General features: G+C 39.8%; 1 protein-coding gene and 1 long non-coding RNA gene across 2 annotated transcripts; one reads left to right on the top strand and one right to left on the bottom strand.

Annotated features, from left to right (window-relative positions):
• Positions 1–13,515: 13,515 nt before the first annotated feature.
• LOC122645844 (formin-like protein 18) lies at positions 13,516–49,570 on the bottom strand. Its single transcript, XM_043839239.1, has 18 exons — positions 49,027–49,570; positions 42,259–42,959; positions 39,968–40,189; positions 38,825–39,880; positions 38,217–38,785; positions 37,952–38,078; positions 37,746–37,817; positions 37,258–37,356; positions 35,976–36,017; positions 35,462–35,542; positions 35,317–35,367; positions 35,132–35,213; positions 22,302–22,396; positions 19,085–19,156; positions 18,632–18,748; positions 17,900–17,968; positions 17,718–17,784; positions 13,516–14,440 (listed from the first exon to the last, which is right to left on the bottom strand). Exons 1-18 carry the CDS (start codon positions 49,097–49,099, stop codon positions 14,163–14,165), a joined length of 3,873 nt encoding a protein of 1,290 aa, XP_043695174.1. The 5' UTR covers positions 49,100–49,570; the 3' UTR covers positions 13,516–14,162.
• Positions 46,142–69,711, top strand: LOC122645845. Its single transcript, XR_006330524.1, has 3 exons — positions 46,142–46,290; positions 49,996–49,999; positions 69,695–69,711. It is a non-coding gene; the product is annotated as an uncharacterized LOC122645845 (long non-coding RNA).
• The last annotated feature ends 2,378 nt before the right edge of the window (positions 69,712–72,089 follow it).

The following is a 72,089-nucleotide window of genomic DNA, read 5'->3' as shown; positions in this document are numbered from 1 at the left end:
CCATGGGCAGCCCAAATGGTGGGTTGGTTTCTCCATGCGGGGTTTCTTTATTATGGAAAGGAAAATGTATAGATTTTTTCTTAGGTTTTCATTGTAATTTTAGAGGAGCTAGGACTCCCAGGGCATATTGATGGTGATCCACATGTGGCGCTCAAAGCTTATGGAGATGCAAGTCACCTACTTTGAAGACGTGATCGAGCGGAGGAGATGATCGAGGTGTGGCATCCATGGCATGTTTGATGCACCCAAGTTATTAGTTTTATTTTTACTGGGAGGGTTCTTTAATTGTTTCTGATAAAAATGCTGTCATCCCATAATCACTTTTAATTAATATTGATTAATTATGTTATTTAAATCTATCCATGGTATGTGAGAATTAATTAATTCCTCTTTTATCATAATACATATATGATATGGACTAGTCTAAATCGATAGACATGTCTATGGCCTCCTATTAAAGATAAATGTAGAAATTATGTGACATGACCCCGCATAGGCCGACAGGACATTGCCAGGACCTCTGTCACACAGTTATCTATATTTACCTCTATCTAGATACGTTAGGGTATGGATAGTGAGAGGGCATTGCGACAGTGGGCCATCTTTCATGATTCCATGATTCTAACTAATGCAATAGGTAGATACATGACTTGGGTGTATGCCAGCCAACAGGATCTGGACATGACACCCAGGTGATCGAAAATATTGGAAGCCCATGAGGCGGAGAGCTTAGTCCACCCTACCACGGTGTGTATAATGACTCCCGACAGGGTAAGTTATGCATGCAAGGGTTGTAGGTATCCAATTCATCTTTTGGGTCATGAGAGAGACCCAAATCATGAAAGACCATTGATGTGTGTATGCTCAATTTTAATTTCAATGGTTGTTGATAAGCATGTGTTTTTTTTTACTTGTACATGTGTAGATTACTTTACCATGGCTACCATTAATTCCAACCTGTTAATACTCATTAGCGAATACAAACTTAATGGTACAAACTATGTCGATTGGTACCGGAGCATTAAGTTGCTCCTGACTACTGAAGGATTGTACACAGTTCTAAATGAACAAGTTCCTCCTCAACCCAACCCAAATGATTTTGAAGCAAATAAAGAGATGCAGGATTTCCTTATGAGGGATTCCAAGGCATCACTTTATATCCTAGGATCATTGAAAAAGTCAATTCTGGACTCGGTCAAGGATATACGCACAGCTAGAGGTAAGATGGATAAGCTTACTAAATTGTTCAACAGGCAATTGACACACGCCCATTTTGATGTGGTGAGTCAAATCTATAACACCAAGATGTCCCAAGGGACTCCAGTGATGGATCATGTAATGAAGATAATCAATCTGTTTGAAAAACTAAAATCCATAGGGATAGATTTTTGCCCGCGATACAAGACCGATGTGATCTTAGCGTCACTCACTTCTGCCTTTGTAGCCTTTAAGATGTCTTACACAATGTCCGATAAGGAGATGAAGTTCACCGAGCTTGCTAACGCATTGGTAGAAGCGGAAGCTTCCTTGAAAAAGGACAAGGCTGAGGTCAACGCAATTGAGGCAAAGCCTTCTTCAAATGGGAAGAAGAAGAAAAAGAAAAGTAAGGGTAAGACCCTGAAAACCAAGGGTGGGAAGTCTGGCAATAAAGGCAAAGGCAAAGGCAAGTGCTTCTATTGCAAGAAGGAGGGTCACTAGAAAAGGAACTGTCGTGCTTACCTGGCGACTTTGAAAGATAAGAAGCCGGATGAAATAGAGGCTGCTAAAGAAGGTGCATGTGATGTTTACGTTCTTTATGAGTCTAATTTATCTTTTGAACCGACTAATTCTTGATTGGTAGATAGTGGTTCCACTGTTCACATTTGCAATGATTTGCAGAGATTCAAGGAGACAAGAAACTTGGAAAGAAATGAGGTGCATTTTCGGATGGGCACTGGAGCTGAGACCATGGCAATGGCTGTGGGGACTTTTATTTTAAATTTTAATTATGCATATTTAGTTTTAAAGGATTGCTATTATGTACCCTCTTTTAAGAGGAAGATTATTTCAATTGCAAAACTTGTTTTGGACGAGTATAGTTTCTCCTTTAATACTAAATTGATTATTCGTTTTAATAATTTCTTTGTGGCATCCGGATATATGCAAAGTGGTTTGTATTTTCTAGATTGTCCTATTAAAATGAATGTTGTTTCGAATGTTGATTTGAAACGGAAAGCAGCTCCAGTGAACTCAACATACCTGTGGCATCTAAGATTAGGTCACATTAATGTGGACTGAATCAATAGATTGGTGAGAATTGAGCCCTTGGAGAGTCTGAGGGTGGAACCATTCCCCACCTGTGAGTCATGCCTTCAGGGCAAAATGATCAAGAAACCCTTTAGCAATAAAGGTGCTAAAGCCACAGATCTGTTGGAGTTGATACACACTAACGTGTGTGGACCCCTAAACATACAAGCAAGGTATGGGTATGAGTACTTTATAATATTCACCGATGATTACTCTAGATATGGCTACATATACTTCATGCGTAGGAAATCGAAAGTCTTTGATAAATTCAAAGAATTTCAAGCCGAGGTCGAAAGATGGCTCGATAAACACGTCAAGTCCTTACGATTAGATCGTGGAGGGGAGTATCTATCAGATGAATTTAAAGAATATCTCATATCACAAGGGATAGTTAGTCAACTAACTAATCCAAGCACACCACAACAAAATGGTGTATCCGAAAGACGCAATCGGACCCTATTGGATATGATCCAAAACGATGCTCACTTATAGTGAGTTGTGCCTCTCTCTTTCTAGGGGTATGCTTTAGAGACGGCAATTTATATCTTGAATAGGGTTTCATCCAAGTTTGTAGCCAAGACACCCTTTGAGTTGTAGAAAGGGCGCAAGCCCAGTGTTCAACACCTTAGGGTATGGGGTTATATAGCACATGTACGAAAGCAACAGACAAACAAGTTGGAATTTAGGACTTCAAGATGTTATTTCTTAGGCTACCCCAAAGGCACGATAAGCTATTATTTCTATGACCCGGTTGACCAAAAGATCATTGTAAATAAACACGTCATATTTCTGGAGGAAGAAATGATGACCCAGAGGTCCGAACCGGTAGTCATTACAGAGTTATCAGATAGCTCAAAAACGTCACTTCCAGAAGTGAGACCAATTAACATACCAGCTAAAATACCAACACCTGAAGAACCTCGACACAGTGGGAGGACTATTAGACCACCTACCAACTAGGCTTACTCTTTTAACCGAAGACGAAACAGTGAAAGAGTTCCACATGGTATCGGATGATGATCCGATGACATACTCTGAGGCTCTTAAGGATGTTGATGCCACTAGGTGGTTGGAGGCAATGCGCTCTGAAATTGATTCGATGCATTTGGATGCAAATGGATCTTCAAGAGGAAGAATGGCGCAAATGGAAAGGTCAAAAGATTCAAAGCTAAACTGATGGCAAAGGGCTTTACCCAGAAAGAGGGTATAGACTATGAGGAAACCTTTTCACCAGTGGCGATGATGAAATCCATCAGGATTTAATTGGCTATTGTTACACACTTTGATTATGAGATCTGACAAATGGATGTGCAGACTGCATTTCTGAATGGGTTCCTTCAAGAGGAAATCTACATGGAACAGCCAGAGGGGTTCTCTTCCTTAGAGGAAGAAAGAAAGGTGTACAAATTGCAGAGGTCCATTTATGGGCTAAAGCAGGCGTTCCCGGAGTTGAAACATCAGGTTTGATCAGTCAATCAAATCGTTTGATTTTGATCAAAACATGGATGAACCATACATTTACAAGAGGATCAGTGGGAGGACAGTATGTTTTCTTGTTTTATACGTAGATGACATATTGCTGATTGGTAACGATGTAGGATTTCTTTCATCAGTAAAACAGTGGTTATCCACAACGTTTTCGATGAAAGACCTTGGTGAAGCTAGCTATATCCTTGGGATCAAACTCGTAAGAGATCTCTAGAAAAGGATGCTAGGCTTGTCAAAGGCTACCTATATAGACAAAGTCCTGGTCAGATTTAGCATGGAGAACTCCAAACGGGGAAGTGTTCCCTTCCGATATGGAGTTAATCTTTCTAGATCTCAATGTCCTCAATCTCAAATGGACATTGAAGAGATGAAGAGGGTTTCCTATGCTTCAGCAGTAGGGAGTCGTATGTACGCTATGTTGTGTACGAGGCCGGACATTTGCTATGCAGTAGGTATAGTAAGTCGTTATCAATCTAACCCTGGACGCGAGCATTGGAGTGCTGTCAAGAATATCCTTAAGTACCTGAGAAGGACTAAGGAATATTTCTTGGTTTTTGGATCTGATCAGTTATCAGTATTGGGATACACAGACTCTGGTTTTCAAACTGACAAGGATGATAGAAAATCCACGTCCAGGGCGGTATATCTAATGGGTGGAGGTGCCATTGTGTGGCGGAGTGCGAAATAGAAGTCTACAGCCGATTCCACTACTGAAGCAGAATACCTTGAAGCTTGCGATGCAGCAAAAGAAGGTGTTTGGCTAAGGAAATTCCTATCAGATTTGGAGGTTGTCCCTGACCTTGTCAAGGGTCCTATTCCCCTGTTATGTGACAACAGAGGGGCCATTGCACAAGCTAAGGAGCCTAGGGCTCATCAGAGGAACAAGCACGTGCAACGGAAGTATCACCCCATCAGAGAGATTATCCAGCAAGGTGACGTGAGTATCTCCAAAGTGGACACAACTGAAAATGTGTCTGATACCATGACAAGGGGTTTGTCTCCAGGAGTGTTTGAGAAACACATGGAGGGCATGGGTTTAAAATGTATGAGGAATTGGCTTTGATGTACAAGTGGGAGATTGTTGGACAAGTGTGCGTCCATCAAACCTGGTTCGATCCGGTTCAACCCGGTTCTGCTTTGTATTGAACTTTTATACATTTTAGTTTAATATTATCACATGCGATATAAACTTTTTGAGCATTATGTGTCCGTAAGTTTTACTTAAAATGGTAGCCACGACTAGGGTTTAGGCTAGGCACCCTTATCATATGGTCGTCGCATTGGGTATGCCTAGACATGTGATGTCAGGGTATGAATGCAAGTACTCACATGTTTGATGTGTGTATTGGCAAAGAATCTACTTTGTCGACTCCCTCATGTATTACTGCCAGAAGTAGGAAGGGATAGACATGTGTCACCGAGACCCTATGCCTGAGAAAACCCTGTCACTGCAAAGTGTGATCGCATTCTTTGGTTCATCAATGACTGAGACTCAAGCGAGTCAAAGCCGGTGTTCTGGGAATACGTGAACACTTTGTGAGTGAAGGAGTTATCCAACATGATCACCACTGTCCGATTGGAGAACACCAAGATTGAGACTGTCTGTGTATGGTCGGATCAGAATCTGGATCCAGTGCCATTTTGAAAATGGTTTTGCAAAAATCTATTTTATATAAAATGATACATTATATATGATTATTTGAACAAAGTGTTTTATCGAATTTTGCGGGATTTGATCAGATGCACAGACGCTCTTATATGGACATGTACTATGGATTGGGGTTTGGCAGTACATGTGTACATGCCCTAGATTCTATAATGATGGTGTTGATTAGTGGGGGGTGTATATGATAATTTGTTATCATATAGGGAGTTATTTAGAATTTGCTAACTTATTTGGTTCTTTATTTAATTAATGGATATAGTGCTAATTATAATTATCCATAAATATTAAATAAAGTAACTAATTAATACTTTTTCTATTAGATTCTGCATCTTTCCCTTTTAGAAGCACTTTGAGTTTAAACAGAACTACCAAACTGAGAGAGAGAGAGAGAGAGAGAGAGAGAGATAGAGTCAGACTCTCACAGGGATTAAACAAATCTCATCAGGGTTTTAATTAAACCCTACATCTATAAAAGGGGACCAAAAAGCAGAGGGGGATACAGTGCTCTGCGTTTCAGCCTGGCCCCCTCTCTCTTGCGTTTTGGTCTCTCTCTCTCTCTCCCTCTTGTGATCTCTCTCCTTCTTCTTCTAGTTTCTCTCATCTGTATTTGAGAGTTAGGGTTTGTGAAACCCTGGATCTATGCTGAAGAATTGAGAGCATCTGGGATTGGCTTGAAGAACCTTAGTAGCACCATTGGAGGTTCAGATCTGTTTACTTGGAGCACTCATTGGAGGAAGAACCATTGTCTATTGGAGGAGCAACACTTGAGGCTCACCAGGTTAGCAATTCTTTTGATTCCTCTTGTTATTAATTATTTAATATTTATGGGATGCGAAAGAAACTCGAATCGATTTATTTCCGCTGCGCATTCGAGTATGGGATGGATCCCTCTTGCCATGTGATGGATTAGAGATGATTTTCTTCGTCCCATTTCTGTTCCATAATTTTATGGGACACATGAGGGAAGAAGAAACCCTAACAGGGATGCACTGGGGTTTCCATGGGCGACCATGAGAAACCCTAAAATTAAAATGGGGCACCCATGGGACACCATGGGCTAACCTAGGGCGTGCAATACCCTAATTGATTTATAATTGGTTTCCCTAAGGAACCGATGTTTGATCCCTGGACCGTAGTTTGACCTACACAAACATCTAACCCATTAAAATTTGTCCTTAATCATCATATATGATGTCTTATTTCCTATTCTTAAGAAAAATTTGTAATCATGTGGATTCTATCATGCCTTCTGGGCAAGGGAGAAAGTGAATTGGATAAAAAATAGACAATTTAAATCGTAGTCAACCATTTGTATACCTAAAGTTGTTGGGGGATTTGGGTTTTTGTCAAAGCCCACATCCATAATAAAGCTCAAAGCAATGCAGAAGTGAATTGGAGAAAAAGATTACTAATTTACACCATAGTCAACGATTTGTAAACCTAAAGTTGTTGGGTGTTTGGTTTTTTTGATTCCTGAAGTTAGGATGGCGCCCTCTCACCAACTTCTTTGCAATGTGGGCTTGTGTCCCAAGATCAAATATTTTAAGAAATTGGATTTTTTTTATTTTGCCTTGCAGTGTAAATAAGGATGTTGGATTTTGACCAATATCAAAAGATTCCTCCCTCTTCGCATCAATTGGCTTATTAAAAGATTAGCAGATGGCAAAAAGCATGAATATTTGGAATGATCTTTGGCGCTTTAACCTGCAAGGACTGTAAACGGATCAGATTCGGCTCGAATAGTGCTATATCTGCATCCACATCCGATTAACTATCGGATGGATTCAAATAGTGCTAAACGGATACGGACACGGATACGGATCAGATATTTTATCCGTTTACATGTAAATATAGTTTTTCGGATAGCGATACCCTATCCGTAGCCGCATCCGTTTAGTTTTCGGATGGATTCGCATAGTGCTAAACGGATCCGGACACGGATACGGAAACAGATTTTGACTATTCATTTACACCCCTACCTGCAAGGCTTTTCCATGTGCCTTCCTAACACCCACATGATAACCTCTGTCACTATGGTTCATGAACTCATACATAATAGAGCATGGAATATCAGTCTTATCTGCTCTTTCCTCATAATATTGTTAAATTGATTATAAAAGTTCCTCTCTCTCTCTCCCAAGGCTTGTCTTCTACCCCCCTCTTCTCTTGGGAGGTGTGAGTAAGGGTTTTGTGAAACCTGGATTTTGGTGGGCGGTGTTTTACTTTGTTTTGTGGATAATTGCTGGCGACAAGATATTGATCAAATCAATCCATCTTTTGCCTCGGTATGAAAGAGCTATTACCTGAAAAAGGAACTTTACTTGTGGCTCTAAAGTAACCAAAACATCCCGTGTATTTTTAATTCACAATGGTTTTCCGAATATGAATGCAAAACCGATATTCTCTTTGATCCGTTTCTACTGCGCCATTGATTTCAAACCAACATCTAAAGTGATCTAATTTGGCCGATTCACTGATCCAATTCTTAATTTTTAGAACCTTGATTACATCATAATAGTAAGATACTACCCAATTTCAAACTCAGAATTAGGATCTCAGATTTGCAAGGCTCTAATTATAATCGAAATGGGTAATGGATTTCTGGTTATAGGAAGGAGAAAGTTTACCAATCCATCCAAGGGTTCATAAACCCCTATAGGGTTGTAGAATAAATCCCAAAACACTGTCTTGATAACCTCTCATTCCCATCCTTCAACCCACGATGGATGGATTTCCATTTCCCCAAACTCGGTCCATTTACGAAATCTTTCTTCCTTAGGGCTAAAAGCTTCGCATCCAAGAACAAATAATGCATAAGAATAGAACTAGGCTTTCTAGCTGGAGAGCCAACGTACTCATTCAAGCAGGCTTCCTATTTGCTACTACCTAGAGAAAGTGAGCCACCGGAGTTCTAAGTACAAGAAACTATCATTACCGCATGGACAATTAGACATTCAAACATATAACCCATTAAAATCTGTCCTTAGTCTCATCATATATGATGTCTTGTTTCCTATTCTCAAGAAAAGTTTGTAATCATGTGGATTCTATCAATGCCTTTTGGGCAAGGGAAAAGGGGAACATTATCACCTATAATTTTGACATCCTCCAATTTTCTACAATGTTTCACATGGGAGTGAAATGACCATTTACCTAGAGATGTAAACGGATAATCGAAAATCCGTATTTGATCCGGGTTCGTATTCGTTTATGAGGATTCGTATTCAGAAATTCACTATCCGGAAACTATCCGAATCCGTCCGAAACTAATCAAATACAAATATGGTAATCCATGTTTTCGATCGATTATTATCCGATTCGTTTAGCTATTCGACGGTATTAAAATATCCGAAATAAAATATTCGTATCCATCTATCCTTTTAAGTTGCCTTCTTGGATTTTGTATTTTTTATTTATATTTATAATTTAGTATCTAGTAAGTTAAAAAATATGATTGTTTTATATATATTACTATTTGACTATGATAGATGTTATCATTTACCTATTAAAAAAACATATAAAAACAAAACAAAAAGTAGAAATACATAAAAAATGTAAATAAGACAAAAAAAAAAAAAAAAAAAAAAAAAGAATTAGGAAAGCCAAAAGTCTAGATGGAAAGCCAAAAGTCTCGATGGAAACTTGGAAAGCCAAAAACCTCTTTGAAAACTGAAATCTCGGATTCTCGGTCTCACAACTCTCAACTTTCAAGACTCTCAAGTATAACCCTAAAGCTCAATGTTCTCTTTGCCTTCCATTCGTTGTGACTACAAATCTACAATCCCTCTCTCTCTGGTTTCATATACATATCGTTTCATGCCTTCCTGCACACATCTTCGTTGTTACAAGAGACGTCGTTCTGCATGCCCAATCACCAGTAGCAAATGTCAGAGGTAAGTCTCTCTCTCTCTCTCTCTCTCTCTTGTTTCATATGCATCGTTTTCTTCTTTATAGCATTACCCTTGATGCCATTTCTACCATTATAATTTCTAGCGAATCCATCTCTTGGATCGTCCTCTGAAATCCCAGAACTCATTGTTCAAGTTGTCGATCTCAAGCTTATCGGCAACAGATTTACGTGAGTTTCTATCTTTCAAATTCTGTTTTTTTTTTTTTTTAACTGTATGAATCTGATTGTTGTATGTTGGATTTGTTATTAGTCTTATCTATAGTATCACCTATTGCTTATATTTGTTGGGTTGTTCCATATTCGGATACTGTAGGTTTGGTTGGGTTTTAGATCAGGCTTTTCTGCTTTATTATATTCCTTGCATTTTATGTATTATGTGATACAGGATTTCAAATCGGTTTGAAAAACGGAGTGTAATGAAGTCATTTCTAAGAAGAAATAAAGCTCAATAAATAAAAAACAGTAAGCGGACAATCGGATGGTAATCGGATAGAAACATTCGGATATTTGGTATCCGCTAAATGAATCGAACCGGATAATATCCGAAATCCATTTAACAAGTCGAATTCGAATTTGATATTGTGTTATTATATTCGGCGGATATTCGGATTGAATTCGGATCGAATTCGGATAGCGGAATTGTAAACGAATTCGAATTCGGATAGTACCCAATCCGATTCGAATTCGATCCGTTTACATCTCTACACTTACCCATTGCTTTGGAAAGTGTGTCCAAACAGTGGGTGGGGTAAGTGGTCATTTCAGCTCCCATGTGAGGCATTGTAGGGGAATTGTAGGGTGTCAGAATTGTAGGAGATAAAAATTCGGGAAAAGGTTTGTTTTTTTTTTTTTGGTCTATCCTACTCAAGGGCCCATAGGCCAACTACAAATTAATGGGAAGGCTAAGATAAGCCTACAATCTACAACTAGGTGGGGAAGGGGGAGAAATGTGTCTTTTTTGGCACAAATGCAATCTTGGAGAGTCGAACCCTTGACCTCCTGGGGGGCATGCACCAACTTGCAATGCCTCCAACCAACCGAGCTAGCGGTTGTTTGCGACAAGGGAAAAGTGAATTAGAGAAAAAGAAAACAAATTTATAATGCAGTCAAACCATTTGTAAACCAAAAGTTGTTGGGTGTTTGGTTTTTTTTTTTCTTTTTGGCAAAATCACATCCATAATAAGGCTTTGATTCTGAAGTTAGGATGGCGCCTTCTCACCAACTTCGTTGCACCGTGGGCTTGTGTCCTAAGATTAATTATTTTAGGAATTTGGATTTTTTTTATTTTGCCTTGAAGTGTAAATAAGGATATTGGATTTTGACCAGTATCAAAAGATTCTTCCCTCTTTGCATCAATTGGCTTATTGGAAGATTAGGAGATGGCAAAGAAGTGTATTTGAAATGGTCTTTGGCTCTTTTAACGTGTAAGGTTTTTTCATGTGCTTTCCTAGCACCCATAGAACCTCTGTGCCTGTTTGATAACCTTATCAAAAACTGTTTTTGGTGTTTTTCCATTCTGAGAAATGGAAAAACATCTAAAAAGTGCTTGATAAACAGTGTTCCATAGAAATTGTTCTTGGGTGGATAAATCAAAATTTATATTCCCTAGAAGACTTTTGACAGAACATGTCCAACATGTTCTGTCGTTTCTCCGCATAATTTTACACAAGTTGTTCCCGATAAAATACCAATCTAACTTAACCACTCTTCAAACAACTCTCTCACAAAACTCGTCTTCTTCAGTTCAGCGAAAACCCTAATGGCGGAGATCTCGGTTATCAGGTAAAACAATCAATTTCTCTCACTCTCTCTGTCTTTCTCTCTCGCTCTCTCACTCTCTCGCTCCTCTCTCGAGCGGACGGCGGACCTTATTCAATAGTTGTTTTTGAAAATCGTTTGCTATCTTTGTCTATTTCTCGAGATTTTCAATCCAATCTTCACTTAATTGTAGCGATATTCGTAGCAGCAGCAGCAGCAGTCACGAGAAGAATCCGCTAATTCCTTATTCAAATCCTGCCAAGAACATTGAAAATTTTAGCAGTTCTGTGATTATCTGATCATGGTAGTTTTGAGAAGATACAGAGAAGCTTGTAGTATTTATTCATGGCGGAAATCATCCATATTCTTAAATTATTTTCTATATATTAGTTAATTTCTCCAGTTTTTATTGACGTTCTCCATTCCTAATTGTTCTTTTAGCTCTTTCAAAGATGTCCCTGAGATCTCTGTTTGATTTTCTTTTTATTTCCATTTATTCCAGAAAATTATCCCAATCCAGAAAATTATCCCAATCTCAATTGACAACTCACTTTCATTGAAATTTTCTTTTCTGCTACACACAAATAATTAAAAAATCATTCTCAAAATTCCCAATTTACTTAATTTAGCTTGGGAAATCCTCTCATTATAAATCTTTGAGAAGGATTTCATTTCGTTCTTCTCTGTTTCCAGAGTTTGAAATCGACATTCAAGAGAGAGAAGAGAGCCAATCGATAATGAATAGAACGGCCGGAGCATCATCAGCACAACTGATATTACAAAGACCACCAGGTTACAGAGATCCAAACGCACCGATCTCCACAGCCCCAAAACCACAAATCCGAAAACCGCCTCCTCTTCCATCATCATTCCACACGGGTGGACAGAAACCCCGTGGTTGCTGCTGCTACTGCTGTTGCTTCCTCTTCATCTTCTTACTCATTCTCTCTCGCTCTCTTGTTTCCAGAACAGGTTTACCAGGCGGGTAAAAAACGGTTTCTCAGCAAAGAAAATGAAAAAAACTGTGCTGGGAAAGAAAAAACTGTTCTGATGTTTCCCAGCACAGTTCCAGAACAAAAACACCTGGCAAGGTTATCAAGCGGGCCCTCTGTCTCTAGGGTTCTTCAACTCATCCATTGTAGAGAATGGAACACCAGTCTTATTTATCTGCTCTTTTCTCATAATATTATTGAACAGATTATTGTTGAAATAATATTATCATTTTCATGTGCTTTTCTAACACCTACAGAACCTTTGTCTCTAAGGGCCTTTTTGGTATCGTTTTTCATTTTCATTTTTTGACAATTTTTCATTTTTTCATGTGTTTGGTATCACTTATGAAACTTGTTTTTATTTCAAAAAAAATGAAAACACCCCCAAAATGATAATAGACTCAAGAGTCTATTATGGATTACGGCCTAAAACGTTTTTCTTTCATTTTTTCGTTAAGTTTAGGGCCCGCTTAATAATCTTTTTACTATTTCTGTAATGAGAAACAGTAAAAATAGTTTTTTTCCGTTTCTGTGCTGAAAAACAGCTTTTGTAGTGCTTGGTTTAAGGGTATTTTGAGATTTTAGAAATTTTGTACGTGCCACATCATCACTTAATGACATTTTTTAACGGTTAGGGTACAATTGATAGAATCTTGGGAAAACAAGGGAGGGCATATCATTATTCAAAACTTGGGTATTGGGTTGATATTATGGATACTTAGAGGGGAGGGGGATGATGTTTTCCCTAATAATAATCACTTTAACTAAATGAGAAAATAGCAAAGATCATCTTTCAACATTTTAAAGTAGAAAAACTGGTGCAACACTAGTTCAGGTCTATGCATTTCTTCCGGTTCCAATGGTTCTTGGGATCAGAAGAGATTCGGACGAATAAGCTATTGGATGGGTCAATTCCAATTCCTAGCAGGACAGTTCCAATCCAATTATCAGTTCTGGTCCAAAATTGATACCCTACGTCCCCTTCTCATTTTTCAATGCCTCCTCATAAGTTTTATTGAGTTCAGTTGCTAGAATTTCAAAAACTTTTTTATTTTTTATTGTTGAACTTGCCCATCCAAATTATGTTTTTCTTATCCCTGCATCTACATGGACTTAACCCACCCCAACCCCCCCCCCCTTTCTCATTTTTCAATGGCTCCTCATAAGTTTTATTGAATCCACTTGTTAGAATTTCAAAACTTTTTATTTTTTATTTTTGAACTTGTACAATCTTATATGTTATGTTAACTTAATCTAAAATTTAAACATGGCTGAATTATGATGTGGAAATGCCCACAAAATTAGCGCCCCAACAGTACACTAACCAAAAATTGACTGGGCACCGAAGGAAAAGCAAAACCATGAAGCAACTTATTTTTTTAAATCTTGCTACCCAAAATGTAAACACATAGAAAGGAAGGAAAAGATTACTTTTGGAACAATTAAAAAAGATATCAAGATGACATTTACATCACTATAATTCAAAAATATACATGAAAAAGTTTAATTGCAAAAAGAATAAAGAAATAATGTGATTCAAGGCCAAAAAGGAGACGGGAAAATTTTTTCTATCTCAGAAGCATTTTTACAAATGACGGAACATGAATATTTTACAACTCGCCTAGAAATCTGGAAAGGACTGCACCGACTCCCCCCTTCCCTGTTCCAAAAGACCAAAAACCAGATTTACATAATGGTGTGGAACAAAAGAACAGAAGAACATTTTCTTTCTTTTTCTTCTTTCTTTTTCTTTCTTCTTTTTTTTTTTTTCTTTCTCTTGGGTGGGCGGAGGGGGGAGCATGAAAGTTGCCTTTTAAAATACAGGTTCAGCCTTCATATTATGCGGCTCATCATAAATATCTCATCCCATCCCTTATGCCAAGTCATCAGATATTCATTCCCCTTGTTATCATCAACAATAGCCTATGTACTGCCATTATTGTTCTATCTTTCTCGATCCTATGGAGTGTTTTAGTGATGATGACGGAGAATGTAAAATTTCTGTCCAAGATGGGGAAATTTCTCAAGTTGATCAGTTGACTATCATATCAAGACCATCGAATCATTTGACGTTGCCACTCTCAATCGGAGTCCATACCAAGTGCTCTGATTCCTTTTTTGCACCAGCAGTTTTCATCTTTTCATTTTCTGCTTCCTTCTGTGATTTCTTCCTGTCAAGTTCAATCTGCAAACTTTCTGGTTCCTTTTTTGCACCACCAGTTTTCATCTTTTCATTTTCTGCTTCCTTTTGTGCTCTCTTCTTGTCAAGCTCAATCTGTTTACAGTTCTCCTCATGGGCCCGTCCAAACATCCTCACAAAGTTGAGTAGAGTAGAAACAACTGAAATGGCACATGAAAAGAAAGTGAAGACTTGAGAATAGATACATGCTTGGAAAGAAGTACAAAAGTAGACAGCCCAAAAACTATATAGGGCTTGACATTCAACAGGAAGACATTCAAAGGGAAATCTATACAGATGAAAATGATTGGACTGATCACCAAAGATGTTGCAGGATATTAAGTATTAACATTCAACAATAATATTGTGCCAATTTGACTGGGCCGTATAGGCCACACACCCACATATCCTAAGATCCCTCGGTCAACCAGATCCAATTCCTAGACACCTCAATAACGTACATTATTTTCCAGCTTTGCCATGGCTTCATGTCCATAAAAAATAGTAGAATGTTTTCAAAGGGCTCTACTCGACCATACATAAATCAAACTTATGATGCAGTTCTCTCCTACAGACTTCCCAATGAAACAGCCCAAAGGAATTAAGCTAAACAAGGAAAAGGCCGAGTCTCTGTTCCTCGTGTGAATTCAAAAGTCAACAAGTAACCTCCTATTACCCTTTTCCTAGCCTATTTGGGGTAAGCTTCATGACTCCTACTCCACCATTCCATGTCAAGGCACATCTCCCTGTTAACACATGTACCAACAATTTTCTTGATCATACATATACCTACAAATCCTTCCTCACTACCTGATGCAGTAGCACTGTCGTGGCTGGATGATGCAGGTTTATCACCAAACTAGGCTTCTTTCCTTAGAAATAAATCTAGGGTTGGGTTATAGACATGTTGGGCCTTTGGTCCTGTGGGTTTACTATGTAATAGGTCGTTTTTATGGACCTAAAGCTAGGGTACATAAGTTGCATATGGGATTAGTCCTATACTTAGTTTATTTTTATGTTTTAGTGTTTTAAATTGAACCGGTTGAACCACTGGTCCAAATTAAGTAATTTTAGAATATTCTTTTAGAATAGAATCTTCTTAACTTAAGTTTTATTTTAGGGTCCACAACTCTACACGAATTTTAGAGAGGGAGTGTTTTGTATTTAGACTCAGCCAAGGATTAAGGATTTCCTGTTTTTAGGTTGTATAGGAATTTAGGCCTTTGGCCATTACAAATAAAGGCAAACCACGGGGCTCCTTTTTACCTCACTATTTTATGAAATCTGCTCTTGCAAACTGCTGAAACCTTCTTCTATTGAAGATCTGCTTTATGTGTGTGATCAAATCTGGTGGGATTGATGTGTGATCCAATCGACTCCTTGCGGTGTGAAGCCCGGGTGGTTCGTTGGTGGGATTGGTGTTTGATCCAATTGACACTCTGAGGTGTGAAGCCCGAGTGGTTCCTCTCAAGTTCTACTTTCAAGTTCAAGTTCAAGATCTGATTTTTATTCAAGTTCAAGTTCAAAGATTCAATTTTTATTCAAGTTTCATCCTCAAACAAACTGCTGCCAAGAGTAATCTGCTACTACAGTAAGTTTGAGACATCCCCAACCCCATCCTTCTTCTATCCTCTACAACCCCCACTCTAGTTTTCCTCTTCGTTATTTTCAGTTTTCCCATACCCTAAATTCCCCCACAGACCTAACCAGCCATCAGAACTTCATCAAATTTCAACCACAACACCCCCTGTCTATAAGGAGAACTCGATCTCCCTTGCTGCCCATCCCAACCACTGAAACCCTAATTTCCCCCATCTCAAATCAAAACCCAAAACCCTAATTTCTGCCCAGCCCAAACCAACCGTCAGAACAGTCTACAAATCTGACCGATTATCTCTCATACCCTCCTAAGAAAACCATTCAAGTTTGGTTAACTTCTGTTGAGCCAAACCCTAGAAATCCATATTTTCCTCTTTTCCAAAACCCGAAACCCTAATCCTAACTTGCTGCCCATTCAAGTTTACACACTTCCGCCCATCAAAACATCTCAGGACCTTCACTGATAGACTCCCCTACACCTGCCTAGCATAACCAACACCTCAAACCCTAACTCTATTTTTTACCAAAAATCATATTTTTCCCTATTCGGACTACCAGTTCATATCAGATCCTGGTGTACTGGCTCCTAGTTGGTCTTGTACCAATCTAGGACTACACTACAGGACCAACACAACCGAATCTGGAAACTGAGACCAAAGCAGTACTGACCCAACCCAGGTTTTTGGACCAACAAGATATTGGGGATAATTTTGTAAACTTCTATTTATCATATTGGGGTAGATTACGTAGGAAATAGGAGATGGAGTTTGAGTTCAAGTTAGTTTCAGTTTTACAATCCAGTTAAGAACATTTTTTTATTTTTATATGCTAGGATGCATCCATCGATTTTTCCAGATTTGGAATGAATTAAATAGTTTGAGTTGTTATGTGGTTCGACTGTGGCCATGTGACTTTCTGAACCTTTCCCTTCGATCCAACCTTTTCTCCCTTATCAGGTACTACTCTCCTTTCCCTCTTTCCGTTCCTTCTGATCTATTCCTCTTGTTCTTGTCGTTTCTTCTCCTTCTTCCCCCTCCCGGTTTAGTCTTGGCGGAATTCCGGTTTTCTGAACAATTTCCTACCAACCTGTTTCTGCCATAACTCATTTGATGCCCTCTGGTTTGACTTTATATATTTGGTTTTTCTATCAAACATCCTTTCTTGCAATCCAATATTAGTCGATTGTTAATCTATTCATATTATGAGATTTATATATTCCCTGCTCCGTTTTTTGGTTTCACTGCAAGTGTTCTATCACAGGATTTTGAATCCTATTATTTAGATATTGGCTGGCTTTGGATTAGATACTAGGTTTATGATATTCCATACCTTAGTGTTCAATCAAAGTGAGATATGTTCTATCATAAGGTTCGGGAAGAAGACCTGGTGTTGCTCTTTTGTCACCATCTTTTCGTTTTTCCTAAAATATCCCTCTTTCTATTCTTAATTCTGTTACCCTTGTGCTTTAATTGCTAACTCCTATCTTATGCCATCCTTCTTTATCTTCCTAAATAGACCTTAAAAACTCGTTAATTACAAAACTGCCATCAGCCTCATTGTTTGAGTTGTCTAACACTTGGGTAAGCCTATGAGCGATCCAAACCAGGGCTTTCAAACCTCGGATTGCTTCGCAACCTCATACAAAGTAATGGGGGCTTGATTTAAAGCCAAGGATATAGGAATTGGATTGACCAACCGCCAAAACCGATCCATTCTCCCAATCCATGTTGGAAGCATGTGAAACTGAAAGTAGCATATTCATTAATGCTTCTCTGTCACTCTTTTGGACTCCTAATTATAATAGCAGTTCAGATTGATCAAAACTAATAGATGAAATACCTTGCTCAAATGGACAACGAGCCGGATCTTCTCCAAAATAAAGGGCCAATGCATCAGCATTCCTACCCTGTAAGACATTTAACTCCGAAAATATGTTATGCAATTAATAAAATGGAGAAAAATCATGCAACATGATTGGAAAGTTCAAATTCTACTCTTTTGAGGGAAAAATAGAAACATACCACCCCAGCATATAGTGAAGCCAAAGACCTAACATCAGCTTCAGCAACAATAAGAAACTCTTTCAAAGTCTGCAAAAATAATAAAATTTTGATTAGAAGGACAAAAGGGGGGAAATACCACATGCACATAGAGGGACATATGGTTCTTCTATATCGTATTAACAATCGAAATATGGTCGAAAGAACATATGGTTCTCTTTTTTTCCCTGATCAAATATAAAAGGTAGTAGTTAAAAAATAAAAATAAAAATTAAAAAAAACCCGACATAAAACATCCAACTTCTGAAGTCAATTAAGAATAATTAGTATTAGGTGTACGTCCTCGGATGCTTAGTTTCTAATACAACTAAACCTCCAAATTCTGAAGTCCCCATCTCGGAATTTAAATATCCAAGTCTAGATTAAGTACAGTGCTTACTATATTTAATTTATATCCACAACTGAAATCTGTCAGGGTTATTTTTAATTAATCATACTTCATCCATAGGAGATCATACATGCAAACTAATCAACATCAAAAATTAAAATCAACAGACATATTCAAACTTTGAAGGCCATTAGCTAAAAACGGTTCAGATGAAGAATGCTCAATCATAAAAATCCAAGAAATATAACATGTTCTACAAGCAATAGTCAATCAACAAGGATGCAGGATTCAAGGAGGACCTCATCAACAAGAGATGAGAATTCGATAATGAGAGACAGAGTATCTCATGGGAAAAGAGGGTTTACCTTGCGAAAAATTTCTGATACAGGCCCATCATTTTCAGAGGCAGTCAATTCCTGTTCAACCTTCTCCAATCCTTTGCTAATGGCTTGCATCTCCTCTGCCAAATATTTCAATTGTATCTGTAAAGAAATCAAGAAGTTGAATCAGCAGGTGGTAATTGTATTGTCTATGACCCTATTACAATCTCTCCCACAAATTAATGCCGTGGAGGATAAAATGGAGTTTATGGCATAGAATTAAGTATGAAAACTTGTTGAATTGCCATAGAGAGCCTCCACCGTGGGGTGTAATAGGTTTTTTAAAATCATAAGAGATTACAATGGCAATATAAAGAGATACAAAACCCAACTTGTAGCAAAAAGGTTTAATCAAAGGATGATATGGATAAGAAAGAAAACCCTTTCCCCATTTCAAGAAAAGATTCCCTATGAATTGTCATGGCACGACAAGAATACCTTTGATGATGCTTCCAAGCTCACGAGGTCTTTTTGAAAATCTAGAAGTTCCGGTAGCTTATCAGCAAGAACCTACAGCTTGCCAGAAAGGAAAAGATGAAAAATCATTGTATTGCATGAAAACTCTGTAGAGAGAATTATTAAGGAAGCTCCAAGCCCGAGAATGATAAAGAAACAGAACATATTTTTTCTTACAACAACATAATAGGAGTAGTTAATTTTTTTTTTGTTTTTTGAGGGAGTAATTTCAGTCCAAATGTAGTTTGGATTGATGATAGGGAGATCCCTTTGTGTGATCATTTTTTATATCTAGGTTCAACTATAAATAATGGATAAATTAAAAAAAATGTTGCAAATAAAATCATAAAAAGGTGGATGAAGTGGAGAAGTTGTTCTAGAGTGACGTGTGATCAACACGTTTCAATAAGACCCAAAGAAAAATTTTATAGTGCTGACATCATAGTTGGCAAGGTGATTTACAAAAATAAAGGTGATATACAGAGCTGTAATAACTATAAAGGCATAAATTTAATGAGTCATACTATGAAATTATGGGAGAGGGTTATTGAAACCCACGTGAGACAAGAAACTACTATTACGGAGAACCAATATGGTTTTCTGCACGGAAGATCCACGACGGAAGCTAACTACCTAATTAGGAGACTTATGGAAATATTTTGAGATTGCAAGAAGGATCTCCACATGGTTTTTATTGACCTCAAAAAAGCCCATGACAGAGTCCCTAGAGAGTTAATCTGCCAAGTACTAGAGAAGAAAAGTGTTTCAAGTAAATATGTGAACATAATTAAATATATGTATGATGGTGTGGTGACAAGTATAAGAACTGTGGGGGCCCAAGGTAGTGAATTTCTAATTACAATTGGGTTATATCAAGGATCAGCTTTAAGCCCTTATTTGTTTGCGCTAATCATGGATGATTTAACTAGAGACATTCAAAATGAGATTCCTTGGTGTATGTTTTTTGTTGATGATATTGTTTTAGTGGATGAGACAAAAGTTGGGATTAACGCCAAATTAAAGTTATGTAACCTTGGAATCAAAAGGTTTTAAGATAAGTAGAACAAAGACAAAGTTTATGGCGTCTAACTTTGGTTACACTAGGATGGATAATGAGGTGGTGAAAATTGATAAGAGGGAGATTCCAGAAAGTGATTATTTTAGGTATCTTGGCTCAATCATAAATAAAGAAGGATGAATAGGATGGATGAAGTGGAGGCGATAGAGAGGATGATGTTTCACAATGAATTAAAATAGGATGGATGAAGTGAAGAGGCGTTTCCGGCGTGTTGTGTGATCGGCGAATTCCATTAAAACTCAAAGGATGCGACCAGCAATAATTTATAGTGCAAAATATTGGGCAATTAAGAAACATCATATAGATAAACACAGTGTAGCGAAGATGAGGATGTTGAGATGGATGAGTGGCAAAACTAGGAAGGATAAAATAAGAAATGATGATATTAAAGCTGGTTTGGGAGTAGGTCCGATACATGTTAAGCTATGAGAAAGTCATTTGAGGTGGCGTGGCCATGTTTAACGGAGGCCTTTGGATGCTCTAGTACGGAGAAGTGATTTGACTCAGATTGAAGGAACTAAAAGAACCAGGGGCAGACCTAAAATGACCTTAGGAGAAGTGGTGAGGAAAGACATGCATAGCTTAGGCCTTGTTTCAAGTATGACCTCAAATAGAGCTGATTGGAGGGCCAAGATCCATGTAGCCGAGCCCATTTAGTTGGGATAAGGCTGAATTATTGTTTGTTATATCATAGTTGTCAAGGCAACTAGGCGACCCAAGGCATCGGAGGGGCCTAGATGTCAAGGTGATCCAAGAAGATGCATAGGCATCCCCAAGAAGGCGTCCAACAAGGGCACCTGGACGCCTAGGCGACGCCTTGACAACTATGGCTGATATAAGACCAACAATCATGTATGGAGGTGCATGCTAGACGATAAAGAAAAATAAAATATGTTGAGCCGATATGAGGAAGTTGAGATAGACAAGTGACAATAAAAATAAGAACAAACACATTTAATGAAATTTAGGAGTCGCAACAGTAGGGCCCCGTTTGTTTGACAGGGACTTAGATGGGGTGGGAGAATTGGGGTGGAAAAGTGCTGATGTGGCACTTCAAAATCCCAACCCAACCTTGTTTATTTAACCTGGGGTGGTGAACTTACAAAAGCTCAGGGAACAGGATTAAATGCTTTGTCTGCTGACATGACACTTGAAAATCCCACCCCTATACTATCCAAAGTCCCACAAAAAACAAAGGACTTTGGTTACTGTTCATGGGAAAAGTAAAACCTCACCCCCGTTCCCCAACCCACTACACTGTGGGACCCAGTCCCACAATATTCCCACCCCATTCTTCTTGTCAAACAAATGGGGCCTAGGAGATAACTGGAGGGAAGTTGTTTGAGATGGTTTCACATCTACAATAGAAGTCATTCAATACACCGGTAAGGAGTGGTATGGTGTAGATTAGTGGAGAGCAGACCAAAAATAAAGATATATTTGGCATTGGGTAATTGCTTCAAATAGAGATCAATGATAAAACAAGAATAATGGATATAGGCTTTATTTAGTTAAGATGGGTTCAGCCATTTCTTTATCATTTTTTGGGTTTATTATTGGCAGCAAAATTGCATTGTATTATATCTAGAAGCAACTTAGATACACTTTGTAGATGAGAGATATATAAAGCAACATACAATATAACAATAAGTAGATAGGTCATAGATCTGTACGAAACAAAGAGTACCTTGACAGCATCACAGCAAGCAAGTAATTCATTAACTTGTTTGACAAATCAAGTACGAGAGGCTTTTAAATAGATTTTGCAAAACCAGATTTTTTTAGTTCTTGAGGGTATTAAATTCTATCCCAGTTCCTTCTACAAGAAAACCAGAGGAATTTTGCATGCCTTTCTACAAGCACAACGTGGATTTTGTATATACTATCTTAACATACAGAAACATGACTAGGCATGTACAAATAACTCAATACATGTTGGCAGAGATGTACAAAGATGCATCGGTAAACACTTGAAACTTAAGATAAAAATAACAATCAAATTGACTTTATTTTATGCCATATATACAAGTCAACTAAAATAAAAGTTAGTTTATTTGATGTTATAGTAACAGGCAACCACTCTGGAAGAACAAATAATAGCCAAGATAAAAAAAGTTTTACCTTACAAAGATAATGCATCAAAGTTATCTTGTTATTCCTGGCACGTGTATCAGTGAGTTTAAGGAGGCTATCCAATCTAAATCCAACGGCAGAACCTACAGGCATTAGACTAACTTAGCACAAAGACAAAGCATGCAGGGGGGGGGGGGGGGAAGACAAAGCATGCAGGAAAAAAAATATACATGGGCTAGAGGGTATTGCATAGAACAGAGATGTGAACATGTTAGGTCGAACAACAAGCACATGCAAGTATGTACACATGACTGGAAATTAACTCCATAGTAATCAGGGATTCATATTAGCAATCTGTAAACAGAAAGAAGCAAGTTTTGCTGATGAGACATAACAGTGTTGAAATTCAACCCCAAGGGAGAAGCTCAGTTGGCAAAGGACCATACCTGAGGAAGCCAGAGATCCTGAGTTCAACTCTTCTCCACCCATGGAGCTACCCAACTGAAAGTGGTTTAATGGTTCTTGTCGGTGGATGGGCCCTAGTCTTTCTGGTTCATGTGTGTTGTGGGTCTTACATGGACCAAGGGTTACCCAGTCTACCCACAAAAAATAATGGTGGGCCAGGGTACATCATTACCCAAAAAAAAGTGTTGGAATTGCTTTGTGGACCTCGAGAACAATTTTGAAAAAGGACAGAGATGGCACTCCAATGAGACCACATCATGGTTCGAGAACTCACGAGATCTAGCCCAGTTTCTCAGTATTTCAAATTCCCGAGTCGAGAACACATACGCATCTTTTTTTTACAATTTCTCGCCGAGATATCGGCAAGATCTCGAGATCTCGGTCTCGGTTTCGGATATGGTTTTGACCCATTTTCTTTACCCATTCTTGACCCATCTACCCCATTTAAAACTACCTAACCTGGACAAAACTCGCATATCTCGGCGAGTTCTGTCCTAAGGCTCTAAAACTTAGAAAAAAACACCTCCCACCTCCATTTTCTTCTTCTTTGCTTCAAATTTTAGATGGATTGCATGGTTTCAAGTGTGATTCAACTACTAAATTGAAGATTCAACTCCAATATTGCAAGAATCATCACATATTTGAAGATTTTTCAAAGGTATTCCCTCTTTTCCCCAAATCTATTTTTTTCAACAAAATTTGTGCAATCCTTGATAGATTCATGTGATTTTGAGATATGTTAAACAACTTTGGCTGATCTATCACTTGATGGAGTCGGAATTATTTTTCTGTTATTAATTTTTTTATTATAATTTCTGAAAAACTAAATGATTTTTTTGAAAAAAATGGGATGAATAGTGATTGTTTGGAAATGATTTTCATATATGTTGAACAATTTTGGATGCTCTACAGCCTCATAGATCAGTTTTTTATTTTCACCCATTAAAAAAATTATTTTAATTTTCAGATTTAATAAAAATATTATTAAAATTAAAAATATATATATATAATATTAAGGAAAAATACTTTTTTTTTTATGAAAAATTATGTACAACATATGTACATAATGTTCAACTTCAAATGGTGTCAAATACATCATTATATTATATTTTTCTTATACTTTAAGGTATAAATATTTTTAATAAAAATTCTAAATATTATTTTTAATTAAGAAATAAATACTAAGGTTAGGGAATAAATAAGAGATAGTTATTTTATAGTTCTAGTAGCTTGACATTATATTTAACAGTTATGAATAGCATACTTTAAGTCTTGAATACGTTACTTTAAGTGAACCATGGTTATTAATACATGCTTTTTTATTTAACAGTGTAAAATATAAGACATTTTGTACACAATGTCTGAATATAGCATGGCAACATGGAGTCCCGATGTCCGAAGACAAAAAGAAATCCAAATGCAATTATTGTGGAAAGTTGCTATCTGGAGGAGCCACCAGGTTAAAGCAACATTTGTCTGGTACAGGCAAGGATGTTGCCTCATGCCCAAATGTTCCTACCCAAGTGAACTGGCAATGGCACAACACTTGAAAGGAGGAAGAATAAAGAAAGTTGAGAGGGAAAGAATGCAACAACAGTTTGATGAGGCAGTACTAGAGAGGCCTGATGTAGAGGTCCGTGGAGGAGATGATATTAAATTTAGGCCTCTACCTAGTGAGTTTCAATCAGAGACTGAATGGAGAATTTACCAGCAGACTTGGCAGAGAGTAGACAAAGTTTACATTTTGAGAATGTGAGAAGATATGAGCAGGCAAGAGGAGCTAGTGGATCTGGCTCAGCTGCACCAGAGCAAGAAGATGAGAGGAGGAAAAGCACTGGGACAAAAAATATACCACAGCCCCCAACCTGACCACGAGCACATTATCCAGATTCCATTTTTTAACAGGATCCAACAATTTTTAGGCAACAAGATGCCTACCAGCCAACCATCCCGCAAATGTTTGGTGGTAAACATGAGGAAGCACGGAAAGCCTTCAGCAAGTTCATGCTTTACCATGGCATTCCTTGACGCTGCAGGAAGGGCTGGCCTAGGATGGAAGGGGCCTTCACCACATGAATTATATAATGTATATTAGCCTCAAGAGGTACAGGAGCTGAAAGAATATATTGATGGTTTAAAGCCAATGTGGGAGACATATGGGATTACTCTTATGGCTGATGGTAGGACTGGACCTACTAGACTGTCCATTATAAATTTCATGGTGAGTTGCAATGGGAAGACTGTATTCTTGAAGTCTGTCAATGCATCAAAGCATGTAAAGGATGCATCATACTTGTATAAGGAGTTGAAGCAAGTGGTGGACAAGGTAGGAGCAAAGAACGTTATCCAAATTGTGACGGATAACGATTTCAACTTTAAAAAGGCTGGAGAAATTGATGAATAAGAACAGTAAGAGGATCCGGCTCTTTTGGACTCCATGTGCAGCACATTTTATTAACTTAATGCTGAAGGACATGGGGAAAAAAATTTTGGTGGTGGGTGTGGTAAATAGGGCAAGACAAGTGACAAATTTTATGTATAACCATGGTTATACGTTAGCCTTGTTGAGGGAAAAATGCAATGGAGATTTAGTGAGGCCTGGTGTCAATCAATTTGCTACCAATTACATTGCATTGAAGAGCTTTTAGACGAAGGTGATAGGTCTGAGGTCTATGTTTGCAAGTGAATAATCGGTTGGTTAGCAAGGTTCTAGGTCAAAAGAAGGGAGGGCAGCACAACAGACCATTGCAAGTGACGGATTCTGGAAGGACTTACATAAAGTGGTTGCCATGTGGTTGCCATATTAGACCCAGTGGTGGCAATACTGAGGATGGTTGATACAGAGAATAAGCCTACCTTGGCCCACATTTATGTTGCCATTCAAAAAATGAAGGAAATGGTTAGAGCTGCTATACCTCGAAGTGCAAAGTCCTACATTAACATCATTGATAAGCGGCGGGAGAAGCACTTGAGTCATCCATTGCATAAAGTTGGTGAGTTCAACATACTTTACACTTTAAATGTTAAAACTTTATTACATTTACATATTCAAAACCCAAAGGCATTAAGTCACTAACAAATTATATTTATGGTGTCTACTTTACCAGCATACTATTTGAATCCAAAGTATCAGTATTCCCATGATCTTGGGCGAGACACAGATTTGTTAGTGGCAGTTCAATCTGTTATTGAGAAGTTAGAGCCCAATCCAAAGATACAAGCTACTTGCAATGATGAGGTGAGAGTATGGGACTTTGGTACTTTGGTAGTTAGTTTATGAATGTAATTACTAAATAGAAAATATTAATGCCTCTAACAATGTTTGAAATTTAAAATGAAAATAGATCAAATACTTCAGAGAGGCCTCAGCAAGTTTCAATCGACAAGCTGCAGTGGAGGGTAGACAAAAGTCAAACCCTGATAGGTGGCATGATATTACATTTATGAATTATAATTTTATCCCTTTAGAATGTACATATTCTTAATATTCTATATTTGTAATGCAGTCGACTAGTGGATGCTTTATGGTACAAGTTCACCTAACATGAGGAAGGTAGCAGTGAGAGTGCTCTCACAAACTTGTTCATCCTCCGGATGCGAGCGCAACTAGAGTACATTCTCATTGATACATTCAAAGAGGTAGAACAGGTTAGGTAGCGAACGACTGGAGCAGCTTGTGTATGTGCACTACAATATGAGATCAAGGATGAGGCACATACGTGAAGGAATTGAAGCCAATGACAAAGAACCCATTGAACTGTCCAACATTTTCCAGGAGGACTCTGATGATGATGAGGATCCCTTATTCCAGTGGGTGAGGGATCGTGGTACACCCGATATGGATCAGCCTGGGGGTAGGCCCGACCCCACCATTGCGTCTGTAACCGGTACTGATGTTGACGACTATATGTCGCAAGAGGGGCATATACATTCAGACTCACCGAGACTTTTTTAACCTGCTGATGATGATGATGGTGGTGATGATGACAGAGGTGATGGTGGTGATGGTGGTGGTGGTGGTGGTGGTGGTGGTGGTTATTATGATGATCGTCATAAGGGAATGCGCGAGCAGTACCAGTGTGAAGTGGGAACGCAAGAGGACCCTGTGCTTTTCACAGGTGAGTCTCAGTTTACGCATGCCACTCAAGATCAAGACCATGGTGGCCCACACTAAAACATACAACAGAAAGAAGGATCGCAAACACTCACATGCTCAGGATGATGACAACAGTATGAACACCATGCTTGCAAGTTTCGGAAGCATGAGTATAAATACTACTAGTGAGCATTCATGGCATTCATCTCAGCATTGACTATGGCCAGGAGAACACCGGTTCTGAATATAGTGGCTATGGTCAGTTTGGGCAGTCAACAGTTGAGTTTGACAATCAAAGCACTGGGTCAGGTTTTGGGTACATATTCCCAGTCCCAAACCAACCATACACGCCTCAAACTTAATATGACAGTAGCAGTGGATCTCACACCTCATACCAACAGCCTCCCATGTACCCTAGGATAGGGAGTTTGGTATATGTTGATGACAACACTTATATGGAGGTTATGTCACACTATGCGCAACACTTTAGTAATTCTATGACATGGGAATTCTTTGTGGATCAATATGGGGAAGAATTCATTACTCGAACACATTTTACGTAACAAATTCAGAGAAGATTGATGTAATGTACTTTTTATTTGAATGTTTTGATTAATATGTACTACATTGAATGTTTTGACTGCTAATTTGCTATGTATTACTAAGTTATGTGTAGAGTAGGTTGTTTTAGTATGACTCATCGCCTACCAACCTATGGTCCAAAGTGAAACTCATATTTGGACTTGTTTTTTGGGAAATCTGGGCATGCCATTGTGTTTAAATGGCCTGAAATAGGCTGAGTACCAAGTTTCAGACCCAAAATATGTGTAAAACCCATCGAGTTGGGGGTCCGAGTCAAAAAAAAAAAAAATGCAATAACTCGCCGAGATCTAGCCGAGATCTCGACTCGTCTCGGTTTTTGGCTGGGCCGAGATGCCTCCGAGACCCAAGTTTTCGAAACTTGGACCACATGCTTCCTAACATCAACATCTTTCAATATGGCAATCCAGTCCAGTAGGACCCTGCCAATTAGCCAGAGAAGTTTCTCTTTCCTGTCTTGTTATCTAAAAAGTAAAGAATGTTGAAAGTTGTGATTGATGGGTGAAAAAGCAGTAGTGTGTTCTTAAAACATCTTGCCTAGGAACCACACAGCCAAACTTTGGTTGATGTTGCTTGGTTTTCTTATAGACCTACAACTACAACGACAACGACAACTCAGCCTTACCCTAACTAAATGTGGTCGGCTACATGGATCCCTCCACACACACACACAAAAGGAAAGGAAAGTAAGAGGGATGAAGAGTAAAAATGAAGAAATGGGATAAGAAAAGGGAATGATGGAAAATGGAAAATGAAAAATGAAAGTAGAGGAAAAAGGATAGCACAGGAAATCAGGAAAATCTCAGTTACATGGTATCGATAACATGGACTCTTGCCCTCTAATAGTATTTGAGGTCATACTTGGCACAAGACCCAGACTATGCATGTCATTCTTCACAACCTCACCTATGGTCATTTTAGGCATGTCCCTACCTCTTTCAGCTCGTTCAATCGGCATCAGATCACTCCTCCTTACTGAGGCATCCCCAGGCCTCCTTTGCACATGGCCAAACCACCTCAGACGACATTCATGGAGCTTTTCACTAATCGGGGCAACTCCCACATCAGCTCTAATATGTTTGTTCCTCACTTTATCCCTCCAAGTTTTGCCGCGCATCCATCTTAACATCCTCATCTCTGCAACACATAGCTTCGCTATATGGCACTTCTTAACTACCCAACATTCCGCCCCATACATCATAGCTGGTCAGATAACAGTCCTATAGAACTTTCCTTTCAGCTTTAAAGGAATGTGTCGGTCACACAATACTCCAGTCACACCTCTCCACTTCATTCAGTGCACTTTAATTCTTCGTGAAACATCATCATCTATGTCACCTTCTTCGAGTATGATAGACCCCAAATATGTGAAATAGTCACTTGACAGTGTCACTCTCCCCTCAATTTTCACCATGTCATCATCCATCATAGTGTGACTAGAGTTACACCTCATATACTCCGTCTTTGATCTACTAATCTTAAAGCCTCTCGCTTCCAAGGTAGATCTCCACATCTCTAACTTAGCGTTAATCCATGCTTTTGTCTCATCCACCAAAACAATATAATTGGCGAAGAGTATACACCACGGTACCTCGTCTTGGATGTTCTTAGTTAATTCATCCATGATAAGCGCAAGCAAATACAGGCTTAGGGTTGATGCTTGATGCAACCCAAGCGTAACTGGGAATTCCTTTCCCTGGCCTCCAATAGATCTCACACTAGTCACCACACCATCATACATATCTTTAATTATCTCTATATATTTACTCGACATCCCTCTCTTTGCAAGAACATGCCGGATTAAATCTCTAGGGACTCTGTCATAGGCTTTCTCCAGGTCAATAAAGACCATATGGAAATCCTTCTTGCTAGCTCTACATCTTTCCATGAGCCTCCTCAGTAGGTAGATAGCTTCTGTCATGGATCTACCTGGCATAAACCTAATTGATTCTTCGAGATATGAGTCCCTCTTCTCAAATAGGCTTCAATAACTTTCTCCCAAAGTTTTATAGTATGAATCATTAGTTTTATGCTTCTATAGTTATTGCAGCTCTAGACATCAACTTTATTTTTGTAGACTGGAACTACAATGCTTCGCCTCCAATCATCTAGCATTTTCCTTGCGATCATAACCTTGTTAAATACCTTGGTTAACCAATATACCCCACAAACTCCTAGGGCCTTCTATACTTCAATTAGGACCTCATCCGGGCTGGTGTTTTGCCTACTTTTATCTGTCTTTAGGCTTCTTTAACTTCCACCACACCAATCTTTCGTCCATATCTATGATGTGTGGTGTCTTAATGAATAATGAAGTTAACCGATTCAGTCATATTCGAACTATCTCCATTTAAAAGATTACAAATATACTCATCTTACCTCCTCACAATGTCCTCATCCCTTATCAATACTCTTCCATCCTCCCTTTTTATACATCTCACTTGGTCGAAATCTCTACTCTTCCTTTCTCTCATTTTAGCTATTTTATAAATAACTTTTTCCCCCTTCCTTTGTGTTTAGATTAATATAGAGCTCCTTATATTTCCTCGCCCTAGCCATCCCCACCATCTTCCTAGCCTCATTTCTAGCCTCATTAAACCTCTTTTCATCCTCTGTTTCTTTAGTCCGTTGTCATGTCTTAAGCCTCTTTTCTTAGTCTGGATGGCTGCTTGGACCTCTTCATTCCACCACCAAGTCTCCCTAGGGACCTGATGCCTACCCTTTGCTTCCCTTAGCTCTTCTTTCACAACCCTCTTAATATAAGTCATCATCTCGTTCCACATCTCATTGATGTCTCCCTCAAAGTTCCACTTTCCATGTTTGACCATATTTTCAGTAAATGTGCCTAGGGACTTCCCTTTTAGTCTCCACCATCTTATCTCAGGGTATATAGGTTCCCTCCTCCTACGCTTTTGTGTACTGAGGCACATATAGAAGATCACCAGTCAATGTTGGGTGGCTAGACTTTCCCTAGGAATAACCTTACAATCCTTACACAACATTTTGTCTGCCCTTCTAGTTAGGAAGAAATCTATTTGATTGGTACGAATCCTACTTTTGTAATTAACTAAGTGTTCCTCTCTTTTTTCAAAGAAAGTATTCACAATGGATAGATCATAAGCTACCGCAAAGTCTACGATTGAAGTCCCCCCCCTCATTCCTCTCCCCAACTCCGAAGCCTCCATGAACACCTTCATAGCCTCTACAATCGCTCCCAACATGGCCGTTCAGGTCACCTCCAATAATAATCGTTTCATCTTGACCAAAACCCTACACTAACTCATCCATGTTGTCACAAAATTGGCGCTTACTACTTTCATCCAGTCATATCTAGGGTGCATATGCGCAAACAATATTGACAACCTCTTTCTTCAACACTAGCTTGATGGATATAATTCTATCACCCAATCTTTTGACCTCCACTACATTTTTCTTTAGATCTTTATCTGCTATTATCCCCACTCTGTTTCTATTATTTTGGTCTCCCGAATACTAAAGTTTGAAGTCGTCCAACAATTTAGCTTTGTCACCCTTCCATCTAGTCTCTTGGATACAAGCTATATTAATCCTTCGTCTCCTCATAAAATCTATCAACTCCAAGCTCTTACCCATTAAGGATCCAATGTCCTAGGAAGCCAATCTAATCCTGAATTTCTTATAGACCTAATTTATATAAAAATGACAACAAAAAAATAATAATAATAAACCACAGATATAAAATCTCAGAAGCTAGAAAAAGAGGCCGAGTCCTGGCTTCCTTGTGATTACAGGACATAGGGCCAACTTTAACAAGATCCGTTGAATACATGGTTATCCAGAGAATCCCCAAGGAGAAGGGCAGTCTCAACCTGCCAAGCCAGCCATATTCATGGAAGAGAATCCCTATGCTGAAGGCTTCAAATACCTCCAGGATCGTAATAAAAGCAAGGATCCAAATCTCAGGATCCAGGATTTGATCAGACTCCCCCAATTCCTAACTGGATCAGCAGACCCCACCTGATCCTGGCTTAGCCAAGGTGTAAATAGTGTGGGTTAAGCTGGTCAGTCATGTTTTCAGGGGTATAATATTGTATCAGTGGATTTGTCTCTGCCTACAGATTGACCAACCCAACCAATCCAATCCCGTTATTTGAAACCATGAAACAGGACTTTTGCCAGATAGAAAGTTCAATTCTTTCCACTGAGGGCAGCACCACATTAAAAATAATGTCCTACAAATCATAATAAAACCTTACAAGTGGATGTCAAATTTCTCTGCACGAATGAATTATAACCACTAGCCAAAAACAGATGCAGCAAGAAATCATTAACTATGGCAAGTCTTCCAATAGCAACAAGGATATAGAGCAAGGCGTCTATCTTCGTCTCAAATGGTCACCAAAACATTGTCATTGCATGCAGTTAAATAAATCAAACAAGTATCTGTAGATATCCAATTGTCAACCAACCAATGACAACATAAACAGAGTGACACCCTGGAAAACACCACTTCTATCCCAAATGTCCTATATACAAATGCACTTTCCAGTGCTTTTCCCTCTTACTAAAACGGGTATAAACCAACTACCAAAAATTCCGATAGACATCATTATGAAGGACAAAACAATGTATCCCAGAATTCATCCTCAATTAACCAAGCAACTTAACAATACAAACAGATGAATAATTGATTCTCCATAAACCTTAAACAGATTGGATTAGCTGAAGGGGATTCATTCTGCGGCTAGCTTCTCCTTCAAGGTAATTCACGACTGTTCCCCTTTTCCAAACTACACCTCAAACCAGGACAAGACATATGGCCAAATAATTGTTTTGAGGGTCAATTGACATGCGGGCCAACATTGGACCGCTACTGCATCCAGCTGATCATCCCATATTGAGTAGATAGAACTATAGGAGCAATGGTAGTAGTGTCAATAATTAGTCATTTTGATTCTGTTTAACTTGAATTTTTTTTTTTCTATTTTTTGGTACAATCTAACCTAATGGTCCAGGTCTGGTTCATACAGTTTGGATTTAAACCAAATTTTAGTACGATTAGGATACAAGGAGATGGAAAATCATCACTCTCTCTGGATGAGACAGCATCCAATTCAAAAAAAGGCTTGCTGCCTGGAAGGGGCGTCTTCTGTCTATGGTGGGGTGTATCGAATTGGTTCGTTCAGTGATGGGAGGTATTCCGGTGCATAATTTTTCGGTTTACCTTTGGCTGGCGGGAACAATAGAGATCATGGAGAGATGGACACGTAACTTCCGCTAGTCAGGGGAAGTAGATCGGTCCAAGGCCATCACGGTTCGATGGGACAGTCTGTGTAAGCCCAAAAAAGAAGGGGGTCTTGGGATCCGGCATCTATGGGATTTAAATTTGGCATTGATAGCCAAGTTTGCCTGGGTTATTAAGTCAGAAAATTCTGTTTTTGCAGCCTTTATGCGAGGGAGGTTTGTGAAAGCAGATGGTTCACTCAAAAAATTTGTTGGATCGTCAACGGTCCTCCCAGGTCTCCGAAAGGTTTGGGATTTTGTCCAATCTGCTGAGTGTTGGATGATTGGCAATGGCAGGCAGCTCCATCAGTGGCAGCTCCATCAGATTCTGGTATGACAAATGGATTGGTGATCAAAGTATCGAAGATTTGCTTCATCCCGCCCAGATTCCTCGCTCCCTATCTGCTTCGGTTTCTGATTTTTTGGAGGCAGGTTCTTGGGTTTTTCCGACGACACGGGTCCCAGCTCTCCATAATATTTTCACTATGATCCAAGGTATGGAAATCTCGTTTTCTAACAGGACAGACAGGCGTATTTGGGCTCATACAAAATCAGGTTTTTTCTTTGTTAAGTCTGCCTGGGACATTCTGAGAGTGAAGGTGACTACCCCTGAGTGGGGTTGGGCGGTTTGGCATCAGGATCTTCAACCTCGCACTTCAGTGTTTGGCTGGCGTCTTGCGCATGGCACGCTTCCTACTGATGACAAAGTGTGTCGCAAGGCTATGCCACTGGTGTCAAGATGTGAGCTCTACTTTGCCGCCAGTGAATCGGGATATCATTTGTTTATGGATTGCACTTTTTCGTGCCATGTTTGGAGGGAAGTTCTCTATTTCTTTAATGAGAACTGGTGTGGTTTCCCTTCTATTGAGCTTCTTTTTTCTTGGTGGCATAGAAAGGCTAAGGTGGTCCCTCTTCCCAAAATATGGGGGGTACTGCTTATTATTATTTGCCAACAAATTTGGATGGAGCGCAACAGGCGAAGGTATGATAATTTGAGAAGAACGCCAACGCAAGTGGTAAAATTATGCTTCAGAGAGGTCACAGATTGCACCCGTATTAATGGGGTTCAAGTCAAATCGGTCCAGGATCTGATTTTGGCTAGGAAACTGTAAATTGATATATCCAGATCACCAATGAAAAAAAATAGTTGAGGTACGGTGGAGGCAGCCCCCTACAGGTTGGTGGAAATTAAACATTGACGGGTCCTCCTTGGGTAATCCTGGTTCCTCTGGTGCAGGCAGGATTTTTCGAGACTATTTGGGTTCAGCTATTAGATGTTTTGCATCTTATCAGGGGGTGGGGTCTAATTTCATGGCGGAGATGGGAGCTTTCTTTGTTGGAGTTAAGCAAGCTCGGGACTTAAGTATTGAAATGCTATGGATTGAGAGCGACTCGGCTGCAGTGGTAACACCCATTTTTTCACGAAGATTCCATGGTGTTTCCTACAGACATGGTGGTCAATCTCTACCTTCCTTGACTCTATACAGTGGCGAATCACCCACTGTTACCGGGAAGCAAATGAGGCTGCAGATGCCCTAGCTAATCATGCGGCTAAAGTGAAAACTTCAAACACTTGGAACGTCTCCCCTAATTTTATTGCTCATGCGGTTTCTTGGGAAGCGCTTGGCCACCCTTACTACAGATTTACTTAAGTTTCTGTTCTGGTTTATGGGGTTTTTTTTAAAAACTTTTGTAAAGATTTCCAGGGTTTGACATTTTGCTGATGGCAATGCCGAAGGCAAAATGGCAGACTTCTGAGTTTTTTCTTTTTGGTTCTTTACCAGTCATTCTTGTAACACCATTTTTTAATTCTAGTACATACTTTGCTGATCTTTAGCAAAAAAACAGCATCCAATAGGTTGCTAGGATTTCAAGATGACCTACATTGTACTAGTAAGCAGATTTTTTTTTTAATTTTGCGAGAGTTTTATTTTCTTCTACCTTGTTTAATTTTCTGCATTCACCAGCTTACTCTCTACTTGCTGTTTTCTTCTCCCACTTATTTTCCTTAATTCCTATTACATTCCAATTTTTGTTTCAGTCCCCTGAACCCTATACATCAAACACAGCCAAATCATAGTTTCATGGCTTCAGATAGCCGTAGGTTAGTGCTCACAGCCAGGAGACTTTATAGTTTCCCATCCACAATTCCTTGAAGGGAAGATCTATTTCTCCCAAGTCCTAACCATAAAGCCTGCGTATACACCTTCTAAGGTTCTTTTCTAGCCACTGAGTTAGTCTTCGAACCATTTGCAGCTCAATGCTGCAAATAAATGAAATAGCAATTTCATCTTGTATCAATCCTCAGCTTAGCATATTAACAAACACAAAACTATTCATTCATTTAAAAAAAATTTTAGGGAGGGGAGGGGGGTGGAGGGCATTACAATTTGTACCCAGATTCAAATGTACATACTAATTACAAAGATTCTAGACCAATCAAATACCAACTCACCCCTTGCAGTGCCCTGGTTCAGTGCATTTCCCAGTTGAAGAATTGTTTGCATGATTCTCTTCAATTTGACAGAACCCCTGACCTGATAAATACATGAGTCCAGTGGTTAATGAGATATGAATCTTAATAGAAACACCTGAACTAATGGATGGTGGAAGATGAAAGAATAAAGGGGAAAAACTTGCCTCTTCCGATGTAGAATTGACAATGTTCAAATTTTTTCTAAGGTCATAAACCTGGAAAGGAGAAAAGAGCAAAAGCAGATTATTGAATGATGCCACAGCAATATGTACCCGACATAATAATGATACCATTACAATATGTACCAACCTGGGTACGGAACTGTATCTTAAATGAAAAAACCCTAAGTTTAGATTCCACCCGTGGTACTTTCATCAACTCTAAAAAGAACTGTCACAAAAATGCATTCTGTCAATCAACAAGGGATGTCAAACAAAAAAAGTAAAGATATTAATGAAAGCATATCTCTCAAACCATGTAAAAAATGGAATTCCTGAGACTATGCATGTCGTTTAATGGTTTTAACTTTGAGTGTATCAGAAGGCAACAAAGGATGACTACTCAATTCCAGACACAGCAGAACTAAAGATATCAGTGTGGCGAAGATTTGCTCTATCTACAAACTCATAAATACTGAACCCATTTTCTATTTTCTTCCCTATTTTGTCTTCAATTATCACCCTGGCCCATTCTGAGTTTGGCAAGCCAGCATCTTCAAAAAGAACTTTAGACCAACAAATTCACACAGTGAGATGTCATTCCTACAGAACGAACAACCAAGAGATGAGAAGAGAGAAACAAAAGGAAGCAAAAGTCCACTAACCTGTTCACATTTCCCTAAGTTTTCTTTGTCTCCATTGTAGCCCTGAGCATGGAAGTGTATGTACATTATAAGTTGAAGGGAGTAAGAATTCTATTTAGTCTAGACCAAAAGCATAAATGAAATAATGGGTGGAATTGATACTTCCAGGTGTATTTCAAAAATTTAACCATCACTAAAAATGATAATAATCCTCAATAATACTAATAATGATAATGTACTAGCTATTTGGATGGAACATAATATCAGGAAATGGACCTCCAACCCTCGGCCTCTTCGGCAGATTTGGGACTCCATTTCTTTCGACATTAAAGCCAAACTTTCTGCGGTTACCTCTACTTGTATTGATTCCCCAAGGAACAGGCATATTGTTGTCTCTTGGGGCCTTTCTCCCTCGTTTCTTCAGGTCCCCCCTGCTTCCTGAGGGTGTGGTCCTATTTATGTATTTGTTTTTCTTTCTTTTTCCCCCTCTTTAGCGGGCTGCTGTTTTCTTCTTCTCTTTCGTAATGAATTTTTTTATTCACCCAAAAAAATGATGATGTAATCATGGTACAAAATTTCGCGAAATATCTCCGAAATTTACTGAAATTACGGTAATTTCGACACTACCGAGACGAGATGGGCTTCCAAAATGAAAAAAGTTCAAATTTCAGCGAAATTTCGATAAATTTCGGCGAAATATCGGTATATCTCGGTATATTTCGTAGCAATACTGTGTATTGAGCAGTATATTTCGGTAAATTTCGGTACATTTCGGTATATTTCGTAAAAATACTTTGTGTAAGTATTAAACTATTGACTATTATGAAGTTTATGAGTTATGACTTATGCACTTATGACTTTATGAGTTTAAACTTTAAAGTTTAAACTAAAGGCCACATTTGACTTTATTTTTGTTTCATTACTTTGTTTAAATTTCTTATTATGTCTTTTAGTACTTAAACAATATGTATTTAACTATTTTATACAACAGGGTCCGACCGTATATAGTCAATCAAGGGAACAAACCCAAAACACCACTTTGAGTTCATTTTTTTTGCAATATGAAGGTTTAAATGTGTTTATTTAGCTTAAATAAGGGTGTCCATAAAGTATCAGGCCTAGATATGGCCAAATACCCACCGAGATGGACTCCCGAAATATTGCCGAAAAAATGCAATATTTCGGCAAAATTTCGCCAAATTTCGGATATTTCGGATATCTCAGTAGGCCCGAGATACCGATATATTGCGAGATATAGTACTATGGATGTAATAACAATGATAAGTCAAAAAAATCCTCCCACCTTAAGTAGTTCCATGTCTTCTTTTGTTGGACAAAACTTAATGAGGTTATCAACCTGATCAACATCTAATACGGAATCATCCAACGTAAGCACAGCACTCTGTAAAACATCCATAGAAAGGCAAAAGTGAGAGGAACCATCGAGTAAAATGCTCAACCACTACATAATGCGCTCAGCAATCAAATATAATTTGTATTTGTTTGATTGCAATAACATACATCCCAGGTAATGAAGACAGCAGGTGCAAGAACAATGAAGTAAAATGGAGATAAAGACTACACCAATCAAAACTCAAATTACCAACTCTTAAAGGTTAAAGAAAGACTATTCATAGCTTTTATACCATAAATTGATTCACCTTTACATTACATGAATCCCAATTCAAACTAAAATGGTTAACTCATCTAAGTCGTACCAAATCTAAGTAAACAAATAAATGAATGTGCAAAAGCACTTGTTCGAAACTGGAAAAGAATCTACTTTCTTACCAACATATCAGGCAGTGGCATCTTAACCTTTGAAAGCATGATTTCACAATTGTAAGCTCTTCTTAGTTCGATCTGCGAGAAACAGTAGATAGGGATTTGGATATTACAAAACAAAATTCATAACTGCAAATAAGAATTCTCTTGTCACCAAAACAAGGCAGAAAAATAAGAACAAGAAACGAAGTAACAACCAACAACTCAATTACCAGGTGGACTTTATCAGATTTAGGTCCAGAGGCACGCTTAGATTTCTCGCCTGAACCTCCACGCTCAGAGCTTGGAACTGCTGCAGAGAAGAGATTTTCTAGTTCTGACATGTCTATCTCTGGAGCCCTATAATAAAAGAAAACAATAACAATAAAAGAATGAAAGATAGAAGGTGACATAAATGCCTGTGAAATTTTGTAGATGAACCAATATATGAGTCATAAAATAAAAGAGAGCATAAACATCCAGGAAAATAACACATACTTGGCAGCTTCACCAGATTTTTGTGTCTCCTCCCATAAACTTCCTTGCATTGCTCGTGTTAACTTTAACCAATGATATGGCCTCAGAGAAGCCTTTTTGGATTGATTCCTAGGACCCGTAGCACGTGATAGACCTCGACCCTTTGCACCAAATGGAGCACTAGGAGGTGGTGGTCCAGGAGGTTGTGAAGAAGCACTGCTGGTTTTCTGAATCCCTGCAGGAGGAGGAGGCACAGGTGGAACATGAGGAGAATTCTGAGATGCAGTACCAGGACTCTTCGATGCAAAACCTGGAGGAGGAGGAGGTGGTGGCGCTGAAGATGTAACAGTAGAACCTGGGATGACCCCAGAATGTAAAGGAGGAGGCGGAGGAGGAGGGCCAGCTGTAAAAGCTGCCTTCATAGGTGTAGGTGGAGGAGGAGTGACAACAGGATTCTTCATTGGTGGTGGAGGTGGAGGTGGAGGTGCCGGAGAAGCAGCTGGACTCTTCATTGGTGGTGGGGGTGGAGGTGGAGGAGCAGGAGAAGCAGCTGGGTTCTTAATAGGTGGAGGTGGAGGTGGAGGTGGAGGCGCAGGAGAAGCAGCCGGGTTCTTAATAGGTGGAAGTGGAGGAGGAGAAAAAGATGAGTTCATAGATGGCGGTGGAGGAGGTGGTGCAGGTGGAGAAGGGATTGACAATGACTTGTTAACAGTCGCACCAGTTAACTGGGTTGCAGGTGGAGGACAAGGAAGATTAACATATGAGTTGGCAATGGCAGATGTCCCTGAAGAGGAAGGTGGTGGAGGTGGGGGAGGAGGAACTGATGACCGACCTCTACCTGCTGAAACGGATCCAGGATGCTGGGTCAATGAAGAATGTGCTTCTAAATCTGACAATTGATGAGGTGGCGGAGGAGGGGCATTTGCAAAAGTTATTTTGCTAGAAGCAACTGAAGTAGGCCTTGGCGGAGGAGGTGGTGGAGATGGTGGTGGATTTGAAAAATTAATGTGCCCCACAGGTTTTGGTAAATGTGAAACAGTGGAAATTGAAGAAGCTGGGGAAGGTGGAGATGTCTTTGGATTAGTGCCTTCTGCACTTCCATATGAAGCATGATCATGCAAGAGAGCCGTAATGCCAAGAGCTGAGGATGCACTCTGATATTTTGACATGGACATTGGTGACCCTTGCAAAGAATTAGAAGATGAAACCGGACTGGAAACAGAAGTCTGAGGTAGTCGTTGCGATATGATCTTAGATTGACCAGGCCTTTGAAGAGCAACCTGCAGGTCTGGGGGCTGACCCTTCGTTTTCATTGAATTTGAATCTTTAGATGTTTTGACAGAAGGCATAGACTGTTTCTCCACAGCCATGGACGTGGAAATCTTGATGTTATTTTCTGACACCACAGGCTTCAGTTTCTCAAGAAGTTTCTGAGGACTTGACTGTGAGTCGGTTAAAGCATTCTGGAGAGAACCAGTCTCCAACTTCTCCTGGAGAATGTTTGATACAGATATCTGCTGAAGCACATTTAGGGCTACATCTGCCTTTGGATCTAACCAATCTACACTGTTAAAGATCTCTTGAACCTTAGCAAATGCTTCAATGGGGAGGCCATCCTTCTCCTCAACGCCAGGCAAATCCACCGTGATCAGTGAAGCCGCAGCATCCATTTCAGAGAAAAGAACCTGTACCAAGACACAATAGAATATGTTTGACATCAGGAATATAATAATGGAAAGCTAAACCCATTGAGGAGAGGGAAAGATACATACCTCTGCTCTAAAGTCCTTAGGAAACCTATCTTTGGCATCCCATAATATGTCAATTTCATCACGGTTAAGAATCAAGATGTTTGATCTAATAAAAGCAGTGTTAAACATGAGACGAAACATCATCTCTTCACGCTCCAGATCTTCATCCAAACTAATACACTCAAGCACAACATCACCTTGGATATGGCAATTGATGTCAATTTTAACTAGTTCACAGTCTGCCTGCAACAGAAGGTGATAGACAGACACAATTCAGCTTGCATGAAAGGAAGGCAATTGTTCCTAAAAGTACTTCATATCCCAGAAATCTCAACAGAAAGCAGGAAGTGGTATTTTGATGTAGAGAAATGCTGTCACATGGGCCTTATGCCTTTTGGGTCTTTCAAACATGAATAATCAACTCAGCTAAGTCTTGTCCCATCTAAATGGGGTCGTCCACATGGATCCTATTTTGCCATTCAACTCTATTCAAGCCATCACCATTCTTTCAAACAGGAAAGGAAAAACAAATGATTCTCATCATTTATTAACCAAAACAACCTCTTTCTACTTGTTTTGTAATCAAAAGCCCTGCCAAGCATACAGGACCTTATTGCTCTATCTCCACCACCACTCAAAAATAAATAAATAATGCTGTGTTTTTCTAAGTCACAGTTTGCCAGCCCTACTCAGGCCATCTCCTGAGCCAAACTTGGCCCAATGGACTAGGCTATGCTGATATGGTCCACGGTTATTGCAGACTGTATCTCTCCTGTGGGGGATCTTAGGACTGGTCTGGTCAACAATACTGTAGGATATCAAAGATCGGATGGTAGTGTTTTAGGCACTATTGATAAGGCGACTACTTCCATTGCTTCAATCAATCATACCGGGAGACGGACGGTTCCTCCCATTCCTCCCTATAATCCTAATGGGAAGGTCAATTTTGTAATTGCGTGATTGGTTGGTTGGGGCTGTTTTGTCCTTTGGCTCCTCTTTGGGTGGTCTCCCTTTAGCTTGATTTGGTTTTAGGTGCATATTGTTGTATCCTGGGGTCTTGATTCGTCTCTCTTGCAGTCTCCCTCCTCTGCGTAGGTCGGGTTGCTTGTTCTTTGTTCCCCCCCCCCCCATTTTCTCCCTTCTCTCTTGTATATTCCCCCCCCCCCCCTCTTTCTCCCTGGCCCCTCCTGGGGTTTGGTAATATATTTATTCACCAAAAAAGAGATATGGTCCACAGTATTCCTTAAAGGAGTTGGAACGAAAAACATGAATGGCACAAGTTGGGGAAAATAACACATGAACCCCAGGCATGTGAATGTGTTCCAAGGGCAGGGCAGATGTATTAAGGACAGCCTGATATTGACTTATTCCAACATAAACAATTTCTCCTCTCTGCCACAAGAAGTAAAAAGGTAGAATAATGGAATAATTTAGGGGACTAGCAATATCAAAGCCAATGATGTTCAAAGACACATCTTACACTGAAGACAAGTTCAAGGGCAAGCATCAACAGTACAAATAAATATGCTGGAAATCTCTTTGTGTGAGCTCTTTTTTTCCGTTGGGGGGGGGGGGGAGCAGAGGAAAAGATCAGAAGTATATTAATTAAGGGTAAATGCAAAGGAAAAAGGAGGAAGAGGCTAATTCAAACAGGTACAATAAAAAACTACAGGGGTACAAAATACACAAAACTCAAAACTTAAAAACAATATAAAGAAAGAAAGGACAGAGCCCACCCTGATCTTATATCTCAATAATATAACTCCAGTGTTTAGAAAAAAAAAATTAAATAAATAAATCCAGCTGACACACGTGAAAGACAAAGATCACCAGAACAACATTACCTGAACAATTCATATATGTATTATATTATATTCGATTTTACAATATAGACACTTATGAGCTCTCCCTCTATATATATATATATAGAGAGAGAGAGAGAGAGAGATATTCGATTTTACAATATAGACACTTATGAACACATTTGAGCTATGGCTCGCGGTAACAATTCCTCTGGCATTATGACCTATACATATAGATCTTTGGCATAAAAGGAAATATAGAATCAAACATCATGCCACCACTTAAGCATCTGAAAACTTCTTGTTATTTAATAACAAAAGAACTTGAAGAATGAAAGGTCCAAAACCATGGAAAACAGTCAACAAATAGAATGAGAAAGAGTTCACATGTCAGAGAAAGTGAATTAAGGGGGGGGGGGGGGACGAGGATTTTCTTTCTAATATGGCAGAAACAAGTATGACTAAAAAGAAATACTGAAAATAAACTAATGAAAGAGAATGTATATTCACCTGCTTGTAAAGCCGGACAAGTTTGCCCTTTTTGGGTGATGAGAACAGAACTTTAGGAGTCCGATCAGTAGAAATAAAGGGATCCTGTCCATATATTCGAAATATTGGCCTGCAGCCTTCCTCTCCATCAAAATTAGGAATTAGTCTAAGAATAACACAATCCAATGTAAGAGCCCTATCCAAAGGAGGCCATTCTGAGGCCACATTCCTCCTTGAGACATACTGAAGATATCTCAGCTGTGAAGGTAGTGGATTCAGTGGTGAAAGCAATTGCAGAAGCTCACGGGGGGCTTGTTTATAAATCATGTCCAAGGTTCTCTGCTCTCCAGTGTACTGTTTCCTATAAATCAAAAGTCCAGCCAGCATGAAAGCCAACACTGGCCATCCACCTCGCTCACAGTGCATTAACAGCACATTATTTGGTGCAAGAGAAAGCCAGTTTTCACTAGATCTCAGAAAATGATGGATCACCTCCATTGTGAGTAATGGACAACTTTCATAATGCCGGGGGTAGTCCATTACGGTCATATCGTACTCAGACAAAATGTTGGCAATCTGACTTTGCCTATCTCCCTCTCGAAAGTTAAATACCATAAATGAAGCATCAGGGAAGTGGTCACGAAGTTGTCCAACTATGCCTTCCATGTAGACTTTATAGTCATCTTCTTCCAAAACATCCGTGGAAAAGCAACAGTCGAATACTGTATATGAACAAAAAGTTAACTAAAATTACATAAATGAATACCTTTGTTGAATGCAATTGAAGCTAAACAATGGTCTTGTTCGTTACAGGCCAAACTAAATAAAGGTTTCATAACCATAATGGACAATTTAAAACATACATAATAATCTATTTATTCTCAATTGAAATCAGAACATAGAGGATGTTTTACAGATGATTAAAGTGGGATGGATGAAGCGGAGAGGTGCATCCAGAGTACTGTGTGACCGACACGCATTCCTGAGAAGCTTAAAGGAAAATTATATAGGACTGTTGTACAACCGGCCATGATGCATGGGGCAGAATGTTGGGCAATTAACAAGTGTAATATTGAGAAGCTAAGTGTAGCAGATGAGGATGTTAAGATGGATGTGTGGAAAAACTAAGAAGGATAACGCAAGGAATGAGCGTATTAGAGCTGAATTGGGAGTTGCCCAAATCAATGACAAGCTCTAAGAGAGTCGTTTGAGGTGGTATGGTCATATTCAACAAAGGCCTAGGGACGCCCCAGTAAGGAGGAGTGATAAGATCCCGATGGAAGGAGCTAAAAGAGCTAGGGGGCATGCCTAAAATGAGCATAGAATAAGTTGTGAGGAAGGACTTGCATGGTCTAGGTCTTGTACCAAGTATGACTTCGGATAGAACCTATTAGAGGGCAAGGATCCATGTAGCAGACCCCATTTAGCTGAGATTCTCCTGACTTGCTAGGTTGTGCCTCTTTCCTCTTACTTTTATCTTTCATTTATCATTTTCCATTTCTCATCTCATTCCCCATCCCTCTTATCTGATCTCTTCATTCCCTTTTTTTGTTTTGGCCACAGTTTTCCCTACTTTGTTTTGTTTGGATCCATGTAGCCGACCCCATTAAGTTGGGATAAAGGCTGAGTTTGTTGTTTGTTGTTGTGAAATCAGAACATCGTTACCATATCAAGCAAACAATCTGAGTGGATAAAACAGAGGGTTCTCTCATAGGGTTGGAAACTAAAAACTTATCATGAAAATATGTAATGAAAGCAACTGAACCTTATCCAATTATCATGGTATCAAACATAAGATCCCTTATGAACTCTGAGAGAGAATAGTTAAGCATTAAAATATGGTATGAAGAATGCAGGAAAAACTGATATGCTGCCTTGATCTATCTTTGTCTCGAACCCCATACCCCTATAACAATGGTAGTGTAAGGGGTTGCCCCAAAGCGGAATTGACCGGTGGTGGTTGGTCGAAGCTCCAGATTCTGCCCTTCTAAAAGGAACATCGACTCTCACAATTCCATCTCCGTCTACCAAAACTACTGGAAATGTTTCAAAAAAAGTAGGCATACGTCCTTTATCTCTAAGAGATTCGTGTGGTCACATCTACTTTGAATTTAAAGAAAGGGGTTGGATTATCAAAGATCAGTTTGCTTTATACCAAACACTAATCTATTCTATCTTCTTACAAAGGCAATCAATAGAGAAAATCAAAGAAATAAGTCTTCATTGACTTAAAATTCCTAGATATATGATGAGAGCCGTTCAAGCAGAAAGAGAAATCTCGAGCCGATAAGTTGATGTGATTAAAAAATGTGATTAAGGAATGTAAGTAGAAGTGGTGTAGCTCAAACCATGAAGAAAAAAATAGGTATCAGCAGTCATTCCACAAGCCCTTGGTCCACTTTTGTGGGCCAGATTGAAGCCCATCATTATGACTTAATTGGGGTTTGCATGGAGATATTCTAAGAGATCAGGATACTGATTGCGTGGAGTATTTTTCCAGATGATATGGAGCTGTCAAATCTGCCGTGCAAGGGGAAGATTATGAAGACATTTGATAAGATATTTAGTTTCTATTACAGTTAAAAGACATTAATTTGATTTCAGTTACTAGATTTTATTTAGTTTTCAGTTACCATTTTGCTATAACTAGGAATTATATTGCAATGTAGGGTAGTTTCTATTTTCATTACAACAACAACAACAACTCAGCTTTGTCCCAACTTAATGGGGTCACCTACATGGATCCAAGTAGAGACAAAAAAAAATCAAGAAGTAAAGGGGAGTGGCAAACAACATCAACACAAATTCTAAAGCATCGACCCTTTTTAGTTTCCATATTCATTATATTGTATTATTGTAAGAGATTTTCTCCCCACGCATGAAGGGAATTTTAGAAAGCTATTAATAAAGGTGAGGGGCTGTTACAGATCCCCACGATTTGATTGATGAAAAAGAATTGATTTCGCAACAATGACTGAGAGATAGTAGAGCGAGGTGAGAGGCCTACATTTGAGCAAGAGACTCAACCATCTATCCTCATCTTCTTCTTCTTTTCTTTCAATAGATTTCCTAATTCCATTTTATTGTTCTGTGATATACTCCACCTCTGAGACACATTCGAAATCTTGTTGTGCCATGGGGATTACTGTTTGGTTCTTGGGCTGTCTTTGGTATAGTTTAAATTTATGTTTATCTGACCCATAAACATTAATAGATGTCTTTGTTATGATTATGACCACTATTTCTCATTAAAATAAATCAATATAAACATAAATTCATAAACAGCTTGAGAGTTGCTTATGATTTATCATCATAAACTATTAATATTTGTTGATGCGTGAACATATGCAGAATTGCTACTTAAGTGGGGGTAAAATGGTAAAATTAACAAAAATTAACCCTCTCTCTCTCTCTCTCTCTCTCCCATGGTTTTAGTGCATGGTATCTGATTGGGTATCGGTCACCTGCAAAAACGATACGTTACCGTATCAATATCGTCATGGATTGGCCGTATCGGACAAATTTACCCTTGATTTCCTTTTTAAAACAATATTTTTGACTGTTTTACCCGTTGTCCGTACTGTGTCACCAATACGTTATTGGCAATTATTAAAACCATTATGTATGGCCCGATACGGGTGATACGATACTGATACCTCAAACCATGCCCGTCCATCCCCACCCTCTCTCTTAACATATATCATATTATATAATATGTCATATCATATTATATCTATATATATACATTATATAATATAAATAATATTTATTTATTATGTTATATATATGATATATTATATATTACGTACTATATAATATAGTATCTTAATATAATATATAATACTATATATATTATAATATAAAAGAAAAGCCTTTGTTTTATACATAATATATTCTTCACTTAAGCATACCAAACCTAATTTACATTATATAATCTATTATGTCTAGTAGTAATCAAACGATTATTGTTTATAGCTCATAACCTATTATCATAACTGATTATTCATAAATAGGTCATAAATATAAATATAAACTATGCCAAAGAGAGCCCTAGTAGAAGAGTCGGTTGCTGCTTTATCAAGTGTTGGCAGGAGAGCCAAGAATACAACCTGTGGCATCTGTTGCTTGGAGTTTTCGGCTGATATCTTCAAGTCCCAGGAACTGCAGATCCATTCATCAGTTGCAGGCCATAATTTAGTATTGTATTACCCTTCTACAGACCTTCCTTCGACAGGAGTTTAAACCTGATCCAAGGGCCGGAATGGCTTCCACCTGTGAGTTGCTAATTTGGGATTCAATTACTAATTTTTTAAGTCTCTTTCATATCTTTGTAGTTTGTAATCAATCACAAGAATACACCATTAGGCTGAAATTTTAAAAGGTTGTCCCTGTCTAGAAGTACTACCCTCAATAGTAATATCAGTTCCATCTGAAGAACTGACTTACTAATGCTGTGACTGTTGTTTTCCTGGTTAATATCACCTCCAATCTGTCAGTCGACAGACCAGATTTGTCCTGTTTGTTTCCTTTGTGACTAGTCTGTAATCAGGGTGCTATAAACCCTTTGCTGAGGGATTGTAAGAGTTGATTATCTTGCTGTTCACCTATTGTTAGCTGTTACTCATATTTATCAGTCACTGGAAACTGGTGCACAAGATGCTGATGCGAGCATTGGAAGGTCCTATTGTAGATTGGGTCGATAAGCCTACTTGAGACCTAACCCTACATTAAGAAGCAAGTATTAGCATAGGAAAAATGCACAGAAAATCATGTGAGTACAATTCTATGTATTAGACCATATAGATAATGGCACTGTTTAAACACCCAGACAATCCAAGGCAATAGCCAACACAATGACCTACTTAGTAGTTAGCACAACAGTATGTTATATAACACACTCCAACTGGATAGACAGGCTTTATGGCAAAACTACACACCGTCATCACCCAATGCCCTAAGCATACACCTACAGCCATATGCAACCACACAACTATAGGCCTATAGCTTGCCTGGGCTGGTATCTCCTAGACAGCTAAACTTCGTATGCGAGATATTGATCACACTCCCTATAATTCCTCACACTGATCATGAATGAATTTACAAAGAAATTGCAGAGGAGCAGGAACTGAAGCGGTGGCTGCTACAAGAATGGAATATTCCAAAGCATTCGCTTCTGAAAGAATTTCAACTAATTGTGCCACAGTTGAGCGTTTCTGTCCAATTGCTACATAGACACAATACAATGTCTCACTCTCAGAGGTGCCCCTTGAGTTCATTTGTTTTTGGTTTAATATGGTATCGATAGCACTAGCTGTTTTTCCAGTTTGTCGGTCCCCAATTATAAGTTCTCGTTGACCACAGCCTATAGGAACCAGGCTATCTACCGCTTTTAACCCTGTTTGCATAGGCTCGTGCACAAATTTACATTCAATAATCCCAGGGACTATCTAAAGACAATCAGCTTGGGGCACAAACAACGTTTTGGTCATCCTTATGCTCTTCGTCTGCATTCTCAAAGTAATAGAATAGGTCACGGTTTCTCATTTGACTATTGTCATTTAGCCTAACATTCTTTTGTCTCATTTCCAAAAAATCATAAGAAAATGGATGCTAGTTCTTTTCCATTTCTGCTTGTTCATTCTGATGTTTGGGATCCTGCACCTGTTGGCTCTAGATGTGGCTACTCTTATTATGTGACGTTTCTTTGATTGATGATTTCTCTCGTTGTACTTGGATTTATTTACTTGAAAGAAGAAGTGTTCTCTTGCTTCAAAGATTTTCTCGCCAAATCAATTTGATGCATCCCTAAAAGTTCTTAGCACAGATTCCGGGGGAGAATTTCATTTAACTTTCAGGTCCTTTAGTCTACATAACTGGGAAGATTTACATAACACTTTCCTAATATGTTGGCAATATGATAAACGGGTTCAATTTCCAATGATAGGTTATTAACAAACTTTAGAACTCTATTCACCCCAAAAAAAAAGCTTTAGAGCTCTCCACCATATCGAGTATGGCAGAGCAGATCTGAGAAATTAACAAGGGGATTGTTATGGAATGAGGTCAGCACTCCCCTGATTGTTGTGGAATGAGTTATGCGCTCTCGTCTTGCTCAATGGAACCAGGGTTGGGATTTTTCACATTCGGCAAGAAAGACAATGAAAGAACAGATATTTATTGACCAGTATCTATGCCTCTGTGGTGGAATTCCATGCCAGACATTAACAGAGTTTTGACTTTTTACACTGCATGCCAGTTTTAAGTACCTAATTTAAGTTATGATTGTAAAGTACATTATGCTTCAGTTAATTATCAATGGGAGTTGAAGTTTTGATTTCTTTCCCTCTTTATTTTTGTGTTCCAGAAGTAGATGTCGCACTAATATACTGACTTTTGATCGTCAGTCTAATACTGTCAACGAACAATATATGCATCTAGCAAATCTTTCTGTTCAGAACCAAAACCCATAAATACGCAACTAACACAATACTAAATAGCCAGGGCCTATGGAGAATAGAACTCAACAGCAACAACTAGTATACTAAGCCTTATCCCAAGTGAATAAGATTACAACAATTTCAATATTGATAACATATACAAAGTTAAAATATCCAAATCACGATTAAACGAGTATACTTTGTTGAAAACCATCACCAATTAACAACCATAAAGTAAGAAAATCCGCCACCATGATCAGACCCAAATCAAACAAATGTAAAGAAGTTCAAAAATTCGATCGGTTGTCAGGTCATAGGTGAATCCACCAAAACTGATCCAATTCCAACGTACCAAAAACTCTCTCAGAAATCTCCAGAAGTCCTTCGGGAGGCTTTCGGTAGAAGAATTTCCGAAACAACGCCATCTCAGAAGAGATCCGAGGATCCTCCAAGCCAAAACCCTAGCAAGTGAAACAAAGAATCGAGCGTTCCGATGGTGACCACATTAATTAATACTTTATATGCCAAACTGATTCAACAGTCGCAGCTCAGATAAAGAATTCAATATGAGATGACACTTTGATTCAATAGAATCATCACAGAAGGGAGTGTGGATTCGGGAACCACAGAAAAGATCACATGAAATGGATTTTGCTGCGACTTTACGGGATTGTTTTCTCGCTTGTTCTCTCCTTTACACTTCCCCTCTCTCATATCTTTCTTTTCTTTTCTTTTCTTTCTTTTCTTTCTTTTCCCTCTGTTTCACGAGCAGACTTCGCTTTCGATGGGAGGAATGAATGAGAAAGAGAGAGACAGATGAGAGAGAAGCTTTGTTTCGTTTTCAATAATAAAGGAAAGTCTTTCTGGTTTGTTTTTTTTCAGAAAAAAAGGGTTCGTTAGTAATTTGGATCTGAGGATCAGCTCTTTGTTTTGTTCTCTTTCACCCTCTATTTGATTTTGCAACTTAGCAGCTTTGCCACGTGTCTTTCAGCTATGACGACGGGTGGTACTCATTGCATCAGGGCATTTAGTCATTTCAATAACTCTATCCAAGCCACTTCTACAGTTGGTTATCCACGTCAGACACTTTGCTATCATGAACTGTTGGATTGGAATCTGACCAAATCCCATCCCATATTTGTAACAATGATTTCAAGCTTTGATTATAATCATTGAGATTCCTGATACTGGAATCCAGTGAGTGGGCCCTGATACGAGGCGGTGTTTCAATCCGTTGGATTGGTACACGAGAGAAGAGGGGATCCAGATCTTCTATGTTGGGCTGTTCTATCGGCGCACGATAGAGGCTCTATTTCCAGAGAATAGTGTTCTTAAGCGGGATTCTACCCAAAAAAAAAAAGTTCTTAAGGGGGAAAGTGACGTGTCAACCGAAGAGATGAAAAATCCTAAACGGAGTGAGCGATGAGATTCTCTAACAATCCAAGCAAACAAATTTTCCTGTGGATCATATAATGATTAGAAAAAGATTAATTTTTTCAATTAAACAATGTTTATTAAATAAAAAATGGATTATGGAGCCCGCGGAGAATTAAAATCAGAAGTTGACTACGTAATTTAGAGCCAAAAGGCGTGTTTGTTGTAGCCATGATGATGCACGAACTTAAAGATTTTGTTTTTTTTTTTTGTGTTGTTTTCTTTCTTTGTCTTGTCGGTGTGCACTGTGCACACGTTTTTGTTTGCAAAGACTTCTTTTTGGCTTGTTTGCGTTTGGGCTTTCTTATTGAGAAAGTTCGACCGTTCCCAACCAACGTGCAATCGGCCGTAGAATCTAAGAATTATAGGTCTCTTGATGCTGCCACGTGTTCAAAAGTTTGCTTATTTTTTTTGGAAAAAAGTTTGCTTATTGAGTAACAACAGCGAGTTTTTGGTTTTTTTTTTTTTTTTTTTTTTTTTTTTGAGTAAATTACTCTAACCTCCCTTGACCATTCTGACATATACACGAACCTCCCCTACATTTTTTACAATTACTCAAACCTCCCTTACTTTACAAACTTCATATCACTCAACCCAAGTCCGTTAGTGTTTTAAGGTTAGATAATGGCTTAATTTGGAAATTGATTTTTTGCCCCTTAAGGAGGTTACCTTTTTACCCTTAATGAAATGCTAACTCAATCCAATCATCTCGAGTGGCACAGGCTTCGGTCAAAGAGGGATAAACTATAGACACTGAATTTTGTCACCCCTGACAATGACGACAACGGGACACGAGCAGTCAGCAGTCACAGGCACCATATCCCAAGCATCAGATAACCTCCAAAAAACCCCAAAAAAAAAAAAAAAAAATCTAACCAACAGAGGGGTGAGTATCCGCGGTGTCGTGGTTTCTTAACCACGACGCCGTAGACACCCATCCGCGGCGTCGCGATTATCCTCCGCAACGTCGCGCATGGGGGACCATATCGTGGGCATCAGCACCTTGACAAACCTCTATAAATAGGGGTGACCCCACCCTCATTTCCATGGTTGGACAGCGAGTTCTACCCCCCTTTCTCCCCAAATTCACTCTCTTGGAACCTCCCCATGACCTCGTTAGCCTTCCCTATTTACTTCGATCATCCTTTCGCATGGGTATATTCTTCGATTACCCCACCTAAAGTTTGTTCGAAGCCATGATTTCACACCACCCTTGATCCATATTTTACCCCTATACATCTGTCCCAATACATGTAGAAAAAGCCCTTATACAGTCGCTATTCTGTCCCAGTATAGGTAGCGAAACCTCCTATATAGTCGTTACTCTGTCCAAGTACAAGTAGAAAATCTCATTTGTGTAGTCGTTACTTTGTCTAAGTACAAGTAGCAAAACCCCCTTTTAAAAGTCATCACCTAGTCTGAGTAAGAGGGAGGTGAGCCAATCGTTCATCTCCACCTAAGTCGAGAGGCAATCAACAGTCTGAAGTCTCCGCCTTTTAGTGTAAAGGTATATCTTTCATATTGAGCTTCATTTTGGCACAATGTAGACTGTTCAAGCACATAGCATAAATGTACACATTAATTAGCGTAATTCATTTTATCAATTTTTTATTTCTTAGAATAGGTCATGGTAGGATGCATTCTCATAATTGAGCATCACTTTGTGGAACAAATGCATGTCATTTTAGCCTATGTGCTGGTATAGGACGAATCATTAAGAGAGAATATTTGATACTCAGCATCTAGTAGAAAGACCGTTTCAACCGAGCGAGATAGGTACCTTCCCACTCTCGTAACCTGACAACTTACCCGATCTTTGACCAGACCATATGGAATCACGTAGCCCTTTCCACTCATCTTGGACGGGGCTACACTCATTGGGTCCTAGGCCTGAATCCTAGGTGGCGACTCCTTTTGTTTTGAAACATGAAGCATGATCCCAATCCCCCATGATAAATGCATCGAAACCAAAGAGATGCAAAAACCAAGATCCCCCGTCACCAAGGGGCCCCGAACACCGATCCGGATCGCGATACCTACACTTCCATGAAATCTCTCAACTCAACCCTAACCTACAAATCCAATCGATCCACACATCGTCTTTTTCCGCATAAAGACAAAGAAGCTTTCTTCTCTGACAAAAAACCCTAAGGAAGCCCTCGGTGATCTCTACTTGAACTTTCGGTAATGAGCTAAAAATTTCCCGAGGAAGTGAATGGGGGGAAAAACTCTTGAAATGGAATGAATGGTCTACAATGCAACCAAAATTACCAATTAGTATAGGATATTAAAGATCATTTCAGAAAAGAAAAAAAAAAAAGGGAAACAAGATAATCTCCAAGAAATTTTTGATCTGGATTGATACAACCAAGGATTTTTCTCTACCTTTGCAATTTTAGGAATCAACAGGTTCTTAAAATCAACACCTTTTCTATCACCATCACATATTTCTCTAGTGACACTGTCCATTGCATCAAGCTTTTCTTTGTCTTTGGAAGGTTGGAATGATTGTTGAAGGGGGAGCTTTGACCCTAACCACTTTGAGGGAGTGGGAAGAAATCGACAACAAGGGGTTCTTTTAACCTCTATTATTTGGCTTTTTTTTAGGAGTAAAGACTATTGATTTTGAGGCATCAATGCTAGTGCCATCTAGGTCCATGTCTACAGGATTTTGCTTCTTCAAAATGCTGAGAAGATCCATGAAAGCTTGTTGATTAGATTCATCATCAACTCCACCCAATGATGGATTGAAAAAATAGAAAGGATTTATCTAAAAAAAATTCTTGAATTACACAAAGTTTGTGTTTCCGCAAAAACTATCGTCTTCCTCACAAGCAATCCAAGATACCCGCAAGACAAGAGTTAGGTCCAAAGTTGATCTCCAAGGGAGACTCTCCAATGATTAAGTCAGTAATACTGGTAGAACAAATAGTGGGAAACAGAAGAATTGTTCAGATTGCTTACCTCACGCCCTGATTGTTGTATATACAGGGTTCAAGGTGTAGGTCTCTTAATTCTCAAGTAACCCATAAACGACAAGGATTTTGATAGAGATAGAATGCTTGATTGGATGGGTTACTTCCTTTTCTACTTGATATTCTGAGGATATGTGTGTCATAGTAGGAATGTCATTTAGTTGCCAATTGTGATGGCTTATCTGATAGATTTACTTCCGTTTGTCGAGAATCCTCACAGATCACGTTTTTTATTGTTCGTGTGCTTATTCGAGGATGTCACGTGGCGTGTATCTATTGGTCATGGATAATTATACACATCATTTTCCCCCCACTCCCTTAAGCCATGTTACATCTGTTCCCAAAAACCCGTACTAATTTAAACTTTTGTGAATATAGCGTAGCTTCAGCAGCCGCCTACACCATCAACCTATGGACTGCCATTGTCAAGTCGACATTCAAAATCATTGACCGAGTGTCAGGAGACGTTGTTGAGGAAAGGTTCATAAATCGGACGTGGGGGTAGATTTGTGGACTGTGGTAGATTCGTCAACTACCCACCACATGTTTGCAAGTGGTGCGAAGCAAGTAGGAGATACTCGAGACAGGTTTACAAAGATGCCCCTCCGTGAATGTGTGAAGACTGTGTGGAAGAAAGGAGGTTATCCCCAACACTGTCTCCGTATGCATGAGGTGAGCCATCATTCATGAACCTTATGTTTTAAACATGAATAATAGCCTATAAATACAATTAAATTAAATTAAATGGATGTGGGGCCCACCTAGCCCTAAGTGGGACCTACCCTAGTTAATGCTAACCTAGACTAGGGGTACTAAGGTTATTTCACCCTAAGTGGTGTTTACAATATAAGTTTATAAGGGTTAATAGGTAAATTTATGTATAATGGGGTGAATAATGTAAGGCACACAACCGAACGGGCCCTAGTGCCTATGTGCCCTTAAAAAAGGACCCTTCTAATATTTGGGCATTTTCCCCATTTCTTGAAAGCCAAATTCAATTGGGAGAGAAATAAGAGAAGAAGAAGAAGGAAAAGAGGAGGAGCTAAGCTCAACTCATCTTACCCTTGGCGAGTGTTCCCATCCCCATCTCTATCTCTCTCTATGTATTTCTATTTAGGGTTATGGATTGGGAATGCAGAACCATTAATGGAGCTTCACCAACCCAAATGGAAGGTTGTAAATGAATGGTATAATGCCATTATGGTGAACTAGAATGAACCCTCAATATCTCACCTACTTTCCATCCAAATGCCAAACCCATTTATTGAAAACCCTAACTTGTAGCCTTGGGATTTTGGGGATTTTCTATAGACTTGGAGAGCTAAGTAATGAATCATGTAATAGACCATATTATGGGATTCTAAGTGAATTTCCTATGCCTATTTGCATCTTAATACACTCCCCTTCCATGCCTTGATGGAAAACCCACATAAACCTAGGGTTTAGGAATCAAGGGAGGGATTTGGTTGTACAAAACCCTAGTCTTAGGTGACCATTAGGGTTGGGGAACTACTCTTAGCCAATAGGTATGCCCTTCATGAGCCAAAAGAGTCAAGAAGACCAACCCAAATCCACCATTTTAGCACAGCAGCTCCATCGACAGTTACAATCCGGGTTCATCAGCAGATGGCCCCCCAGGTACCCATCTGCCGGTCAGAGAGAATATACTTGTCGATCACTCTTGGTCACTTTACTGGTAGATAGGCCCAACCCTGCATCTTTCGTTGAGGAAAACTTGCATTTGTCCGACACTCTCGGCCAGTTTATCAGCAGATACAGTCATGTTTGCATCTACTGGTAACCCTGTTTCATGGGTTGACACCCCTTAATGAATCCCTCTCTTCTGGGGATCAAAACACTAATTGAATCTATGTTTGTATACATGTTCTAAGGTATTTAACTCCAAACGGGGACGTACCGGTATCAAAGGTTTCGGGCCTTGAATTGAATTATTGATCGAAAACACAAGGTGGCTGAGTTAGGCAATCAACTTATTTTATGGAATGTTTGATGGTATATATCTATGAATGCCATTCATGCATTTATACAAGTGTGATGCTTATATCATAAGGTGTTAGTTTAGGTATTGTAATTTATTAGGTATGCTTTGTCAAGAATTAGTATTAGCTTGTGTGTGATCATATATGTGTTTGAGATTCTTTTAATTATGAATAACTGTTATGCATGTGCGAATGGTATTTGGACATGGGATCCGGGAGCTGAGGGGAATGCCAGGCTCAGGATCGCCATACAGATAATGTATGTCACACCCCAATCCCGTATAAGGGATATTAAGGTAAAATACTCGGGCATGACTAGAATGACACGTGTCACCCATCCATAACACCAGGATCCCGATGCTTTGGCTTGGATCACAGGCAATATTAGAGTGCGAAAAATGAGAAATAATATATATTTCAAATCAAAAGGATAATTGCGGAAGCGCATAAGGTATATAGTTACATGATGTTCTAAATGATAATACTGTCATACTTGCATTTCCCAAAAGACCATCACATAACTACACAAGAAGTAAATGTATGACAAAAGTTTATACAAGGGCAAAGCCCCAAAAAGAATCAAAAGAAGACAAGTCCTCGAATCAGGGTGCCCCAAAGGCACATTCGTCACATGGACAGTCGTCGCCATGATCCTTAACTACTAGCTCCGAGTCCTCAACACCAATGCAATCGTAATCATCAGAATGAACCTCAAGATTCGCCAAGTAACCCTCATCTGCGAACACATCTAAAAGTGTGCACAAAAGGGGGGGTAAGCTCCACTGAGCCCAGTGAGGGGGGTGAGGGACATGAAAGCAAATACAAATAGTCCATGATGCATGAATCATTATCCAATTAGCCACCTAGCAAACATGTTTAAGTGAGGACAATGACATTGCGGGGGATCGCCACGTGTCCTCTACCTCATCCCCTCTTTTGTGGGGGAAGAGAGTGATGGATTGGATGTAGGGAGTCACCACCTAGAGGAGGGTCTAGGACCCAAAAATTGTATCATAATGACTCACATGCTATGCCCTTTCGGGGGACAAATGGTCTATTGGTCTGGGTAAGGGTCAAGTTACGGTCCGAGGAAAGTATTAGGCACCCCAGTCCTAGGCCCTAATCCTAGGTGGCAACTCCATTTCATTTGATTGTATGATTCCTATCCCCTGATGAATTGAACCATATATCCTTGAGAAGACGCATTCCTTCTCCCTCCAACCAAGGAGCACATAAAACCCACTCCCTGTGCACCAATTGAGTACCGCCCTAGGGAAGAAAATAAACAGATCCTCACAGAGGCGCCGTGCGGTGGGGCGGCGCAGGTCGCGGTGCTATGTGGCGGGGCCATGCAGGCTGCGATGCTGCATAGTGCAGGGCACTGGCTTGTGGGGCTGTGACCATGACATTGCCTTGTGGGGTTGTGTGGGCTGTCTGGGGTCATCTGGGGCACGATGTACACTTTACGGGACGAGTGGAGATGTTTTCTGATGTAGTATTGGTTTTTCGGGGACATGCCAGTCATTTGCTTCCGATCGTCGTCATCGCTAGGGGGTGACAAAATTCAGCATCTACAGCATCCCTTTTTTTTTTTTAAATAATGGTTGTGCAAGACGGTAGAAACTAACGAGCCAATTTTCTTTATTGTTTTTTTTTTATAAGAGCCCGATAGTGGGCATTAAGCCTGCTGCCAAGGTTTTTAAAGGGTAGCCTTTAATGGCTAACAACCTCTTAAAACCAGATTTTCAAAAAAAAAAAAAAAAAAAACCCTGATTCAAAAATCCTTTTTTTTTTTTTTAATCTTTCTTCTTCTTTCTTCTCATTTTTTTTTATTTTGCTTGGCAGTAGCTACTTGGCCTAGCCAGTGGCTACTGCCTTGTGCACGCCCAAAAACCTATGGCAGGTCTAGTTGCACACAGTCGCGGAAGCCGCAGGCCATGACCCATTGCTGCTGCTGTTGTGCACGACTAGCACGTGCAAACGCTAGCCACAGCCTGCTGCTGCTGTGGGTGTGCACCAAGGGCCGCACGACGTGAGGAAGAAAGAAAAAGAGAAAAAAAAAAAAAAGAAGAAAAAAAGGGGAAAGAGAGAGAAATAGGGGAGAGGCATGAGTTGCGCTCCATGGGCAGGGCTCATGCTCCTTCCAAACCATAAAACCCTAATTCCATAATTCAAAAAATAATAATCTCTTCCCCATGTAGGCGAACCCTAAGCCAATAGTTGTGATGCCATTGTTAGTTCACATAAACTAAGATCCAAATAAACCAAGGTTTGGATCATACCTGAATGTGTACGAAAAGGCAGCGGAAGAAGGATCAAACGCCAAAGTTATGGTTATGAGCACATGAACATGAACTATCTCCTTCATGATCTTCAAATATCTTGAAAAGGTTTCTCCATGAAGAAGAACTCCACACCACAAATCCCTGGGAAGAGATGGAATCTCAAAGAGAACACAAAACACAAAACACTAGAGAGAGGGAGAATTTGGTTTCTCAGATGATTTGGTCTTAGGGTTACAGGCTTTCTATTTAAAGCCAAAACCTTAAGACCCCTGCCCCTATTTAGACTCCCACTGGGAATCGATACAAGAGGGGGGAAGAGACCCAGCTACTTAAGTGGCTAGTTCGCTCCACGCGGTGCGGTACAGGTCGGGTTGGGTCGGATTCGGCCTGCCCCTTGTGGGCCGCTTGGACTGGGCCTAGCCCATGTTCTATTTACAAGTTCAAACAATTCCGAGAGAGAGAGAGAGGATCAACCTCCAGGATAGAAAGATGGATAGGCATCAAAGTGATCCCTCCCACAGAATTGGGGTTTTGATTGGCGACGAAAGATTGAAGGATTTTAGCATTTCGTTGAGAAGATATCAACTCAGAACTGCTATAACCAACGTCTGTCTAACCGCCAATGTATCTACCACATATGCATATGTATGACCCACTTATTGAGTAAGGGTATGCTCTTCTTCGCCATGAGCGTGCTTTGACTCCACCTTGAGCGTGTATTGTTTTCTTTGATCGGGCTTTCTTCTTCACTATCATCTTGGAATGGAAGTAGGGGTGTTGTTATATTTAAAAATAGCCACCCAATAATAACACGACACGTGACATTCATGAAGAAAGTCACTCAATAAAGTCTGATGGGTCATACTTGCACGGACTGGCATAATGCAACCGATCAGCTAATTAGATGAAAAAATCCTCTGTGATTAAGTCAATAGGTATATCCATGCCCTTACATGTCACCATCAGCTAGCATGTTTATCCAACAAGGAAACCATACCTTGCGTCACAACAGTGTTTATGAGCATTTATGAATGCTCACCAAACAAGGCTCCTTGATAAGTAAATACATTTTTAATGCATGTATTATACAAATATAACACACGTAGTTACTAACTAAGAACTTGTGCTGGATTGCAAACATAACCGGCGGAAGGATAAGAAGGATACAAAATCCCTTAGGCTTCGTTTGGTTGCAAGGGGAATTAAAGGGAAGGAAAGTGAAATTTTCAAACTTAAAAAAGAAATTTTTGTTATCATTACCCCATGTGACAATATCACTAACTGCAAATCATTCCATATTTAGTTATTAAATTCCACTTTACTTTGCATCCAATTCCATTTGGTTTAAAATGTAAAATAAATATTACATGTAAAATATATCATTACTTTTTTTTTTTGGTAAACGGGGATATTATTGATGATGGGGGGGTGAGTACAACCAGTAGCTTCACTTACACAAAGATTGGGAAGCCACCGAATGGAATTTGGCCAATCTGTCACACACCCAAGATACAGGGCCTTCCTTGCCAGGGCATCTGAGATACCATGCATAGCCCTGGGAACAAAAGAGAAGGAAACAGAGGAAAAAGAGGATGCAAGCTTATGAACATCCGAAATCAGATCCTCCACTTCCGCAATTGGTGTTTTTGAACCTTCAATAAACGACACTGCATCCTTACTATCAGTCTCAACAAGGATATTCACAAGGCCCATCTCCAATGCTGCAGTAAGGGCACTACAAATAGCAAGCACCTCCCCTTGGATAATGGATCCAAAGTACTAGGGGATAGACAACACCTTCCTTTATGCTCCAGTATGATCAAGAAAAACCACCCCTAACCCACCCTTTGCTTTATCTTTTGGTAACGCGGCATCGCAGTTTACTTTGATCACCCCCACCGGTGGGGGTTCCCAATGTTGGCAAAACTGGAGGTTACTACCGGCCCCAAGTGGAGTTTGTAAGCTCGGCTTCAGACTTGCTGCTGCAAATTCAAAGTAGGCCTTTTCTGTGATTATAATAACCTCTGTGGGTGACCATGGCTTACCGTTGAAAACCAACTCATTTTGTGCTCTCCAAAGGTACCAGCAAATAAAAGAGGCTCTAGCAAGAGCTTCACGGGCCATCCGCTTGTCCTGTCAAAACCACACATCCTGGCTTTGGATCCAATCCGATAGCCGAGGTGCTTCACTAGGGGGAGAATTGCAGAGAGCATCCAAACCAAACACTTCTCGCAAAATGAAAGTCGAGCAGTAAATGGTCACCTATTTCTGAAGTTGCACCACATCTCAGACAAATTGGATCAACTTGAACTTTGCGAGACACCAAACCAGCTCCCGTGGCCAAGGCGTCATTACAGGTTCTCCAGAGAAAACTTTTAATCTTTGGCAGCGTATGGATAGCCCAAATTCTATTCCAAATTGAATTTGGAATCTGTTCCCATTGTGGGATCCTTGATGTTGAGGCATTTGCTCTAGTGATCTCCTCCTCCTTCCTTGCAAGCAAGCGTGTAAGTACCATGGTCCTCGGGACGAGGGTTCCTCAGCCTTATGGTGACAAGGATTGTCTTCAATGAATAACGGTATATCGTTCCGATATCTCATCATGGGGATTGGGGTCATACGTCATAAAGAAATGGAGTCGCCACCTAGGATTAGGGCCTAGGACCCAATGGGTGTAGCCCCATCTGGGATTAGCGGAAAGGGCTATGTGATTCCATATGGTCTGGTCAAAGATTCAAGGTAAGTGGTTAGGTTACGAGAGTGGGAAGGTGTTAGGCACCCACCTCGCCTGGACAAATCGATTTTTCTACTAGATGCGTGTTTTTGAATATTCCTCCTTAATAATATATCCTATACTAACATGCAAGGCTAAGTTATGATGTACTAATCATGCTAAAGAAAGAAAAATCATTTACTATGTACACTAAAGCGAATTACTTTAATTGTCTACATTATGCCAAAAATAAGAAGAAGAAAAGAGATGGATATCTGTCAAGAAATACAAGAAAATAATGAAAATGCACCAAGTACGAAATATGTGATGTCCCACGGCTCAGGTGGAAATGGACAATCGGCTTGCCTCTCTCTTGTCGGGCAGAGTAAGGACTATACGAGATGGGTTTTGTTACTCAGACTTTGGGCAGAGTAACGGCTGTATAAGGGATTTTTCATTATCTATATACAGACAGAATAACGGCTGTGAAGGGGATTTTTTGTTATCCGTACACTGACGGGATAACACAGTTGCGGGATAAGAATCGCTCTTTACTCTAGTGGGTAATCAAAGGATCTACCCATACCTTGGGAGTCTTGCTCCAATAGACGCTCAAGAGGGAGAGAATCGGGGGAAAGAGGGGTAAAAAAAATGAGCTGGGAGGGTCTCTCTGCCCGAAAAACTCTTAAATGAGGGGAGGGGGACCCTCCTATTTATAGGGGGAGTGCCCCACAGCCTGGCCCTGATAGGTCCTCCACGGCGCCGTGGACGACATCAGCAGGCTGACGTCAAAAACCCTTGTGGCATCGTTGGTCCATACACCCTTGCCATGGGGGACCTTGACAGTGCCGTGCGACACTGTCCACGGCGCCATGGACAGTGTGATCCCGCTCTTTTCACCTTTTGGGCCCAAATGGGCCATTTTTGGGGTTCAGGGTGTGTCTGGGCCCATGGGCTTGGTCTTTTTAGGTTTTTGTCTCCCTTCTGACTCTTCAAAAAATTTTTTATTTCCCAACACCCCGCAAGGGGCCTGCCTGCTCCTCTAGACCCCCACGGCCCGCTAACCGACTAGCGGGACCTTCGTGGTTGGGAAAGGTGAGCAGTACCTCCTTCAGCGTTAGGTAAAAGGGTCTTATAAGTCATTTTAGGGATGTTAGGGTGATTTGGTTTAAATGTAGGGACAAGAGTCCTTCTTGAGAGAGATACCGATGTCTGTCCGTGTCCTGTTGTCATCATCGCCGAGGGGTGACAAAATTCAGTTTCTACAGTTTGCCTCTCTTTGGCCGAGGCCTATGCCAACAGCTGAAGGGTAAAGATAAAAGACCAACTAATTTTGTTACCAAGAGCATGTACTACTGACGCTTTACTCGAAGGCGACAAAGTTGCCAAAACAGACGGTTAATCATGATGAAATCCTTCGATAAACCTCAAAAGAAAAACTCAGGAAAAACCAAATCTTTATTATGTGAGGGTAATATGGTACCACTCAACCGGAGTTGCCAAACAGGCAGTTAATAGCGATGAAATCTTTCGATAACCCTTAAGAGAAAAAAAGTTCGGTAATAACCAAATCTTCATGACAATACCGATCATTCGGCAACTCAAAGTAATTTCATTCCGCACTCTTTTATTGGGTGACCCATCCGGTCACACGTCTAAGAGTAACGGTCTTCATTCTGTCATTCCGCACTCCATTATCGGGTGACCCATCCAGTCACACGTCTAAGAGTAACGGTCTTCATTTTGTCATTCCGCACTTTATTATTGGGTGACCCCTCCAGTCACACGTCTAAGAGTAACGGTCTTTATTCTGTACTCTTCTGGCAAGTGACCTTTCGGTCTTTTACCTGAGAGTAACAGTCGACCCGAATGGTTAAAAATCAAAGACTCAGACGGTCAAGAATCTTTTGCTAAATTTTAAAGAATCATCCATTAAATCTTGAAGAAGATTCAAACGAGTTGGAATCATTCGATAAATCTAGAAAAGGATTTAGACGAGCTAGAAGTTAATGAGGAAATGACTCCACTTAACCGATAGAGAATGCATGAGGGTGATATGGCACCGCTTGACCAAAAATCAAGTTATGAGGATAATGCGGCACCACTCAACTGAGAATCAAGTTTTGAGGGTGATAAGACACCGCTCGACCAAGAATTAAGTTTTGAGGGTAATACGGCACCACTCGACCTAGAATCAAGTTTTGAGGGTGATACGGCACCGCTCGATCGAGAATCAAGTTTTGAGGGTGATACGACACCGCTCAACCGAGAATCAAGTTTTGAGGGTGATACGGTACCGTTCGATCGAGAATCAAGTTTTTTGAGGTGATATGGCACCGCTCGACCAAGAATCAACTTTTGAGGGTGATACGGCACCGCTTAACCAAGAATCAAGTTTTGAGGGTGATATGGCACCGCTTGATCGAGAATCAACTTTTGAGGGTGATACAGCACCACTTGACCGAGAATCAACTTTTGAGGGTGATACGGTACCGCTCAACCGAGAATCAAGTTTTGAGGGTGATACGGCACTGCTCGACCGAGAATTATTTGTGTGTTGGGGGTGCACGACTGGTTATTTCACTAGGATATGGATAAATGACTGCCCCATAGGGGAATGAAAGTCATATCAGATGCATGGGGGTAATTTGGTGCTACTCGATGCCTTTCGGCTGATCACCTATACCCTTTGGTTGATTACTTAGGAATGATACGACACCCTTCAACCGATCATGAAGAATGATATGGTTTCGTCCGATTTGGACGACTGTTGAAATGACACTCTTCTGTCAATGATGGGGTGTGGAAAGTTACTCTTCGGTCAATCCAAGACAATGGTATGTGGAAAGACACCCCAAGACATGGACACGGTGTACTTATAGCCAATTTGGCTGATTTATGAACTGACACACTCTAGTCATTCCGAGGAAAAGATATAGTTTCAGTGAGGGATGGGTCTCATCTAAAAGGCTTACTGGGGAATGAGCCATTCAGGAGTTTTGGCAATGGTTGGATGACAAAATTACACGCGAGTGCAGAAGTGATCAGAAGATTCAATGGTCAACTTGTACACGAGTGCAAGGAAGATCAGGTAATGGATCATTCCTATATATGAGTACAATGAGGATTAGATGGGTCAATCTGTACATGAGTACAAGGAGGATCACAATATGGGTCAATCTATACATGAGTACAATGGAGACCGAAAGATTCATGGGATGATCAAACTTCACATGAGTATGGTGAGGATCAGAAGAGTCAATGATTAACTTATACACGAGTACAAGGAGGATCATATAATGGATCAATCTTGTACGCGAGTACAATGAGGATCAAATGATGGTTCAACCTATACACGAGTATAATGGAGACCGAAAGATTCATGGGATGATCAAACTTCACACGAGTACGGTGAGGATCAGAAATGTAATGATTAACTCATACATGAGCACAAGGAGGATTAGATGATAGGTCAATCGAAGACAGATAGATTCATGCAGTAATTGAACTATACATGAGTATAATGGGATCGAAAGAATTAGTGAATGATCAAGCTATACATAAGCATAGCTGGGTTCAATAGGGTCAAAGGTTCAATCAATTTGTACGCGAGTACAACTGGACCAGAAGATTCAAATGGTAATCGAACTATACACGAGTATAGTCGCAATTAAAAGAATCAATGGGAAATTATACACGAGTATAGCAGGGATCAAAAGGATCAAATTGCACGAGAGTGGGAAACCATACGTGAATCTGGTATAACCGAAAGATAAAACTGACAGTGATCCAAAAAACCCAATGAGCAGAGATTGAGTTGTACATGAATCTTAATAGTGATTGGGTAGTCCAATTGCACGTGAGTGCAGGAATGATTGAAGGTTTGGTCAAACCGTACGGGGGTTCGATGGAACCAAATGATCAGAGACCAGACTGTATATGGGTTCTGCCATGATCGAATAGTAGGTTGCACATGAGAACAATAGAGATAAGAATTCAGATGGTATATGATCAAGGCATTGGTCAGGGAAAAGCAATCCTATGCTTGTGTAGCCATGATGAAAATGGAAAAGCAATCCAACATGTATACCATTAGATGTAAGTAGTGCATGGGCACTAGGATGACGAAAATCAGATGGTACATGAGTGTTGTCATAATCAGAGTACTGGAGTGCTTAAAGGAAAATGCAACCCTATGCACATGGATCCATGATGACAATGGAAAAGAAGACTACCATTAAAACTCAGGTAGTTCGCGAGCATTAGGATCCAAAATGCAACAAAAAAAAACAATCTCTTGCAAGTATATTTTTTTATTTTTTTATTTTTTTATTTTATTTTTTTGCATGCAAAGGGAATCACAGTCCTAATGCAAATTATGTCATGCAAAAAGGGAAAACACAATCTCATGCAAGTAATCAATTTTATACAAATGTTTATGACACAAATAAAGCAATCACATACAACTATAGATACTTACCAATATTCTCCATTTTTGTGTTGCACAACACTTGTCCTTCACACAAGCTTAGTGAACAATTATATGTTACAACATCACCAAAAAAAACCTTGGTAGAGAAATCTGGGATTTGCTCAAACAAATTTTTTTGTTATTATTTTTTTTAACTTTATTTGTTAGAGAAATTTATTTTGAACACCTATGGTTATTCAGATTCTGTCTCAGTAATGCACAATTCCACATAAGCATATTATTCACATCCCGCTACGCACGTAGGCTCGACAAACATCGATTGGCCAACATCGAATGGGTGTGGGGTGAATTTTTGACAAAGCAGGTCAAAGGGGTAAATTGGGAGAATGTGTATGAACAAGATGGGTGGATAGGTCACTCTTCCCTTCCTTCATAGAGAGTCATGGCATTTTATCCCATACAGTAGCATCCTTCTCCGCTTGTACGGTCATTTTGCCTTTTAGGCTGAGACTCTTCAATGATTGGGAGTCAATCCTCATGGAAAACATGCCCCTTTAATTTCATATGCTCTTGTCTGGTGGATTGCCCCAAGGAAACAAATTTTTTTTCTCATGCTCCTTTATCCTTCATATCTTGGATAGAGATTGCCCCAGCGACAAGTTGATTCTCTTGGTCATCTTACTGGTCAAGAGGATGAGTACAAAGCTGCTGGAGTTTAATCCCCTAATCAGCTCTTTATAAGCCATAAGTTATCGTGATCTTGGCAGGCGTGCTTCTTTTTCTTTACACCATCAGATCGCAAAGAGAGAGGGATACAGGTAGAAAATGGGAAAAGTAGAAATATGATAGATGGACGAATGGAAAACTATACATGTGGGAAAACCAAACTTGATTATTACTTCATCAAGTTGCCTACGTACCCCAAATAGGGATCAGGTCGAACGTAGTTCAGGACAAAGATGTCTCAACGTCAAAACCTTGATAGTTGAGTTCCATCATAGCCGGGTGAGCTCGAAGCTGTGGATGGCAGTCTCATCATCATTTAGCCCGGGAGGGCTTTACTAGGTTGTAATGGGGCTTAGGACTAGGTTTCAAAGGATGGTAGAGACTCAAATGTGCCCCTAGGGTCCAACCATGACTTGACACTTCTGCTCTCAAAATTCTACCAAGATTCTGGTAACTAAACTTGTTTGGGAACTTTTTCTTTTCAGTAATGTAATCAAGAAGTTTGGCACTCCCTCTCATTTCTCAACTGAAGACTTTGGTAATTTCAACCTTGATAATTTTGGTAATATTGCCTTTGAAGGAAAAGTAGCTATTTTGCCCCATGGCCCAAGTGCTCCCAATTATTTGCAATGTCTTGAGCCAATGCATCCTCTCTTTCTTCTTCTTCTTTTTTTTTTTTTTTTTTTTTTTTTTTTTGAACTCTTGTTTCTTTTTTTGATCTCATTCTCTTCTTTTTTTTTAACTCTAATTTTTTCTTTTTGAGATTGGCCCAATTTTGGTTATGGAGACGGAGCTACCCTCTCCCTTTTTTTTAAAAATCCTTTAGAAACGTATTGTCCTTGTGATATCTTACTTCACTGAGAGACCTCTTCCGGTTAGACCCTAGAAGCTAATGGGACATCTTGATGAGCAAGAGGATGTATGGATAATGAGGTGTAGGTGGGCCAAAGTGAGTTTTTTAAAGGGAAAGGCTAAGGCACAACTGGGGGGCTAGCGGGTTTCGCTATCTCAGGGTTTATTTGAGATGACTAGTGGCCAAAGGGGGCCTCCCTTAACAGGCTTTATGAGATAAAATCTTCATCCAGGCTTTCGACTCTTTAGAAGGGGATTAGATGTATGGAAAGCTCCAGATCTTGACCATCAAGACTTCGACATTGGAAAAATGGTTAGTAGTTTTTTTTATTATTTTAAACTAGTAGTCATGAGATCATCATAAACTGATATTTGGACGAAAGAGAAAAGAAAGAGAATGAGTAGATGGACGAAAAAACATATTCATTGACGGCTAATGGAAAATACACGGTGGATGAGTTTATAGAAAAAAATTTGACTGAATGAAAAGACCTAAAGAACTAAGGGATGCAGACCCGATGATGTCTTCAGTGTGATCCTGTATACACAAGAGTGAAGTACTATCACTGCTTTGTCACGGGACTGTGCAGTTTGTACCATGAAAAATGTCCTTCTAACCAGAGTTGAGTATTGGATCCATTTTAAGTCGGCCAGCGAAACTGATACTCATCAAGTTAATGACCGTAGTTTAATACCTTCGGACGACAGTGATGTCCTCAATCAGTGTCTGCTCCTGTTCCATCAGAGGAATACGAAGAACTTTCTTCGGCGATTCTACCACTTTGCAGGCTGACAATGTAAGTACCATCAAAAGGATTTTCTCATAAACTTGGAGGAATCTACTCCTTAGGGACTCCGTTAATCTCACACAGATGACTCCTCATCTTCTCCCAGTCATCCTTTCTGTATCCTCTATTAAAGAAATCCACCAAACTGAATGTTGTACCAAAATGGTAGGTGCAGTGAGGTTGATGCATGATCAGATTCGCATTCGGTTCTTCTCACAACTCCTGTATCCAATGAGGACTATGGAGAGTATAGAAGACATTCCATTTTGCACAGCTGAATAATTGCTCAAACCATTGAGTCTGTGTCTGAAATCGAAGAAGGAATTTTATTGTGTTTAACTAAGGAGGAACAAATTCTGGATGCAATTCATCCTGGGTTATATAGGTCAACAATTCTGGAACTCAAAAGCTGAATGCTACCACGTATTTTTCGCAAAGGTACCAGAGAAAACAAAGGGCTTCAGTAGACAACTGGTAGAGATCTCTTATCCTAAAGATATTGAGGAAAGGATAATCTAAATGGATACAAAGTCCTTGGAGATCATCATTTCCATGGTTGAGGAGAGTAATTTCATGAAATAAATCTAGGCAATCTTCACTCCTTGATTGTAAGACCTGATGCATAATCTGTTCTTGGAGATGGAAAGGAAAAAGGTCAATCCGAGATGGCAATCCTGCCAAAACCTTTTCCTCCTTGGTCTCTTCATTGCCTTCAGACCCATTCAGCTTGGTTATATAGGTTGTTGAAGGAAGAGAAGATTCATGGACATCCTAGGCGAACATCATTGATGGAAACTTTTGACCTGTCACTACCTCTTCTGAAGGAACTGGCAAAGCTTGGATCAAAGAGGTGGGATCAAACCCTTTTAAATCTCCTTCGAGAACATTGATTGTTTGATTATTAGGATGTTGGTTTGCCCTCATCTTGAACCTTCCTGCTTCCAGCAGGTCCTGGATAGCATGCCCGAGTGCAATGCACTCATAGCAGGATGCCCCTTCTGGGTGTGATATTCACAGTACTGATCTGGGTCATACCAAGATGGTGGGGGATCCCTGACTGGTCAATGAGGAACTGTGCCCAAAAGTCCCAATTTCTTCAATTCAGCATACGCAAGAGATCTAGCCACACCCAAATCGATGAACTCACCTTGACTTGAATTTGTCATATTCTCCTTTGAGTTTTGACTATGATTTTGCATTGTGTGGCTATATTGGCCATATGCATTTCTAAACAACTTGTCTTCAATGCATTTCCCTATGGCCATTAGCTCTTCAAAAGTCTTGAGGTGTTGGTAGTAAAGGCAATCATGATATTCTTCGTACAGATTCTCTAGGATTATCTCCACCTGTTCTGCTTCTGTCGGGCGATTCCACATCTTCACGGCCTTCTTTCTAAACCTCATGATGAAATGGGAGAATCCCTTAGTCGGGCGTTGCCTTAGTGTCTCGAATTCTCTCCATGTGACATCCACTCCGGTGTTGTATGAGTACTGCTTTGTGAAGGCTTTCACCACTGTTGACCAAGTCTGAGTTTGTGCCTGATCCAACTGTGTCAACCATCGCAAAGCAGGTCCAGCAAGTGAATAGAGAAAAGTCTACCCTATTTGATTTTCGGTGAGGCCCCAAGATTTAGTCACTGTAGCAAATATTTTGAGGTGAGATTTAGGATCACCTGAACCATCAAATTTATCCAATTTCCATTTGAAGTCTTCAGGTATTTTTCCTTTAGGAAAGAACACCAATTCATCTTCAGGCTCCTCGCGAACTGTGTCCTTGGCAGCAATTTCAAGCTTTTCAACTTTCTCCCTCATCATATGCTCCCTTTCAGTCTTAGGATACTCCTGAGATGCGTCATCTTTTTCCTCCATCACAATCTTGGTGGGTACCCTAGGCACTGTCAGGACTACCCTGCGAGTCATAGGCTGGGCATGCTCTGGCTCCCTAAAGGTAAGTATTGTACCCCCCTGGGGACATATTTTGTACTATTTGCAAGATTTGCACCATAAGTTGCTTCATCTCTACCATCTCAGCCTGTAATTGGTTCATTTGCCGACCCAACTGTACTTTGGGTGGATCACTGCTTAATGAACCCATGGTGATTCTGTCCGGGGAAAGCCTGACCGAACTCTGCTGCACAATGTTGAGTGGAGAAAGGGAAGTTTTGAACACCTCTGGATTGGATCAGACCAATTCGGGTTAGCCTATTGTCATAGCGGGCTCACGCGGGTAACAGGAAGTCTTTTGATGTGAATTGTGCTTTGCATCAGTCAAAGAGAATTATTTCAGGTCACAAGGAATTTACTTGAGTATGCAATTTTTTTTTCTTTTTTTTTGAAGAACAACTTATTGTGATTGTTTGTATGTACTTTTGTATATTACAATGGCTTCTCTTTTCCCTAGAGGCAAAAAGTTTTATTAATAACTGGTTTAAGTATATGGATACTGAAAAGGTAATTCAAACATCAAGCTGACATCACTTGTTTGCAACATGTATCTGATAGCAGAATCACTATTTCCTAAGTCAAGGCCTCTGGAGGTTTAAAATCCTTTAGCTTAAACTATTCTGGTTTTAGAGACACCAAAGAGGGGGACCTAAACTGGTGTGAGTCAACCTATGAATCCCACGTAGTTGCACCCTGGCATCTCTGATGTCAATCCCACCGAATTTCTTGGACATTCCTCTTATCCAAGTATTCTTTTTAATCTTGGATCTTGTGAAATTCCTATGTCTCCCTTCTTGCTTGGCAGCGCTTAGGCCGGGGTTGATTCCACCAGTCTTGACCACATTTGGGAGTTTATAGGAGACCCATAATAGAAATCTGTTCCATTTTTTTGAGAATGGCACATGACATCGCACTCTTTTCCAGGTTGCTCAACAAGTTCTACAACCATCAGAGATATGCCCTTCCCTGGAGTTGTTGGGAGGTATTTTCTAGCTATGCAAAAGGGGTATGCTTGCTTTCTATATTGAAACCAACCTTCTCCTTTAGCTCGGTTGTTGAAGAAATCTTCCAAAGTTTTGAGAAATTGTTCCTTTTGCAATCTTCATATTAACATGTAAGATCGAAATTCTTCAATAGTTGAGGCTATCTTGACTTTCCCAAAATGGAAGAAATGCAGCTGAGGATCCCATCATCATGATGAAGCCTAAAACATCTGATTCTTCCAGTAATGGCAACTTGATGTCATCTAATAGTGTAAGGCCATCCATATGCGTATGGAGGGTCCATTGACGCAATTGTTCGTCCAATCCTTCTTTCTTTGGTCCTTGCATAATCCCTACTTCAAGGATCTTGTTAGCACCCTGGACATTAATAAGTCTTCAGCTAATAACCAGCCCCTAACAACCCTAGGTACGCTAAAAGTCAAAAGGATAGATTTTAAAGGCCAAGTGGAAGGATCTACCATATTTTCAGGGGACGCCGGTTGGCAGGACTATGGAATGGACTAACACAATGCCCCTTCTTCTTTTTTTTCCTTTTTTCAAAGGCTTGAAAATGGGTTCACACGTCGCAATTGAGGGAGTCACAAATCTGTCGATGTATTGGATGCGGCCTAAGAACCTTCATACTTCTTTCTCTGTTCTTGATGGCGGCACTTCCGTGATGGCTTTTATTTTGTCAAGATCTGCCTGCAAAATGGGCTTGTCAATCTATTGATTTGACCATTGACATATGCTTCCACTTCTTGGGGCATCCTGTTGAGTAGTATGGTCGTAGCTGCTCCTTGATACGTTGCCCCGACATTTTTTATCAAGAGGCATCACCTTGTCGCAAAATGTTTCCCATGGTATGGTGAAGGCCGTCCTTTCTCGATCCTCTGGGCACATGCTATGGTTACGGCCGGAGAATCCATTCATGGATGACAGGAATGCATGGCCTGCAGTGTTGTCGACCAGCATGTCAATATGGGGCAATGGAAAATCATCCCTGGGGCTCACACATTCTGACCTTTCCATATTTCTTAGGAACTGGAACGATATTGGACAACCACTGAGGGTATTGAGTCACTTGGAGGAGTCCTAAATTCCATTGCTTGATGACTTCTTCTCTGCTCCATTCCGGCCGTATCCATCTTGGCTTCTGCTTGACAAGGCGAGTGTCCAGGCATGTAGGTGGCCTGTGATGCATGATTCCTGGGTCGCCACCAAGCATGTCCTTATAAGACTAGGCAAGACCTTCTCGAATTCCTCGAGGAGAGAGGTCATTTGGGATACTTCATCATTATTGAGAGAAGAACCAATTTTGATCTTTTGAGGGCATTGGTTAATTCCCAGATTTGCAAGATGAGTGTCCTCTCGGATGGGTTGAGCTTTTCTTTGCTCCAGTCGTTCTAACAAGTTGTGATGTTAAAAGACATTATCATCCTCAGAAGAATAAGAAGAAGAAGAAGAAGAAGACGAGTAACAATTTTATTCATGATAAGAGGGGGAGTACAGACGGACTCGACCGACTGGAAGTTTCTAACCTCCTTTGGGAAAGGAAATACAAACTCAGAAATCTTAGGGCATAAAACATACATTTTACCACATTGGACAGAGTTACTCGCTGCTTTCTTGTGCTTTTCAGGTTTTAGGTGATTTCTTGTGAAAATGGAGGAGATGATGCTAAGAAAATGTTTTTAAGCAGTTTAGAGGTGTTAATGGCTTGGATGCGTAGCCCATCGAGTCAACTTCGCAATGGTTTAAACGGCACATAATTCCGAGTTGAAACGAAGAAGTTACGGCCGTTTTCGTAACAAAGCGCGAAAATGGTCTGTAGGGGTTTGTTTGCAATTATTGACAGTCGACCGGAGACAAAGTGAAGCAAAAGTTTTGATGCTAGGGCCCTTAACGAATAATTAGAAGTTATATTTCCTGTACCCGAAAGATTCCATTTGGAGGGCTCTGGACAATCCAACTTCAACTTGAGATATCTTGGGCTCCTGAACTCCAAATTGGACGAAATTGGGGTCTATTTTGGGTGATTTTTCGCAAGAAACACAATGATGAGGCCTATATAAACACCCCATGCTCCACGTTTCCTGAAGGATAGAATGGGTATTTTATTTATTCTTGAAGGAATCCTAGTCATCACCCTTACTCTCTCTCTCCTCCAACTTCTCAAGGGCACATCTGAAATTCTACTTGGGATAGATTTATTTTGAAAGATATTCTCTCACCTATGAAAAGTTGAAAAGTCAAAGCATCTTTGATTTTATTGCTTGGAGAA

This window comes from Telopea speciosissima, chromosome 11 (assembly GCF_018873765.1).
Source record: "Telopea speciosissima isolate NSW1024214 ecotype Mountain lineage chromosome 11, Tspe_v1, whole genome shotgun sequence".
NCBI classification, from domain to species: Eukaryota; Viridiplantae; Streptophyta; class Magnoliopsida; order Proteales; family Proteaceae; genus Telopea; species Telopea speciosissima.
The sequence above is the reverse complement of the archived record's forward strand: the minus strand, read 5'-3'. Positions and strand labels throughout refer to the sequence as shown.

Coding starts and splice junctions, on each gene's coding strand:
- LOC122645844 (XM_043839239.1), bottom strand. CDS start 49,099: ATGGCGTTGTTTCGGAAATTCTTCTACCGAAAGCCTCCCGAAGGACTT. Junction 36,018..37,257: donor AAGACATGGAACTACTTAAG/GTGGGAGGATTT, acceptor TTCCATGCTCAG/GGCTACAATGGAGACAAAGA. Junction 22,397..35,131: donor GAACCAGGGCACTGCAAGGG/GTGAGTTGGTAT, acceptor TAATGCCTGTAG/GTTCTGCCGTTGGATTTAGA.